Below are 70,088 nucleotides of genomic sequence, written 5' to 3'. Positions count from 1 at the left end.
GCGCAGTCAAGTCTGTTGTCTTGTTGCACACACTGACATGCCACAAAGGATATCAAATCATGCATAGCGATAACCGAAGCCAAGTATATTAAGCAAATCACTAACTCAAGGGATTACCTTTGCATATTCCCACGTAGGACCCGCAACAGAACGTTGATGTAGCTTCTTCATAACACTTTAGGAAAGTAAGTTCAAAGTTAGAAACATAAATACTCAATGATTTTGGTGAGGTAAAACAACTGTAGGAAGCAATATGTACCTATTCAATATATTATTCACTAACAACCTACGTGGTGGATTCTGACGAAGTGAATCAAAGTGGTAGATTGTGTATTTGGAAACACAAATAACCAAAAGGGTCCAATGAGAACTGCATATATTGAAAAAATGTCAACAATTATACGCCACAGTTCGTTAACAGCATTTTTAGAATTTTTTTAAAAAAAGAACAACTGAATTTATGACATTTGTAGACGTACTCCTCAAAACATGGGGCTAATATGAACTTATCTTCCGCACGCGTTGATTCCTTAATACTCCGTTCTAGGTAATCTTCAACATCACGAGGGCTGCATAAGCATCTGGTAAGCGAGGTCTGCTCGGGGCAAAACCAGCCAACTGTAGCCATAGAATCGCCACTGGTTCTAAGGTGCTCTTGTAGTGCCCTTCATGACAGTATTGTTGGGAATTATTATTAAAAGCTTTCATTACATTTGAAAATGCAACAGAATGATTAGGAATAGTTGCATTGCATTACCTCATGAAAGCTTGAATGATGGAAATGTTAAGCACGACACCGGATATAAATTCCTTCACATCCTCTTTTGCAATTGGTGAGATCCCATCCTCATCATAGTGGAACAATGCCTTAGGTAAAATCACTTGAATAGATCTACCCCTAGGCAACTGACTCACTCGGTTGTGAACAAAAGTACAAGCTCTAGATAGCGAATTCAGGATGTCGGCTTCTACTAGTGGAGTACAACTCGTGGCAGAACTTCTCAAACTCTTCTTCAACCCTTGTTCTTGTTCCATGTTCTTTGTAGGTTGGAAGTTCTTAGATTTTGGCTTCTCTACCTTGTTCCTATTAGATGACTGATTTTCATTTGTAACAAAAAAAGCACATGGTTATATTACAAGCTATTTGGGACATGTTTTAAACACAAGCTAAGTAGTGTACACTTACCCCTCCTATCAACCTCACCCGATCACGTGGCCATTAAACAAAGCTACCTTTCGCATCAAGCAGCGTTATGAAGTCATATTCCTCTCTAGGCACCGGTAGTGGCAAGTCCTCAAACCCTGGTACTATGGAATTGATCCCGACCGAGATATAGTGGGTACTAGTATTAGACTTAAAATGGACCTTGTCAAACGGTTGTGCGCTACCATACCCCACCAACTCTCCATCCACGTTTTTGTCGGGGTGAAGAAGCTCACAAGGCGTCTCTTCCTACACAGTTCATTAGGACAAGTTATGAACTAATTAACCAGCGTAAGCTAATACGTTTACATTTCATTAAGACTTGAAATTTACCTGAACATCTGGAAAAGGATCAGGTGTCTTGTTTGCAATCCCCCTTGAGTCTGCATGCTGAGTAGGAATCTGCAATATAGAATAGTGTACTTTTTGTAAATAGATGCCTATGTTATTATTGACTTAAAATTATTGTTATTGAACTTAAATTAATTTTATTGAACTTAAAATATTTTTACCAAACCAAAATTATTTTTACAGATTTAAACTTATTTTTACTGATTCTCTATTATTTTAACTAAATTAAATATATTATAAATGGATCTTATTTTAAAGAATTTTTTGAAACGGATTTTATGATGGAAATAAAACCGAGTTATAGGATATTTATTAAAAGTTGTGATTACTTTTGTATTATATATGAAATATTAGAAGTATAGTGATAATAAAACTCTATACAACATTTTTATCTTAAAAAATCTATCCAAAAATCGCTTACTTAGAAATCATATGTGTCACAATAATACCTATTTGTCGCCTACGTGGCGCGAAACTTGGCGAATAATTGGTGTTTCGGGTGAAAACAATGGGACCTTGCCGAAGGTCCGCTGAAACGGAGAAGACTAGATTCGGTCCAAGTTATGTTGGGCCGAAGGTTTCCTGCACAGTAAACACACGTAAACTAGCCTCGGGGGTGTTTCCAAGGAAGGCCCCTCCGATGCTAAAGTCAGTACAATGTGTAGAAAGAGAACACTATGCAAGAGAATTTGTTGCTTGAGGCTTTTCTTGAGTATATGAGAATATATATGAGAATATGTGAATGAATCTGAATATATGAATATTGATGGCTTTTATACCTCTTCATACATGGAGAAGTTGGGCCTTAGCCCAATTGGCTTGCTTTGAGGGCTGACCTTTGACTTTAGCACAATTGGAGAGTTGAACCTTGACCTTGGGCTTTTAATTGGATCATTTAATGCCTAGGCCCAATTGGACTAAATTGGACCCAAACAACTTGCCCCCCAGACCCGATTTGGAAGGATGACGGGTCGGATTTGATTTAATTCAGAAAAGGAGGGAAGTAAATGATTTAATTAATCCAAAAATTTGAATTTAAACCGTAATTAATGAGATAACAACGGTTAAGGCGGATGATTGTGGAAGTTGGACGGATAATGGGCAGTTTAATCGCAAGGTCGTGTGTTTAACGGTTACTTAGTGGGGTATTTAAGAGAAATTGAAACGCGGACTCCCCGTATTCCCATTTCTGGAGATATAATCAGAGGCGCGTCATCTCTCCTCACTTATTCACCAACACAAACCCAGAATTCTCGAGAGAACCCAAGAACCCGCATCAAAACTTCGCAAATTCTCCGAGCATTAAGCTTAGAAACTGAGACTTGCCACTACGAACTCGTAAATCGGCAACTTTCGCTTCAGATTAAGGTAAATTCCTTTGATTTCAGTTTATTTTTCTTCGAATTCGAACTCCTTCCCTTTTTTTTCGACTTTTTTCTTCGAAATAATCAATGGCAAGAGGAGTTAGAGGTAGAGCCCGTGCTCCAAGAAGAGCAAGGCCAATTCCCGATCCTAGGAACAGGATTGGGACCTGGAATGGACAAAGGCCAGAGTCTGACCCTGCTGAAGGGATTAGGGCGACTCCAATTTCCTCGGCTCCTCCTCAGAGAACGGAGGGGCCGAGCGCTTCTGGACGAGACGATGAAGTTCCCGCTGTCCTTTGGGATATCCTCCCCGGGTTTTCAGAGTGGGAGAATGCCGAAGTAGCTTCGGCCATGATAAAGAACCGCCCCTACTCATGGTGGGTGGAGAATGCCGAACAATATCGGTTTGCCGAGCAAATTGAGTTGCATTACGGCATTTTTGAAGCTGATGGGTATTGGTGCCAAATGCCCGTGGCATCCGATAGAATCCATCGTCCACCCCCGGGGTATGTGGGGGTGTACACAAGACAGCTTCAGTATGGGCTGAGGTTCCCTTTGGACGTATTCGTCCGAGACTTGCTGATCCATTACAATATCTCCCTATGTCAGCTAACTCCCACCAGCATCCGAAGGGTGATGACATACTTATGGGTCTGCAAGTTCTTCTAGTATGTGCCGAACCTACACTGCTTCAAAAAGCTTCATCGGCTAGTGCCAAATATTCAAAGTGGGCACGGAAGCCATGGTTCTGGGTGGTACCGGATTGAGTCCCGGCCCCAGTACCTAACCATGTGGCCGAACGACTCTTCAGACAAGGACTGGAGAGGTCAATGGATTTGGGTTAGGGCACCCACGGATCCGGGCCACCCTTGCGTCTTCAGCGCTCCCCGGTACCTTGCTGAGCCTGATCTCGACATGGGAAGTCTAGGTCCCCCCACAGATAACGGGCCGGATCCGAACCTTGATCAACAAAATATCTTCGGCAAGCTGCCGAACCGGGGGGGCAGCGGCCGAATGCAGCATATCCCGGAGACTTGGCTCCCCGATACGCATTATGTTTTCCAAGAGAACATGCTAGCAGCTGTTGGCCTCAGCCGAAATTTTAAGGATGGTAAGCTTCTTCGGCTGGGGCCGAGGCTTTTTAATTATCTCTTTTTCTCCTCACTTCGCTTTTTTATGCTGTGCCAACCTAACTGAACTGACCTTTCCCCTTTTCTTTTTCAGAACGGGACGAGACCAACGTTGGCATTAACTACGCTCGTCTTGGCGTCAACCGAGAACGAGTTGTAACTGATCGGGCCCCGTCTATCACTGAACCGAGGCATAGGGAAGTTCATCTAGACTCTTCCCACTTCCAAATTGAGGATGTTGCTCTGTATCAGAGGCAGAAGCCTTGGTGGAAGAAGAGAGACCCCTGGTTTCAGCTGCTGGACGAAGAAGCTGAAGCTGCCCGTACAGCCGAAGAGGTTGCACGGGTTCTCGAAGCTTGCGAAGGAGGAGAAGGGTCCTCCAGAGCTGCTGAAGAAGAAGCTGCAGCTAGGGTAGCTGAAGAAGACGAGGCTTTGCTGAAGACCTCGGTGAGCTTTCAGACTTAACTTTTTTTTTTTTTTTTTGTACTCACATTCTTCCTCCCCCCCCCCCCCCCCGTCTGTTACAGTCTGAAGAGAGTAACAAACACAGAGAAGGGAAAGCCCCTGTTCGTCCCGAAGACCAAATACAAGAAGAGTCTTCAGACTCAGACATGGACGAGCAGCCCCTTCAGAAAAGGCGCCGAAGAATGGCCATCATCGGGCCGCATGACTTTCAGCGGAGGCCGATGACCATCGGCGTTGAAATAAGGGAACCCGAGGAAGGCAATGGATCGCCGAGGGTTCCCCGGCCACAACCTCAATCACCTCAAAAGACCTCTCCGCCACCTCCTGAGATGGAGGTGGATCAGAAAACTCCCGAATCTAAGGGAGGGGTCCAAGAAGAAGTTCAGGAGAGTGCTGCTGAGCACAAAAATAAGGATGCCGTGATGCCCAGTGCTGAGGGTTTCACGGCAGACATTGCAAGAGAGGTTGAGGCTTTCGTCCTCACCCCTGAAGAAGAAGAGGTCATAGTAATTGACTCTTCTGAGAAGGATGATGCTGAACCATCCAAAGCTAAAGAAGCTCCGTCATCATCCTTTCCTTCCTTCCAGACTCTGCAATCTGGAGAAATGGGTTTCTCGGCCCCCCGAATTCCAATCCCAGATCACATCTGGGACCTCATATGGGGTCAGAACCGAGAAGGTGCTGCAGCCTACTTCGGCGATTTTGCTGGCATGTCCGAAGTAGATAGGGAAAGAATCTGGTCGCTGAAGGCCACTGCTGGGATGGGCGAATCCAGCAGATCAGTTCCTGACCCAGCCAGGTCTAACCAACTGCTGATGATGCAGGTGATTTTCCTTACATTTATTTGCTCTAAAATTCAGCTCTATTTTTATATTATTTTTTTTTTTAACTTGTGCTCCCGTTTTCAGTTCGTGCACAATCAGACTCTCACTATAGAGCTGATAGATACCCTACAAGATAGGGTAGACGCTGCCGAGCACGACAAGAAGGTAGCTGAAGAGGAATTAAAGCTTGCTAAGCTGAAGCAAGCAACAGCTGAAGAGAAGCAGCAGAAGGGTGAGGAATATGAGAAAAAAGCTGCTGAAGCCCTCAAAACCTTCTGCGACGCTATGGAGAAGGAAGTTTTTCCCCCACTGATGGAAGGGGAAAAATTCCTCCAGGAGCACATGGGAGTGGACGTCTCCAAATTCAAGGCTGCCATTGAGAGCCGAATCCAGGAAGGGGCTGCTGCACAAGCTGAAGTGCAGCAACGGCTAGAAGCTCTCGAAGCCAGCAGAATGGCTGCTGAAGAGCTGCTCCAAGCCAGGGATGTCCAACTCTCAGAGGCGGCTGCTGCTGCTGAAGCTCAGAGAGCTAAGCTCCAAGAGGCTGAGGATCTGCTGATGGCCAAAAAAGAAGAAGTGGCCCGGGCTCAGACAGAGGCTTCCCAAGTTCAGCAGGAGCTGAATGAGCTGAAAGGTTCCTCCTCCAAGCTCGCCGATGAGCTGAAGAAATCCAAGGAAGACTTGGAGGAGACCCAGAAGAAGTTGGCTCATGCTGAGGCTCTACTCAAAGTCCGTGTCTATACCCAGGAAGAATATGAAATGGGTTTCAGAAACGGGTTCAGAATATGCCGAAGAGTCTGCCTTCATGCTGAGCCGAAGCTGGACTGGTCCAAATGTGCTGAATGGGTCCAGAATCCCGAAGACCCTCATATGAAGTATGCAACTCCAGTCGAAGCTGAAATTCTTAAGGCTGAGGAAGCCGAAGAAGAAGCTGAGAGAATGGAGTTGGAGGCTGAACAGAGGGAAAGGGAGGCTCGGCAGAGTGCAAAGCCTGCTTCTTCTGCTGCTGGGGTTGAGGCCACCATGGGGCTCAACAATGCTGATCAGTCTGATCCTCGGGCTGAAGCATAGGAACTCGGGCAGTCGTCTTCAGAATCTTGCGGTTCATCATGCGCTTAACTTTAGACTTGCCGCTTTCTGAATTTTTTGCCTTGTTTTTTGCTTCAGCTTGCCTTGTCGTACAACAGTTTATTTTTTTGCTTATGTACGTATTTCGGCAGCTGTTATTTTCCGCTTGTGGGCGGCTGCCGATACAGTTTATTTGAACTTGTAGCTCAATTTCTGAGCATAAATTATTAATTTGATGCTCTTTTCTTCAGCTGCTTTGTTATTGAATGCTTTACTGTTTCTTCAATTCTGCTGAACATAAACTTGCACTGATAGTGCTTCTTGCCCCCCCAGAAATTGAAGTATGGCTTCAGCTGAATAAACAATTTCTTTATTTCTTCAAAATGGGTATTCGAAACACAGGGCCAACTAAAGGCAATGCTTCGGATAACGCCTTTGGAGAACAAATCTTACTGAAGCTTGACTTCAGCTGAAAGACTAGAGTTCTTTAAAAAATGGATATCCGAAACACAGGGCCAACTGAAGGCAATGTTTCGGATAATAGCTTTCTGGGATACAAGGCTCAGTTAAGGCAATATCCCAGAATTGTCCATGGACTCATGTCTTTGGAGAACAAGTCTTACTGAAGTTGGACTTCAGCTGAAAGACCAGTGTTCTTTAAAAAGACGGATATCCGAAACACAGGGCCAACTGAAGGCAATGTTTCGGATAAGGGCTTTCTGGGATACAAGGCTCAGTTAAGGCAATATCCCAGAATTGTCCATGGACTCGTCTTTGGAGAACAAGTCTTACTGAAGTTGGACTTCAGCTGAAAGACCAGTGTTCTTTAAAAAGACGAGTTTTTGTCAGCAATCTGAAACCCAGTTACCCGAAGGAGAAGGTTTCAGACGAGGCTGAATAAACAATTTTCAACTGTTGCTGTTATCCTTGATTTTCTGTCTATCTTTGAAAAATGGATACCCGAAACACAGGGCCAACTTAAGGCAATGTTTCGGATAATGGCTCTCTGGGATACAAGGCTCAGTTAAGGCAATATCCCAGAATTGTCCATGGACTCATGTCTTTGGAGAACAAGTCTTACTGAGGTTTGACTTCAGCTGAAAGACCAGTGTTCTTTAAAAGACGAGTTTTGTCAGCAATCTGAAACCTAGTTACCCGAAGGCGAAGGTTTCAGACGAGGATGAATAAAAAACCCTTAAAGAGTAGATAGAACGAAGAAAACTTTGAAAGGATAAAAAGTTGTAAACATTTATATAAATGGCGGCTCCAAGGCCTTTCATTAGTTCAAAATGTACTTACAAAGATTGTTCTGCCCCGAAGGGTTTACACATGATATTTTTTCAGTACATCAGCGTTCCAGTGATTTTTCAACTCAGTTCCATCCAACTGCCGAAGTCGATATGTCCCTGGCTGAAGCTCATCATAGATTTCATATGGTCCTTCCCATGCAGCTGAGAGTTTCCCATGGATTCAGCCTTTCTGAACTGCAGCAGCATTCCGAAGGACAAGGTCTCTAATTTTGATAGGCCTTGCATGGACCCTTCGGTTATAAAATTTGCTGATTCTCTGCTTATAAGCGGCCATTCTGTCTCGGGCTGAGTCTCTTACTTCGTCAAGGAAATCGAGAGATTCCCTCATCAGTTGCTCATTCTCAGCCAAGAAGTGGTGCACTCGTAGGCTCTGAGAGCCAATTTCCACTGGAAGGACGGCTTCGGCACCATACACCAGTTCAAAAGGTGAATAGCCCGTTGCCTCTTTTTCAGTTGTCCGAAGGGACCAAAGGGTTCCTGGGAGCTCCTCCAGCCACTTGGACTTTTGATCTTCCACCCTCTTCTTGAGGGCATTTAAGATCTGTTTATTTGCAGCTTCGGCTTGTCCGTTACTTTGCGGGTGGCATACCGCTGAATATGTCAGTTTGATGCCGAACTGATCTGTATACCGCTTCAGCGGTAAGTTATCAAATTGCCTCCCATGATCGAAGACAAATACTCTCGGGATGCCAAAGCGAGTGATGATATTCTGCCAGATAAATTTTCTGACAGTTTTCTCTGTAATGTTCGAGGCTGCTTCGGCCTCGATCCATTTACAGAAGTAGTCGACACCAACTATCAGCCATTTTTTCTGGTACACAGCCTCTGGAAATGGTCCCAGTATATCCAGTCCCCATTGGGCAAACGGGAGTGGATTAAGGATCGGCTGAAGATCCCTTGCTGGCTGATGGATAACTGGAGCGTACTTTTGACATTTTTCGCATTTCCGAACCAGCTCCTTAGCATCTGCGATCATGGTGGGCCAGTAATATCCAGCCCTCAATGCCTTGTGGGCTAAGGTCCTTCCCCCAATGTGGTTCCCACAGATGCCAAGGTGAATCTCCCGTAGGATATAATCTGCATCTGTTGGTCCCACGCATTTCAGCAATGGGGCTGAGAAGGACTTTTTCAGAAGTTCCCCCCTGTAGACAATGAACCTAGAGCTGGTTCTCTTTATCTTGGAGGCCAAAGCTTTATCTTCGGGAGTTTCTCCCCGAAGCTTGAAAGCTAGGATGGGGTCCATCCATCTAGGCTCTGGGTCAGCGCAACACACTTCAGGTGCTTCGTCGACACTTCTCTCTCGACGCACTTCTACATATACAGATCTGTTCAGCTCGGTAAGAGATGAACTGGCAAGTTTGGAAAGTGCATCGGCTTGAGTATTCTAACCCCTTGGCATCAGCTGAACCTCAAAATTTTTCAGCTCTGCAATGACTGACTTGATCTTGGCAAGATAAGCTATCATGGAGGGCTCTTTGGCCTCGTAGCTGCCGCTGATCTGATATGCAACTAGCTGAGAGTCTGTTTTTAGGCAGACGTGATCGGCTTCCAGGGAGATGCACAATTCTAGGCCGGCGATTGCTGCCTCATATTCGGCTTCATTGTTCGAGGCCTTAAAAGAAAATTTTAGTGCATACTCAAAGGATTTGCCTTCGGGAGAAGTTATCACCATTCCTGCCCCCGAACCGTTTTCGGTGGAAGATCCATCCGTAAACACGGTCCAGACTTTCTTTTCACTGTCTAGCGCTTCTTGGTATGAGCATTCGGCCAAGAAATCCGCTAGAGCTTGAGCCTTAATGGCAGCCCTCGGACGGTAGCTGATGCTGAATTCGGTGAGCTCAAAAGCCCACTTGGCTAGCCTACCAGATTTTTCAACCTTGCCGAGAACTTTTTCCAACGGATGATCAATTCAGACCACTATCTGATGGCAATCAAAATAGGGCCTCAGCTTCCGAGCAGCTACTACTACCGCGAAAGCGACTTTCTCGAGTAGAGGGTAGCGAGTCTCGGCATCCGTCAGTGTATAACTGACGAAGTAGATCGGTTGCTGACTTTTACTTTCTTCCTTCAGCAATACTGCGCTGATGGTGGCTGGGTTAACGGCCACATACAGGTACAAAGTTTCTCCTTCAGCTGGGCTAGCCAGCGTTGGGAGTTGAGCCAGATGCTCCCGAAGCTGTTTAAAGGCGTCTTTTTGCTCTTCCTCCCAAACGAGCTCTTTTGATTTCGGGAGCTTCAGGGCTTTGAAGAAAGGTAACCCCTTATCCGAAGCTCTGGAAATGAACCTCGAGAGGGCTGCCATTCTTCCGGCGAGCCGCTGAACATCCCGCTTCGTTTTCGGCTCAGGAAGGTCGAGCGCCGCTTTGACTTTAGAGGGATTGGCATCAATCCCCCTTTTGCTGACCATGAACCCAAGGAATTTCCCTGACTTCACGCCGAAGACACACTTCTTTGGATTCAGCTTCATTTGATGCTTTCTCAAGGTGGCGAAAGTTTCAGCCAGGTCCTTTACATGGTCCTCTGGTTTTTTGCTTTTGACGATCGAATCGTCGACATAGACTTCCATGTTTCGGCCCTTTTGATCGGCAAAAACTTGATCCACCAGCCTTTGATAGGTTGCCCCCGCATTTTTCAATCCGAAGGGCATCATTTTGTAATTGTACACCCCAGCGTTCGTGACGAATGCTGTCTTTGCTCGATCGTCGGGGTGCATGAAGATCTGATGATACCCCGAGAATGCGTCCATGAAGCTAAGCAAGGCATGGCCACTTGTCGAATCGACTAGCTGATCGATCCTCGGCAAAGGATAGAAATCCTTCGGACAAGCCTTATTTAGGTCCGTGAAGTCAACGCACATCCTCCAGGTACCATTGGGCTTCTGAACCATCACCACATTTGCCAGCCATTCTGGATATTGGCAAGGTTCGATGAATCCTGCCTCCAGCAATTTTTTGACCTCGGCTGCGATATCTCGGTTCTTATTAGCGGAGTAATTCCGCTTCTTTTGCTTAACTGGTCGACACGTTGGGTCAACATTAAGCTTATGGGAGATGAGGTCTGAACTTATCCCGGGCATATCAGCTGCCGAGAAAGCAAACACATCTCTGTTGTCCCGAAGGAGCTGAATAAGTTCACAACGGGTGTTCGGATCAAGGTCCATCCCGATTGTTACACATTTCTCAACGTCTCCTTCGGCCAACTCAACTGTTTCAGTCTGTTGGTCCATGTCCATTGCTGATGGACTGGACTCTTCATAATCTGGCCTGCTGCCAATGTCAGCAGGTGTCCTAGTCTTTTTGTTCTTCAGCTGGCTCTCTGAGTCTTGCGGCTCAGCTGAAGAGCTAGCCTTTTCCCTTTCGGGCCCTTTACCTCTGGGTACAGATCCTTGGGCCGAAGCACTTAGGCCTTTCGGCTTTTTTGTGCTTGGATCTCTTTCTTTTTCTTTCTCCTCCTCATCTTTGTCGTCATCTGGGCGACTACTGGATGGCTTGAGGTAGTTGCACCTTCGGGCGTCCTTTTGGTTGCCCTGTATCCTTTTGGGGAAGCCGGCGTCTGAGACGTAAATCATCAGCTGATGATAAGTTGAGACGACCCCTTGGATCTCATGAATTATGGGTCTCCCCAAAATCACGTTGTACACTGAAGGAGCATCAATGACCAAAAATTCAATCATGACGTTCCTGGCTGCCTCATCGCAGCCGATGGTGACAGGAAGTGTCACCTTCCCATCTGGATAAGTTGAAGCCCCGTTGAACCCGGATACCGGGTAGGGTACCGGCGTAAGGTGCTTGGGATTCAGCTTGATTTGATTGTAGGCCTTTCGGAACAGAATGTTTGCTCCGCTGCCACCGTTAACAAGGACCTTACTGACGTCGTGGTTGGCCACCGTGGCGATGATCACCAACGGATCCTCGTGAGGGAACGTAATCCCCCGGCAGTCGGCGGCTGTGTACGTCATGTTCGGCATCTGCGACTGGGGAGATTGAATGTCAGCGTTGTTCACCTGGTGAGTCAAAGCTCTAAGGTGTCGCTTGTGCTCCCTCCGAGAGTATATTCCTCCCGAGATAACATTGATCGGAGGGAATTTCCCCTCCGGCTTTTTACTGTTTTTCCGGGGGAAGTCGAGGTCTTGTCGAGAGTCCTTTGCTGACTTCTCGGATTCTTTTTTCTCGCGGTGATCCGCGATGTATTTTTTCAAGTATCCCTTCCGGACCATGTCCTCTATCTGGTCCTTCAGTTGGATACACTCCTCAGTGTTGTGTCCCGAAGACTCGTGGAACTCGCACCACTGATTTTTATTTTTTCGCTGATACCACTCTGGGAGTGGTCTCGACTTTCGGTAACTCTGCTCCTCCTTCGTCACGCTGTAAATTTTGGCGCGTGGAAGAGAGAGCGGAGTGTAGGACTCGTATCTGCCTGTGTATGAGGCAGATCTTTCCTTCTTTGGGTCGCTGGCCGAAGATTGCTCCGAGGCCTTTGACTTTCCCTTTGCCTTATGGCCTTGGCCTTCAGACAAGGGTATTTGTCTTTGTTTCCCTCCCCCAAATTGAGGTTGGGTTTTCGCTTTGTTCCATTCTTCGGCTCGGATGAACTTATCCGAGGCATTCAGAGCTTCCTCCAAGGTCTGCGGGGTATGCATGACCATGAAGTCTAGGAACTTTCCGGGCTGAAGGCCATTCTGCATCGCAAAAACGGCTAGCCCCTGGTCCAGCTGAGAGACGCTGGATGACTCGTTACTGAAACGGGTCAGATAGTCTCGGAGGCTTTCGGTTTCCCCCTGTTGCAGACTCATGAGTTCTGCAGTAGTCTTCTCTCGGCGGTTTGCCGTGGAAAACTTGCTCCTAAATTTGGAGGACAGATCATCCCACCCTGTTATGGATCCTTGCTTTACTCCCTTGGAGATCCACGCTTGCGCGACCCCCTTGAGAGTGGTTGGGAAATATTTGCACCAAGTCGCTTCGGATCTGGGGCAAAGATGCATATGAGTCTCATACGAGGCCACGTGATCCTTCGGATCCGAGGTCCCGTCATATGTGATGTGCGACGGTATTTTAACCGTGGGCACGCGCTCTTCCAGTATCCATTGCTCGAATGGTGAACTGGCGGGTAGCATAACGGCCTTGCCCTTGTTCCTGGCCGAAGGGACCGCGCTCCGCCCTCTTAGAGAGGTAGGAGTGGTTTTCGTCCCTGGCTGGGAAGTCTGGGCCTCGGCTGCAGGGAACGAGAGGCGACTGCGCACGCTCGATTCCTTGCCCCCAAGTCGGTCGAGGACGCTTCGGCGAACAGTCTTAGGTTCTCGGTGAGTAGATTCTGGCCGAGAAGCTGAGCTGCTGCTCTTATGCGCTTCCGGTCGTGAGGATGAGGATCCTTTTAAAAATTGAGGGTTCTTTTTCCTCTCTTTTTCATTTTTCCAGGAATCCTCTTCCCACTCTTCCAGTTCCCGGAAGGAAGGAAGCTTCCCACCATCATGGTCTAACTTCCTCCGCTGATGCCGAGTATGCGGAGGAGTTCGATCACGAGGTGGTGACATATTTTGTGCCCTCATCCGAGCTGGGCCCCGTCAAAGGGGTCCTCGGCCGAGTATGGGAATGAGGGCGCACAGTCGATGGTTGGCTTTGGGGCACTGAATGTGTCCTATGATCGGACTCACCCCTGCTAGACCGAGAGTGACTCGGCCTATGATGAGAGTCATGAATTACGGGAGAAAGGGAATCCTCCTTGTATGATCCTCCCCCCGAGCTGGCACCCTTGGGAGAGTTCCGGTCCAGCGAGGGTGATGGTGTAGGGGTTTTAGGCTTTTCGCCCGCTCCTTGACGGAGGCCCTTGCTCTTGCGGTTCTTAGCCATTGCTACTAAGATTCTTGCAAGATGATCTTGGTTAGAAATTTGGCTTAAAGATTTTTGAAAGTCTTCCCCACAGACGGCGCCAAATTGTTTCGGGTGAAAACAATGGGACCTTGCCGAAGGTCCGCTGAAACGGAGAAGACTAGATTCGGTCCAAGTTATGTTGGGCCGAAGGTTTCCTGCACAGTAAACACACGTAAACTAGCCTCGGGGGTGTTGCCGAGGAAGGCCCCTCCGATGCTAAAGTCAGTACAATGTGTAGAAAGAGAACACTATGCAAGAGAATTTGTTGCTTGAGGCTTTTCTTGAGTATATGAGAATATATATGAGAATATGTGAATGAATCTGAATATATGAATATTGATGGCTTTTATACCTCTTCATACATGGAGAAGTTGGGTCTTAGCCCAATTGGCTTGCTTTGAGGGCTGACCTTTGACTTTAGCACAATTGGAGAGTTGAACCTTGACCTTGGGCTTTTAATTGGATCATTTAATGCCTAGACCAATTGGACTAAATTGGACCCAAACAACTGGAATGCCAAGTGACGCTGTCTCGTAACCTGGCCTGGCTGCGAGACCGGCTTTATATATGATATGATATGATATGATACTTTGTACATTGAGACTAATCTAGCAATATTTTATAGGGTTTTTTTTTTATTATTTTTTTTTTTTCGAAGTATATATAGATTAATTAAAATATATAGTTAAATCACTTAGATGTGTAATAACATGTCCAAACGAGCAAGGTATTATGGGATAGAGAAAATACTAATAATTAGCATACCCCATTAATTGACTTCAAATTTATTTTATTTTTTTAAAATTATACATTTGGGTAATATCGTGTCCCTATCCTCATGGTTAGAAGGCGTGAGTACTATCTTTGACCTCCCAATTACACTTATCATTTACGTTAGGCTAAAAAAAACAAAAAAAATACAAGTTGCATTTATGGAATGATCTGTAAGTTTGATTTTAATAAATTTTTGTTTAAGAACAAAGCATAAAAGTGTTGGTTTGAGATGGTCAAATTATGATAAAAAGATTTGAATTTGTGGTTATAATGGGTAAAACTTGCGATACTTAGATTAATCTGTACAAAAACGTGCATTAAGGTAAATTAATTCTGTTGAATTCTAATGTGAAAGGGAACCCTGTGTCCACACTTAACAGCGTCACATAAAAGAAGCTAAGCTGAGGCTAATGTTACAATGTGAACAGTGATTAATTTATGGCATTTGGGTAGTTTTTATTACGAGTAACCTTTATCGAAACTTATATTTTAGCCCGTGAAAATTACATGATTTAAACAATAAAAAAGATGGGAATTCTTTTGATACCATTGTACTCTTGACTTATAAGTTAAAAAAAGAAGAAAAAAAAAATGCAAACCATCCATTATCAATTAATTTTTGAATAAAACTATCATTTAAATTTTTAAGTGGCTTATTAGTGTAATAGTGACCCAAACACTCTTCCTATTTTCTTGAGTAGGCCACTATGAAGATTGAGATGCAACTCTATCTCACAAGTCTATTGAGTTATTTTGGCATTTATACAAATTTTAATTAAAAAAAATAACACTCAATGTTTGAAAATAATTGTTAGTTGCCTTAAACTTTTTCCCTACATAAATGTCTCATTTTCTCAGCATGTACATTTTTTAAAACCTAATAATCTTCTTCAATCTATCGAGACTCAAGATTGGTTTAGCGATACCAGTGTACCACATCGATCAAGTTTAAAACGTGTTCACACATCATACTCCCACAGATATTTTGGGACAATCATTTTTTTTTGACTTGAGCAAAAAAAAATACAATTATAGTTGTATATCCGTGTTACAATCAGCAATGACATTATTGTATACTTTGAAGAAGTTTATTTCATCTGATGTAATCTTCCTTGACTTGGCTCAATTCTCACCAAAAATCAAAGAAGTATTCCAATCATATATCATATACACTATAAATTTTTTTTATAAATAGTCAAGACTTAGTCAATTATTCCGTACTAAAAACTCTAGATTAAACCATGGTCTTCATATATATATATACAATTACTACATAATAAATCATATAGTGTTTGTGTATCATACTCATACTTCAACATACATTATAGTATATAAGACACACATACTTATAATAATCTTCCTAGTTTTTCTTTCATTACATTTGATTAGTGAGTAATCAAAGTACTAAAACTACTTATTAGCCGCCGATTGAATATTTGAAAGTTGATTAAGCTAGTGTACACAATGGGAAGATCACCATGTTGTGACAAAGCTAAGGTTAAAAAAGGGCCATGGTCTGCTGAAGAAGATACAATGCTTGTAAACTTTGTCGCGAAATATGGCAATGGAGGAAATTGGATTTCACTCCCTAAAAAAATCGGTAAGTTTTAAATTCTAACACCAACATATATTCTCAACGTCCGTATATTGTATATATAATTATAGATTTATAATGTCTTAGATTTCATGAAGTTCGGCCTCATGTTTTAAGCTACCCTAATGTTTTCGAAACAGGGTTGAATCGATGTGGGAAGAGTTGTCGTTTAAGATGGTTGAATTATCTTAGACCGGATATTAGGCATGATAATTTCACTGAAGAAGAAGATTATATAATACTCTCACTTTACCACAACATAGGCAGCAGGTATATATATATATATATATGCACAAATATTTATTTTTATATATGCTATCATAAGTTTTTGATATTATTTAGTTGAAATAATATTGCATGGACTAACCATATTGTATATTTATATGTATATGTTTATATAGGTGGTCAGTAATTGCGTCGATTCTACAAGGAAGAACAGACAACGATGTGAAGAATTACTGGAACACAAAGCTTAAGAAAAAAGTATCATCAGAAAAATTCAAGAATAATAATATTTTTGGGATTTCATCTTACGAAAATACAGATTTTAGTACACTCAATCATCAAACTCTAGGTAATGAAAGAATTATGAGTTCAAGATTAGGTCAAGGTGGCATTTTCGACGTTGGAGAATGTCGAGAGAATGTAACTCTAAGCCACACATCAAGTAGTGGTTCGATGACTCCAGAGATTTCAAGCTATTCAGGGTCATCATCAAGTTCTGTGGAATTTAATCAAAAAAGCTCGGGATCGATCTCGATTAATGGTGAAGAAGATGAGTTTTGGATGGATTTGTTGTCTGAATCTTTTGATGATGTTGTAGTTGGTTCTAAACTTGAGGAGAAAATCAGTGAGATAGCTTCACTCTTAGATGATTCATTTGGCAAAAGTGGGTTTTTATTGTAATTTTTTCTTTGAATGTAGTTCTTAAGGTAGAATTATTCATTACATTATATTGAATTATTTGTAGGCTAGCAAATCCTGCTTGAAATTCTATAAAAAAATTTGAATGTTATAGTTGACAGTGTCGTCAAATTATTGTTGCAAGATGATGATTTACTCATGTTATTAAATTATGGTTCATGTATGAAATTTCAAATAGTAGTAAAACATAGACAAATATAATCATGCATGATGCATGGATATAATATTTTGGTCCATGAAGAAATTAATTCAAAACAATGACCTTGTCAATATTAGGTACCTTAAAAATGGTGGAGTGGATGAGGAAAGTAGAGAGGAGTAAAGATGACACTAGGTCAAGCGGCTTGAGGCACAACATGAAATATAGCACACCACGAATGATTGGTGTAGGCATGGCATGTGATGTACGACATGTTATTGTGTTTATTTGTGTGTGCATGCCAGACCATTTTTGGGACCTTTATATGGGAGAAACATGACAAGGTATAATACGATATGACCCAATATGACATGACAAAACACGCTAAAATCAACAAAACTTGGCTAGTCTCTCAAGAATGCATGGCACGACTCACACAACATTACAGTGAGTCAATGACATACTTACATGTGGGCTTGGGCCAACCTATTGAAAATTACAGCATGGTATGGATTGACATGTAGCTTGTGGGGTAGGCCAAGTCAACCCCAAAGCACATGGGCTTGACACAAGGCACGACCCTCAAGGCCTCAACCATCTTTAGAGGAAAGGGGAAAAGGTAGGGGGGAGTGAGCTAAGATTTTCATTTTGGATCTTTTGCTACGGGAAAGTACTGGTTTATTATAAGGATAACGAAATTGGATACTTTGGAATATTATTATTCAACTCTTGCCACATTTAGAAAATACACAACGTCAAGGTTTTTCTATTCACAAGTTTAAGGTTAATTAATGATCTAGCATAGCATTTAAGATATGTGAAGCCAAAAATAAAGCTAAAAGAGGCCAAACGCTTCAATTCCATTGATTTTATTTAGTTGAAGTCTTTGGGGTGATACATAAAGAGATCATTTGTAGCTCTTTATACAATTTTTTTTTTTTTAGAGAGCCACAAAGGCGAGTGGTGAGAATAGATCCCAAGATCGCCTGGAACCGGAAGGAGAGGTCTAACCACTTAAACTATCCCTCACTCTCAGCTCTTTATACATCTAAGGAAAGGTGATTTGTGTGTGTAGTATGATGTACGAAGAATATTTAAAGAAAACAAAAGTATATTAATTAAAAGAAGAAAAGAGAGAGTCACGGGGAGGCTATTATTACTAAGTGCTAAGTCAATCAATTTTTTTTTTTTTTATTTTGTGTTAAGAGATTTACAAGGGTGAGTGATAAGAATCGATTCAGGATCACCTGAAACGAGGGGAAGTCTAACCACTTGAGTTATCCCTCACTCTCGCTAGATCAATCATATGCTTGTTAAACTTTGTCTCAATTAATTTTGTGAATATTGCCCCTCTTGAAAAATTTTCTCACTTTCTTAATTAAAAAAGTCCAAGGCTATAAAATAAATAGAACCATTTAAACAATTGTTTGAAACGTATCCTTCTTTAAGATAATTTAATTTACAACTACTTTGTATAGATTCGTTCAAATAAAAAAGGCTAATATGAAGTATGTTTAAATCACTTACAAAGATCAAGTAAAGATCGTCATAATTAATATAAACGTCATTTCAGCCTTTTATATACAGTATGTAACTTTGACTATTATAAGTTAATAACACATTCAAATTAAAATGGTAATCCACACCCTTTAACATAAGTACATAACTGATAACGTCAAGGTTTTGCTATTCACAAGTTTAAGGTTAATTAATGATCTAGCATAGCATTTAAGATATGTGAAGCCAAAAATAAAGCTAAAAGAGGCCAAACGCTTCAATTCCATTGATTTTATTTAGTTGAAGTCTTTGGGGTGATACATAAAGAGATCATTTGTAGCTCTTTATACAATTTTTTTTTTTTTTTTAGAGAGCCACAAAGGCGAGTGGTGAGAATAGATCCCAAGATCGCCTGGAACCGGAAGGAGAGGTCTAACCACTTAAACTATCCCTCACTCTCAGCTCTTTATACATCTAAGGAAAGGTGATTTGTGTGTGTAGTATGATGTACGAAGAATATTTAAAGAAAACAAAAGTATATTAATTAAAAGAAGAAAAGAGAGAGTCACGGGGAGGCTATTATTACTAAGTGCTAAGTCAATCAATTTTTTTTATTTTTTTTATTTTGTGTTAAGAGATTTACAAGGGTGAGTGATAAGAATCGATTCAGGATCACCTGAAACGAGGGGAAGTCTAACCACTTGAGTTATCCCTCACTCTCGCTAGATCAATCATATGCTTGTTGAACTTTGTCTCAATTAATTTTGTGAATATTGCCCCTCTTGAAAAATTTTCTCACTTTCTTAATTAAAAAAGTCCAAGGCTATAAAATAAATAGAACCATTTAAACAATTGTTTGAAACGTATCCTTCTTTAAGCTAATTTAATTTACAACTACTTTGTATAGATTCGTTCAAATAAAAAAGGCTAATATGAAGTATGTTTAAATCACTTACAAAGATCAAGTAAAGATCGTCATAATTAATATAAACGTCATTTCAGCCTTTTATATACAGTATGTAACTTTGACTATTATAAGTTAATAACACATTCAAATTAAAATGGTAATCCACACCCTTTAACATAAGTACATAACTGATAACGTCAAGGTTTTGCTATTCACAAGTTTAAGGTTAATTAATGATCTAGCATAGCATTTAAGATATGTGAAGCCAAAAATAAAGCTAAAAGAGGCGAAACGCTTCAATTCCATTGATTTTATTTAGTTGAAGTCTTTGGGGTGATACATAAAGAGATCATTTGTAGCTCTTTATACAATTTTTTTTTTTTTAGAGAGCCACAAAGGCGAGTGGTGAGAATAGATCCCAAGATCGCCTGGAACCGGAAGGAGAGGTCTAACCACTTAAACTATCCCTCACTCTCAGCTCTTTATACATCTAAGGAAAGGTGATTTGTGTGTGTAGTATGATGTACGAAGAATATTTAAAGAAAACAAAAGTATATTAATTAAAAGAAGAAAAGAGAGAGTCACGGGGAGGCTATTATTACTAAGTGCTAAGTCAATCAATTTTTTATTTTTTTTTATTTTGTGTTAAGAGATTTACAAGGGTGAGTGATAAGAATCGATTCAGGATCACCTGAAACGAGGGGAAGTCTAACCACTTGAGTTATCCCTCACTCTCGCTAGATCAATCATATGCTTGTTGAACTTTGTCTCAATTAATTTTGTGAATATTGCCCCTCTTGAAAAATTTTCTCACTTTCTTAATTAAAAAAGTCCAAGGCTATAAAATAAATAGAACCATTTAAACAATTGTTTGAAACGTATCCTTCTTTAAGCTAATTTAATTTACAACTACTTTGTATAGATTCGTTCAAATAAAAAAGGCTAATATGAAGTATGTTTAAATCACTTACAAAGATCAAGTAAAGATCGTCATAATTAATATAAACGTCATTTCAGCCTTTTATATACAGTATGTAACTTTGACTATTATAAGTTAATAACACATTCAAATTAAAATGGTAATCCACACCCTTTAACATAAGTACATAACTGATAACAGATATGTAGCCTAAACAAAAAAAATTAAATCTCTCCATGTCTTGAATCAATTTGTCGCTTTAAATGACCCACCTTATCGTACAAGATTAATAGAACGTTTTACCAAATTGAGCTTTAAACGGAAACTATTGACAAAAATGGTAGCGTGGCAAAACTATTTACCAAACTAAGCTTCCAGGGTAAATCGCTGTCTCGAACAGCGTTTTACCTTCTGTATTTTTTTAAATTCAGTAGGGCATAAAACGCTGTCTCGGACAGCGTTTTATCCTTGGGTTTTTTTTTAAAAAAAAATTCAACTACAACTATTTTATATGTTCAACATAAAGCGCTGTCTCAGACAGCGCTTTATGCTTGAACATAAAACGCTGTCTCATACAGCGCGTTATGCTTGAACATAAAGCGCTGTCTCAGACAGCGCTTTTCTGCTGGAAACAGCAACCAGCATCCAGGCAGAAAACAAGCTTCAGCAAACAGCTTGCATGCTGCAGTCCTCCAACAGCTTCAGCAAACAGCTTGCATGCTGCAATCCCAACAGAGTTAACGCATTAGCAATTAACCAAAATGTTAACGATCAAATGTTCCAAATGTTATTAAATCAAAATGTTCCAAATGTTATTAAATCAAAATTTTCTATTACAAAATAATTCCTCCATCTACGATTACAACGAATTTCAGTTAATAGTCATGGGTCCTCTGAGGGTCTCGATGGACACGTTGCCCGGTTATGGCCCTGAACGTGACAACGACTACATTTGCTCGCGGGCCGGTTAGTCTCATCCATTTCATTACGTATGCGCTTTGACCTTGGTCGCCCTATTCCACGCAACATGCTCCCGTCGGGAATGATTCTGGGACCGTTATAGGGCGTCCAGGTTGTCTCGCAAGGGATTGGCCAGAATTGCGGCGCGTATGTGCTCGTGTATGCCTCCGATTGCAGCACCGGGTCAACCCACGGCCGCTCTGATAGTGAGTACGTTGCACATACGGCTAGAACGTGAGAACATGGGAGGTGAAATATCGTAGGTTTGTTGCAGGTACACGTTCTTAACTGAAAGTTAACAGTATATACGGCTAGAACGTGAGAACATGGGAGGTGAAAAAACAGGGAATAACACGCTGTCTCGGACAGCGTTTTACCCATTGAATTTTTTTTTAAAAAAAAACCCAAGGATAAAACGCTGTCCGAGACAGCGTTTTATGCCCTACTGAATTTAAAAAAATACAGAAGGTAAAACGCTGTCTGGGACAGCGTTTACCAGTTGAATTTTTTTTTAAAAAAAAACCAGGGGTAAAACGCTGTCCGAGACAGCGATTTACCCTGGAAGCTTAGTTTGGTAAATAGTTTTGCCACGCAACCATTTTTGTCAATAGTTTTCGTTTAAAGCTCAATTTGGTAAAACGTCCAGATTAATACTCTATACTTCATACTACATGTCTACGTATAATCGCGAGATGTGAAAAATCTGAAAAATAGTCATTGACTATTAAAGACTCAAAAAAATCATCCAGGGTGTTTATCACGTTCCATAAGTCCATACCAAATAAACTACCAATTACCAAATTTGACTTACTACTTGTATTTATTAAAATCAAAGTATGTTGTATATTCCTTTTTCTAAATATTCCCCAAAATCAATAACACTCACTCCCAAATTCTTCCCTCTTTCTTTCTGAAAAAAAGAGGAGAGTGAAAACAATAATGGATGCTCATCTTCCAAAAGAGACTAAGGAGTTGGCCAAGAAACACAGGTTCAAGTCCCTTAAACGGGTCGATTTAGTCCCGGATCAATTACTTGATCCGACCCCTTTTGGAGCTCAATATGGGTCCTTGGAAAACGGGTTGACTTACTATGTTCGCTGCAATCCTAAACCCCAAATGAGAGCTGCTCTTGCTCTTGCTGTTAAAGTCGGGTATGTTTGTTTTCTTACCCATTTTTTGTAATTTCTTTATTAATTACTGGAGTATTATTAATTTGATTACTGAATTAGATGATGCATTATTTTTTTGAAAAAAATATTAAATATTGGTTTCAGTCTTGTAAATGGCTTAGTGGGGTCCAACGTATATTTTTATTACTTTTGAAATTAAAAATGGTACTAAGTATATGATACGAGTGAGTAGTCGAGTATCAATTTAGAAATGCACAAACAATATTATGTATCGATTGGTGTTATATTTTCGTTGTTAGAATTGATGGTGAAGTGATATGCAATAGGCTACTACGGGTGCTAATGGCGACTATGCAATATTATATCACTCTTATAAACTTAGAGACCCGGTTACTAAAAAGTTATGTGAGTGAATTAGTGATTGGTTGTACCATGTGCGATATGTCGGTACTTTTCTTAGAATTAATGAATTATTGTCCTTGGGTAACATGCTGAGTTCTTGGGAAAAACCACTAATGCCGTTATTGAATGATTAACGGTTAACCCTTAGCGCATAGCTGTTATTTGGTTACAAACATATAGGATAGAAAAATGTACCACTACATGTATAATAGGTGATAGGTGGTAAGTGTTTTGGAGGGAAATATTTAACCTATAGGATGGAAAAAAGTACCACAGATACATGATAGTACACAAAAAGTATTATTAAAACAACTTATACTTTAATGGTACATTATACATACATAATGGTACATTATAATGTACCACTGTAGAGTTAGTTTTTTTTCATTTTTAATTCTAAAGCTTGCCAAATTTATATTTCTGCCCTCCTATATGCTTTGTAAACGCATGGCAGCTATGCGTTGAGATGCACTCACGATTAACTACTTGCTGCGGTTTATGCCTTTTATAGTCTGTAAGTTGGCATAGTCTTAGAGAATGGTACTTATGTCTTGGATCAAATCCCGTCTACATGTTTCTATTGTGGGCGTATGCGTGTGTCCGACTATCCATGTAGGTGTATGTGTATGTCGTAGGTCGATGCTGTTAATGTTTTGTTAGGATCAAATCCTGTTTACGTTATTGTTAAGAAAAGCAGAATTGAATTTTCTCCATCATACAAAATCTGAGTTTGTGATTGAATGAATACAAAATGATGTTATAATCTACTTTATACAAGATTTCATTACATAGAAAATGTAAGAAAATTTCTGTCATATTCTTCTGGAATCTCCATCTGAAGTCTAACTGATTCCCTTGAATCAAGGAATCTGTTATAATTGATCATAGTTTGTTAGAGGTAATACTCATTAGTGTTGTTACTCATTGATGCTAATCAAATAACATAAATGGGATGAAAAGAACTTTCACGCCAAATAGGTCCTAAATGTAGTTGGGTGGTAGGCGTGATCAATGATCCTTTACATTATTTTGAAGTAGTTCTGATGGACATGGTTTTTATTTCGTGCATAAATTTTTTTCTCGTCGCTGTTAAGCTCCATTATGTATTCTGCACGTGTTAGTTGTCACCTATTACACATTAGAGAAGAAAAGTGATAATAACCACTTTAGAAGCTCGAGGAGCAACTGCTCCCACTGCCACTTGGTTTTGGGACGGAGCCTTACTTGAGCTTGTAAGTGGTCCAACTCTCCTTTGAGCTTTGTCATGGGTAACGCTTATCCTTCTTTGATAAGCTCTTAGAACATTAGTCATTTACAAAATTTGTTTGATATTGGCAGCTCTATTTTTGAAGAGGAGAATGAACGAGGAATTGCTCATATAGTTGAACATCTTGCATTCAGCGCTACTAAAAAATACACAAATCATGATATTGTAAAATTCTTGGAAAGTATAGGGGCAGAGTTTGGTGCATGTGGAAATGCTTACACAAGTTTTGATGAGACTGTTTATGAGCTGTTTGTTCCTATTGACAAGCCTGGGATATTGTCCGAGGCGATTTCCATTTTATCAGAGTTTAGTTCTGAGGTTTCTATCAATTTCTCCATCCTGTCTTCTACTCTGTTGGTCTGTGGTATCAATGTCAAATGTCAATATTTTCTGTGTTTCCTTAATTTATTTGCAGATTCGGATTTCAGAAGAGGACTTGGACAAAGAAAGAGGAGCAGTCCTTGAAGAATATAGACAAGGCAGGGATGCTAGTGGTCGCCTGTCTGAAGAAACCTTTGCTTCTATAATGAAGGGTTCCAAGGTAAGCTCGGAAACTACAGTATAATGAGACAATGAGTATACTATCTTTCCTTTCACCTGGATTAATTAAGAAGGTTCTGATAAATGAACCACTTTAAGGGTTCTTTTCTAGTAGTTTACCAGTGATTAATATCATGATGTATTGACGTGTAATAAACTGCAATGAGAAAGCTTCTCGAAGAGCACTGTCAATTGGTAACTAAAAGTATTGTGAAAAGCAAAAATTAGAAATTGTTTGTGCAAACTGAAATTAAGGAAAAGAAAGTAGAATGTGGCTTGCTGTATGAAAAAAGGAAGCTATAAAAGTGAATGAAGTGCTTAAAGTTATAAGATCTGAGAGTAGATGCATCCTGTAAATATTAAGTGTATCACGAATCAAATTAGCATCTATCTTGTACTATCAATCCCTTGCAAAATTCATCCAATGCATATGTGTAGTCTGCTAACCTTAATAGCAAAAAAATTCTTTGTGGTGGTGGTGGTCGTTGGGAGGGGAGGGGGATCACAGGGGGAGTTTGAGGATTCACAATCATTGTATTGCTAGTTCCCGTGTACTTGCTTGATCATTTTTTATATATGGTGTTGGTGATGCAGAGGAATTTGTCTTAGAAGGTACCTCATTTCCCATAGTTTTGCTTTCATTTTTTTTTTAATCTTAATATTGGTAGATTTTAATAATAAACTGCAGAGCCCTTTATGCATATTATTTCTTACAATGACAACAAAATATACTCAGCTTAGCCTTGCTTCTGAAAAGTGTATAGTAGTGTAGTGGCTGTATCACATTGATAGTATTCATAGGAAGTGTTTTTGGCATAAATAAGTAAGATCTTTCGCTGTTTTGGCGAACTCTGTAATGTGAAACTTTTTTGTTCTGCATAAAGTCTGGTTTTTGCTTCTAAAGGTTTATGATTGTTGGGTCTTGAAGGGTACTAAACAATTATACAGTTAATGAAACCTGTTTTTTTAAAAAAAATTTATTATTGATTTAATTTTTCTTTCTTATAATTTTGTAAGAGTAATTGATCCTTTTAAGTAACTTCTATGCGTATGTTGTGCTTTGCTTCTTTTTCCTTCAATTTTCAAGGAATACTAGCACTTAGAAAATGTGAGTTTGAAATAAATGTGTTGATACTTTGAATGGACACAGTATGCAAACCGTTTGCCAATTGGATTGGAAAAAGTGATTCGGTCAGCTCCTGCTAAGATTCCAAAGCAATTTTATGAGAAGTGGTACAATTTACAGAGCATGGCAGTAATAGCAGTTGGCGACTTTCCTAATACAGAGGTTACATCTCTATAATTTTATGAAGATAATTGATTAGTTTTGTTTTCTGAACCAAATTAGCTCTGATGATATTTTCTTATCTGCTTGATCTCTCTCAGAGTGTTGTTGAGTTGATAGCCCAGAAATTCGGCCATATTATTTCACCAGAGCCTCCAATAATTTCCCCAGGGCCTAAGATTCCATTTCACGGTGAAACACGGTTTTCATGCTTAGTTGAACCAGAAGCATCAGGGGTTAGTACTCTGTCTCCATATTTTAATAAATACTTAAAATGCCAATTGACTGTATCTTTTGATGTGCTCTATGTTTGTTGACAACAGACTACAGTGGAGATAAATTGGAAGATGTTAAATGATGAGCCTAAGACTGTAAGAGACTATAAAGACTGGCTCATTGGAGTAGTGTTCCGTTCAGCTTTGAACCGTAGATTCACTAAAATATCTCGGAGAAAGAATCCACCCTTTTTTGTATGCTCCGCAGCAGAAGTGGAGTTGGTTCGTCCAGTTAAAGCCATCCAAATATCTTCATCTTGCAAAGAAAAAAGTATACTTGAAGCCTTGACATCAGTGCTAACTGAGGTATGTGTCGATGATCATGCCTGTATTGCCCTGGCTAGTTGAATGATTATCTGACTCATTTTATTTCAGCTTGCAAGGGTTAGGTCACACGATTTCTCTGAACGTGAGATATCAATTGCCTGTGCCAATATCATGGCAGAAATGGAGTCTGCTTATTTAGAGCGTGAGAAAATGCAGTCAAGCACCTGGAGATATCAGTATCTGCAGGTAAATGCAGTTCTTCTGTTTTTCTCCTCTATATATATTTCAAACTCACCTTTTACCAATTTATATCTTTTGCTTTTCTTCTGTCTACCACCTTATCAATTCCTGTATGTCATTCAGCATTTTCTTCGCGATGAAGCTGTTCTTGGGCTTGAGTTTGAGGCTCAGCTTTTTAAAAGTATTCTGCCTCGTAAGTCCAGATCAAATGCTTAAGTTTTCTGGTTTTTCTATCTTCTGGTGATAAAGTCTCATTACAATCTATCAAATCCGAGCAGAGTTATCAGCATCAGAGGTTTCCAGGTATTCTGAGAAGTTACGAATGTCAGAAAGTTCTGTTATAATAATAACTGAACCTCGAGCCACAGTAACAGAGAAAGATCTTAAGGATCTTTTGTCAGAGACAAATTCTCTTGAGGAAAAAGGCAAAATTTCTCCTTGGGAGGATGATATCATTCCAGAAGAAGTCGTTCAGGTGAAGCCAAATCCGGGGTGAGTGTCACACTAAACCATGTTGCATTAGAACCTATCATCGAATTTCCTCAATGTAATATCTTTTACTTTTGGCTAGAGAGTACAAGACACAAAAGTAGAGTTTTTATGTGAGTTAGGGCTAAGTAAGGCTGGTGATTTTAGTCATCTGAATATACTTATCAGTGATTCCAATGGATGCAACAAGATCTAAAATCTGCTGTGTTTAGATTTTATTGGAGAAAAGCAGTCTCTTTTTGGACCTTTTGGCCTATTACTCTATCCTACGGTATCTTTTAATGTTATAAAATACGATGACTTGGGAGTCCATTGTATTCTATTTCTTAACCAAGTAGCTTTAATATGTTTTTGGATTTGTAGGCTTCTAGGTTCATTAAATAACAATGCTGCTTTAGGCCTAGTAAGTATGAGTGGCTATTGTCTGTCTGTGTGCAGATCTTGCCCAACAAATCAAAATTCTTGCTACTGTATGACACCTTTCTCAGTTGCGGTACTTTAGGCAATTTTAATTGAACTCCAGGTCTTCTGTTTATTCAGGAAAGTTTCGGAAGAATCTGAATATCAAGATATTGGAGTTACTGAATTAGTTCTGTCAAATGGAATGAAGGTTTGTTACAAATGTACAGAGTTCAAGAATGACCAGGTATGACTTAAACTACTAGTCTATAATGGTGTAAAATCCATAAACTCTTCATCTCTTGCATATCATGCATACCAACAAGTATTGCAGTATTCTTATTTACATAATATGCCAGAGGAGGGTGATACAAATCCATGAACACGATCATCATTGGAAATTGATGATTACATCTTTGAGCGTCATCCTAAAGCCCTTGATGCTATCAGGCCTTGTCATGTCTTAACCTGATAGCCCAACCTACATATCTGAGTGGAGCATTACATGATTAACTAAGACATGATTAGGAATTTAGGATCCCCTGATAATTGTTTTTGCATGTCGATTGGCCTTGCAAATTGTAATGTCAAATTGTCAAGTCTAGGCTAGCTCCTTTTCCACTAAAAAAGTGAAAGATGAGCCCTGTGCTTGTGCCTAGGATGTGCTTCTGCATCCCTATCTTATTAGTTCAAGTTTTTGTAACCACTGTATAGATATGTCATATTTCTTGCCTGGATTTTACCTTCATGGCATGCTAGTAGTGGTTGAATGTGATGCACAAAGTTGGATTGTATTATGTGAAGAAAAGACTTCTTTGAGGACTAACTTGAATGTAAAAAGCTAGTGCTCACGTTAGAGGCAGACTAATGTATGTGATGTCACAACTCACAAGATATTTTACAATTGTCATTCATTGTTTTTACTAAGTTCTTAAATAATTGTGATTCCCCTACCTTAAATCAGAAGGAAAAAAAGCATTAAGCCTTTGATATAATTAAAAAAGACTTAACAATCAAAAATTGAAAAAAAGACTGATATTAGCATGTGGTCCGTGCTGTATAAAAATTGTATATTCTTGGTCCACTGCCCTTGGGATTTAAAGGACTTTGAAAGAGTACCAACAAAATGGGATTTGACAAAGTCTGCATAGATTCGAAGTGAAGCACTGTACTTAAAAGAATCCAATGGTCTAATTTTCGTCTTTTGGAAGTAATCTTATTACTCCTGATGTTTCAGTGTTGTGTGATTGAGTCACCTTCTTCTCTGTCAATCATGTGTCATCTACTGATTTTCTCGTATTCATATTTAACCATTCAATTTAAGAGGACTTTGATAAGATCAGGGGAATCCTGATTAACTTATTTATGCACACTGATATTTACCATCATAAAATTTTCTCTTGGCCAGTACTATATTCTTCAAGGTATTCGTTTGACAGGTTATCTTTAAAGGATATTCTTATGGAGGTTATTCAGAACTCTCAGAAAGTGATTTTCTTTCTTGCATTTTAAGCTCAAGTATTACTGGAGAGATTGGCCAGTTTGGTTATAAACCAACTGTTTTAGAGGATATGTTGGCTGGCAAGAGAGCTGGTGTGTACACAGAGCTTGGCGCATATACTAGAAGTTTCATTGGTGATTGTTCACCTTCAGATCTAGAAACTGCATTACAGGTCTGTTTTATTATTCCTCTTTATGATTTAAATTCTGGTGTCATTTACGAGTTTGTGGATACACAATGATAGTAAGATCACTATGATACTAGAGCTATTGACTTTCAACAATAAAGACCAAATAAATCCCATTCTTCATCCTCAAGTGTGGCATTGGTGGATATAAGATGATAAAATCATGTGCGTGTTATATATAATATTGACTTTCTTAGCTTCTTGCTAAACTCAATCAAATCACAGTTATAGCATAACTAATTTTTCTTTTTCCTCTTATTTTACCTCATGCTAGCTTGTCTATCAACTTTTTGTGACCTGTGTGGAGCCTGATGAAGACGATATTAAAAGAGTGATACATATAGTAGAAGAGCTGATTCGAGCAGATGAAAGGGATCCTTACAGTGTCTTCACAAATCGGGTTACAAGAATAAAATATGGAAATTCTTACTTTTATAAGGTATGATTGTCTGCACATAGCCACATATTATGCCTGATGTCAGATTTTAAATAATGCAGTGTTTATATCCTTTTTGCAGTCACCGCTTGTTAATGATCTTCCAAAAGTTGATCCGAAGAAAGCTTGTGAATATTTTGACTGTAGCTTTAAAGACCCCTCGACATTTACTGTTGTGATTATTGGCAATCTTGATCCAGCTATGATTCAGCCATTAATACTGGAGTATCTCGTAAGCTTGTATTTTTTTGCTGATAAAAATAAGCATGATCTTGATAAACTTGTAGCATTACATTGTTCGTATTTAATTACAAATGTAGGGCGGAATCCCAAAGCCTTCTGAACCTGTTTTTCATTTGAAGTTGGATGATCTTAAAGGTTTACCTAGTACTCCTCCTGTAAACGTAGTAAGGTAATTATGCACAGCAATAATTCAAATTTAGCCAACATATTGAAGAAAATCTGACTTCTTTTAGAATCTTTTAGCACCACTCAAATTTTAATTCTCTAGATGCACAGCAATAATTCAAATTTTATACTGTAGAGAAATTGTTAGAAGTCCCATGGTGGAAGCGCAGTGTTCAGTCCATATATCTTTGAATATAAAGTTGTGCAGCGAGACCCTGGTATGAGAGACTTCTGCTTTATCCACTATAATTCGGCATTAATCATAACTATTGTTTTTTTTTTCCAAGTTCCATATTTTGGTGGTGATTTTATTTCTTTTCTTTTTTCATATTTTGGGGTAAAGCTGGAGGAGATGTGGTTTGCTACATTTTTGAGCCAGCTTCTTCAGACCAAGATGACCCAAGCTCTCCGTTTCAAACATGGAGAGGTAAGTTACAGTGGCTTAGTTTTATTACATCAGTGCAGAAGTTAAAATAGGTTATGTCAGAGAGTGTTATGGCTCATAAATTTCAGATTAATCTAAACACTTGGTCTCTTTTGAGGTGCAGATATATTCTGTAAGTGTTGATTCTAACTTTGGATATAGCAAGCCATCAAAAACTGCTGATTTGGAGGGTGAGATAACCATTGAATTTTCATGTGATCCAATTGTCTCCTCTGCACTGGTGAGTGTACTTTCGTGTGGTCTTAGATACTAGAAATTTTATGCTCACTTTACAATGTGATTATGACTTGGCATGCAGGTTGATATCGCTTTAGATGAAACACTGCATCTGCAAGAGCATGGACCTTCAGAAGAAGATGTTTCCACTGTGCTTGAAATTGAACAGAGAGACCATGAAAATGAACTGCAGGTTTTTCCTTAATGACAAAACTTACACATCCATTATTATTCTCTTATTTATCTTATGTGGTTAAAAGAAGTAATAAGCCTTAAGATCCATCTATCTTACCTACTCCTATGTCAATGTTCAATGACTCTTCAAAAGCTCCTGCCCAATGTGGTTAAAAGAAGTAATAAGCCTTAAGATCCATCTATCCTACCTACTCCTATGTCAATGTTCAATGACTCTTCAAAAGCTCCTGCCCAGGGCAGGGTGTAGGAGGTCCTTGATATGCCAGGCTTTACCCTATTAACACGGATTATTTTATATATATATATATATATATATATATATATATATATATATATATATATATATATATATATATATATATATATATATATATATATATTATCTGTATATCAATTATTTTGTAATGCTTCACCACAATTTAGATTCACGGACTGTAGTCATTTGGAGTCAGTCCATTACAGTTCAATGACTATACTGCTTAATGCTTTTAGGAGTATTCTTTATACGTATACAGTTCTTCTCTTGCGAGAAACGTCAGAAACCTGTGCCCTTTCTAAGTGGTTCATCTTTGCTTTCTTTCAGGAAAATATATTTTGGCTTTTTCAGATTTTGAAGAGCTACCGTTCGAGGTTGTATACTGATAATCTGGAATCAACATTTCAGGTCGATACCTCTGTTTGAGCTGAAATCTTTACACATATTTACCTATTTTGTGTATGGTCCCCTCTTCTGCTAAAAGTGAAAATCATGGCTTTTACCATTTGATTATCTTCCGCTGGCTCTCTTGCAACTTAAAAGTTCAAAAGTATGATCAAGTTGTTCCCTACACAGAGTACAAAATTTAGAGTGGAACTTGGAAGTCACTCTGGTCACATTAGTTTTGGTTTAAATGTTAGGAGTAAAATCAAACTCGATTATCTGTGCCCACAGTGGTTGTTTTAAAAAAAAAAATCCAGCAAAACAAAAATTAACCACAGGAGCTCAGTTTTCTGATAATGTCTTACTGCTGTATGCTGAATCTTTGATGATTTGTTATCCTATCTTTTTATTTATTTATATGCAGTTACTAGACAAAGCAAGAAGCAGGGCTCGACAAACTCTCTCTCCATTAACTGCGAAATGGGCACTGCAGAAAATCTTGCCATACCCTTGTAAACAGCATTATGTCTCAGTGACCTTAATACCTGAAACAAACCGTTTTCGATTACTGAAACACCAACTTAAAACCCAACTTAAGCAAAAATATTATGGTAGATATATGAAGGTATGGTGTTTACACTTTCCTTGCCCATTTACTGACTGCAACCTGATTAGTCTTTTGGCTGCATCTCTTTCTGGTTTTAATTTTTCTTCTGACAATGGTTCGTTTAATTTTGTGCAGACTGTGGACAAAGTGTGGAAGGTTTTTGCCAGGAAACATGTTTCTCACTAATAGGTATAAGTCAACGAGTCATATGCCTTCTCCTGGCCTTGCCTCGCGCTTAAATGTCTGTTGCTTCTAAGAAATGAAATACATTAGTTCATTCACATCATTCTTACCTATCATTTATGTTCGTAGCAGGTGTAATGCAACAGCCAACATTAACCTTATGCCAATTACTTGAGTATTGGTTCATCCCATTTGTACAGCGGATTCAGTTTTATCAAGTATAATTTGGTACTAGATTCTTTTGGGTGCTATCATCCACTATTTAACTGAACATCTTCGTTGGGTTGTGACTAAGACTCACAACTTATATTATTTTCCTTTCGATGATTCTTTAACTTAATTCTTACGCAATTTCCGGTTTGAATACATAACTGTTACATACAAGTGATACAACATACATGTAAGACATTATATCATGCAGCCTATGCTACTAAGAATCTTCAATATACCTGATCTACATGCATCTCTCTATCAAATTCTTGACTCTTTGACAAGAGTATGATCACTACTAGACAATGTGTTAGAATCAACTCCTTTTGATGTATTAGATTCCATTTAAGTGCTTTCCTAGAGTTTAGGTTATGTTTTCTTAGCTTGAGGTCTCATTATTGTGTTACTGTCAGATCAGTGTTCATTAGGGATTCTCCTTGTATGTCATTTAGAGCTCTTTAGAGGGCGAATGATTAATGAAATCTTAAAGTCTTCTACCAAGTGTTGCCTTGCTTTTATGCTTGTTTGTTGTTAGACCTTTATAGATATTGTGTCTTACTTGCATATTAGCTCCCCTCCAACCCAACTTGATGCGCTAAGGACTCGTGGTTCGGACCCGCTTGTACCCGCTTTGAAGTATCGGCCGTCACAAGCCCCGACCACCCGCACTCCGTCGCCCAGATAGACGTGAGTGCTCCTGAGGTTCTATTGCCCGCTTGTGTTGCTTTGTGCTCATAAGCCCCTCTTCCGCTCAAGGCTAGTGTTCTTGCCGCCAAAAGGCTAGAGCGCGCCGCACGTTTCGGGGTCCAAACTCCCGGACCGTAACACAATGCCATTATTCAAAAAGCAATTGAGTTTGACACTTGAACGAATATACGTATCCAACACGGTTGGGGCAAGGTAAAAAGCCTACAGATAAGATGGATCTATTGTATAGAACTAATGTAAATAGGATGGAGATACAAAAACTAGAAATTCCTCAGATTTCGGAAATCCTTCCATAATATAGGCCTGTAACTGTTGAAATTTATCAATGGCCTCTTTCGCATCAAAAACTAGGCATGCATCTTACACAACTAAACGATATCCTTCATGTGAACGGAGTTTTCTTCTCTAGCCCTTTGGTTACGAGCTTACTTCATACAGCGCGAGAAAGCCACCGTTCTCTTATTCTCCCTGATGTGTATTTGGACAGTATACTTCTCATTTAAAGCCATATTCTTCTCCTTCTTCAGAACTGGAGGACTTGTCAAGGGGCTTATAATTCTATCACTGAACCTCTAAAGGTGCTTCTTACAGCCTGAGGAAGATCTGTCCCAAGACTTTGACAAATCTGGGCTTCTCAGTAGTTGTTTCAGAGTCAACTATACAGCATTGAGCTCAAGGGCTTCATCTGAGTAATTTACTGAAGGCTCAAGAACAGCAAATAAATCTGCTTCATTATTTTGATTCAAATGACAATTACTTCTGCAATAATTGTCTCACATATTTACGTGCCTCTTGGCTCTTACACATTTTCTTGCAAGGCCTTTTGCTCTTTGATTTAACAGATTTAAAAAGTTCAATTCACTGCCAGACACTAAGAAATCAAATGGTGAGTTCAGGTTTTTAGCCCGTGAAGACGGCTTTGAGCAAAGTGGAGTCTGATTGTCTGAATGAACTTTATCAAAACAATCTTGAACAGACTTTCCTGGAACCTGAAACAATAGGATGACCACAACAGTTAGATGATGATTGCTGCAACTCCTTTAAAGACATGCATAACTCATCTACAAAATTTGGGATGCTTGAAAAGAGACTTGATACACAACCAAATTGCTAATTAAGCTTTCTAATTCTTTTTATCAAACTTCTCTTCTGCTACTACGAGTAAGTCATTAACCTCTCCTGAATAGCAGAACTAAACGAAAAAAACCCCAAACAAAGATAAAGTCAAATGCCCCAATAATGCAGCACTTTAACTACATTGGTATTCTTAGAGGTCATATGCAACAAACTAACTATTGCTTCCTCTTCTGAATGATTATGAAATCTAAATTGAGAGAGGGGCATATCTTAGCTCTTAAAAACGTTATAGTTTCATCCCATTAGATATTTTACTTGCCAACATGGTCACAATATGGGCGTTGGCCAAAGTGTCCACTTTCGGCGTTGGCCAAAGTGTCCACTTTCGGGACTCTACAAGTCTTTTCATCTTTCACATTTTCTCACATAATTCAACCGGAATTCTCCTGTAACATGAAATGGAAAACTATATACTCCCTTCATTCCCAAAAGTTCGACTTACTTTTTGTTTTGGGGTGTTTAAGAAAGTTTAGACTCACTAATAGTTTATTCTATTTTTAGCAAACCCCCTTTACTACCTTACCCCTATTGCCCCACACTATTTACACAATGCACAATGCACTCAATCATAAACATTATAAACTCAACAACCCTCTGTCATTATTCCCCTTACTTCTACGAATACTAGTGGTGATCAACAATGGCCAAGCCCCTTAGCCCGGTCCGAACCGGTCCAAAAATGTGCGGCACAAACCTTTAAAATGATAAAAATAAATAAATAAATAAATGATTAGAAACCCTAATCTGGTCTGAAATAAGCCTGAATAATCCGTTTTGGTCTGAAAAGTCTGACCTTTTTGCGGGTTTGAGCATGAAATTAAGTCCAGCCTGGCGTGGCCGCAATTTGATCACCTCTACAAAATAGAAGATACAACTACCCGCTGGCGTGACTAAACACTGTATCAGCAACACTCTCATAGTGAAGCAAACTTGTTGATAATCAGGAATGAAGAGACCCAAAAACCTGTTATCAAATCTCTTTCTTGTTTCCAACACTTTGCAAGAGCTTCTAATTCATTCCATCCCCATTGCCTTCTATGTCAAATCCCACTCTTTTCATCAAATTACTGCTAATCCCCCAAATCCCATCTCTAAAAACCCTAATTTTTACACCCCATCTTCCCCAAAACCTCTGGATTTCATCACTGTTTGTGAAACCCTATCATCTTACAACAATGACTTCAATCGGGCACTTGAATTTTTCAACTGGGTCGAAACCAATTGTGGGTTCCGGCATAATACAGAAACTTACAATTCTATGATTGATATTCTGGGTAAGTTTTTTGAATTTGATAAATGTTGGGAATTTATTGAAATCATGCGAAAACATTCATTTTCTATGCCTAATTATTTTACTTTTCGTATAATGTTCAAGCGTTATATATCTGCTCATTATGTTAATGAAGCAATTGATATGTATGATAGATTAGGGGAGTTTAATTTGAAGGATGAGACATCTTTTTGTAATTTGATTGATGCACTTTGTGAGTATAAACATGTGATTGAAGCGGAAGGTTTGTGGGTTAAGAGGCAATCGTTTGTTAAATTTGTGAGTGAGACGAAAGTTTGTAATATGATGCTTCGAGGGTATGCAAAGATGGGGTGGTGGGGTAAGTGTAGGGAGTTTTGGGAGGAGATGGATAAGAAAGGGGTTCGGAAAGATTTAGTGACGTATTCGATTTATATGGATGTGCAATGTAAGTGTGGGAAGCCATGGAAAGCTCTAAAAATGTATAAGGATATGAGGAGGAAGAGGATGCAATTGGATGTTGTGGCGTATAATACGGTTATTCATGCTATTGGTCTTAAAGAGGGAGTTGATTTCTCGATTCGTATGCTTAGAGAAATGAAGGAGTTAGGATGTCAGCCAAATGTGGTCACATATAATACTGTTCTTAAGCTTTTGTGTGAGAATGGGAGGATGAAAGAGGCATATGGTATGCTTTATCAGATGCGCAAAATGGGTTGTGAACCCGATGTACTTACCTACCACTGTTTTTTCCGCTGTCTTGTTAGGCCAAAGGAGATGCTAAGGTTGTTTGAGAAGATGTTAGAAAGTGGGGTTACTCCAAGAATGGATACTTATGTGATGCTTATGAGAAAATTTGGGAGATGGGGATTTCTTCGCCCTGTTTATATTGTTTGGGATAAGATGAAAGAACTTGGTTGTAGTCCCAATGAGGCTGCTTACAATGCATTGATTGATGCTTTGTTGCAAAAGGGTATGGTGGATAATGCAAGGCAGTATGATGAAGAGATGCTGGCCAAAGGGCTTTCTGCTAAGCCTAGGGTTGAGTTAGGAACTAATGCAGCAAATGACAAGTCCGGTGATGTGGAGCTATGATGCTTTAACTTGTTAGAGGATTCTGTTTGAAGTATATGGGTCTTCTGTGCTGTGACTTGATGTGTTTATCAGTCTGGATAATAACGGCTTGTTTATGTAATAATGACATGAGTGCTTGATGGCTTGACATGTGTTTGCTGAGAGGCTTGCACCCATGATTCTTCCTAAGTTGATTTTATTTAAATTTTTCTTGGAGAGGCATCCAAGTAGTCTGCAAAGTAACATATTAATGGGAACCTGAACAATGAAGTAATGGAAACAAAATTTTCTGGAGATGCCCTCTATTAGCTAAGCATAAAAGTGGAAGGGATTGTGGAAGGACTGGACTGAAGGGAAATAATATTAATACTTCTGAATGTGATGTGATTGATGTCACTAATTCCTGCAGGTGCGTATCTTTCTACTTCTGTTTTATTGTCATGGAATTTTAATACTATCGACTTGACTAATACATATGATATTTGACTTGCTAGTGCTACCATTGCATCTATAGCAGCTTCAGGTTAATTCCTGGAGTATGAAGTGAGTGGTCTAAAATTTCGTGTTTTAACAGCATAAAGTGACGAAGTGGAGGTATGATATCTTGTTTTGTATCCCTATGTTTTTTGCGGTTTACATTTAGCAGCCAATATGTATATTTAGTATATATATATTTTTAAAAATCTAATAAACTGCTATATTCATGATTTTATTTAAAATTGTGGATACTTTAACTGTCAAAAAAAATACTGATTTTAGGTAACTATTATTACACTCATTAGAATTATGCTAAGGGGTTATTTGGTTCGATCAAGGAAAATGAATAAATCCCTCCTCCCTTGGTTAACATCAAGAACACTGCCACCTTATATGGAGCCCCATCATTTACACCGCCAACAGACCCCATCCCCCACCACTGCCATGGTTTAAAATGGCTTCCGTACTGTGGTGATGCAGCCATTCTGTCCAGGATTCTAAATCACTGAAATGATATTTGCCATACTAAAACGATGTTTTTTAAAAAGTCGTGATTTTTTCCAATTTGACTGTTTCGAATTGAAATTCGCCTTTATCAAATGATAATGACTGAGATTTGACGCTCTCAAGTCTCAAGTGAAGAAGGTTACGGTTTATACATGGAAGTCAACTCTCTTTTTTCATCTAAAAAATATCTTGTGTCGTGTTTAAGTCATTTTTGTGACCATTTGTATAGTGTGAATCAATAATTATTTTGGGTTAGTGGATGTGAGACAATTGTTTGGTAGTTGTGACTTAAGGTGAACAAAAATTCAAGGTTAGAAATCAAAAAAATTTAGGAACCTAAACTAGTAGGATATACGGTTGACTCCAACTTCATTACCAGGTGATATCATCATTTTGAAATCTTGACACCGCTATTTTGCTTTGGAAAGAAATAAACATGTGATAATATTTTGTAATAGGACGTAGGAACTTATTATTTATTTTTTTTTTTTCTCTCTTTTTATTTCTAAATTTTTTTATGTTATTTAAAGAACCATAGCCACACCAAATTTGTTGCCATTGTAATCTTTTAATGGTGTTTATGTATTTTGTCTAAATCATGAGCATTCTTACATTTGAGTAAATGAATTAATAGTCGATCGTATTAAAAAAATTTACACCATAACATTACATAATATAGGACACTAATTTTGGAAATTTACAACTAGTCGGTAATAAGTCAAATAACATGGCATGGGTTGAGAATGGAGTAGATTTATGAAGAAATTGAAGATAATTGATGTAGTGGGTCAGTCAAATGTATAAAAAGTTATGACTTAGATAAAAAGAAATATGTATCAACCCTGATTAAAAGATTGCAATGGCTACAAATTTGTTATTGTCATTGTTAAATTATCTTTAAAAAGAGTATAAAAAAGTTAGAAGTTGAAATATAAAATGAGTTCTTATCATAAAACACCAATAATATTATTCTTTCCAAAGCAAAGAAGTAGGGTCAAGAAGTCAAAATATTAAGAGTGAGTCACATCTAGCCAATAATTCTTTCACACCCACTACCAAAATAATTATAACTATTAGGAAATGACTTTTAATTGACTTAGTAGGGATGGGTTAAAAGTCCACTTATCACCTACTCAGGCAGTCGTGTTCTTGCTTCTGTCTTATCTGAACAGTTATAATTTTTAAATTAGACTTGTAATTCCAGTGTTACCCATGTTAGAAAACACGTCTCTGATTATATGTTTATACCCTGAAGACTCGCTTATTACTCAGGGAGTCATGTTCTTGCTTCTGTCATATCTGAACAGTTATAATTCTTAAATTAGAGAACACGCCTCTGATTATAACCTGGAGACTTTCTTTAGTGTTGAGTCTATACCACAGACTCATCCTGAACACATATCTTGGCCTTAAAATCACAGGATTATGAGTTTAGGACTCATCACAAGAAGCACATCTTAGAGACCAGTGGACCACCATATACAAGATAATCCTTTCCTAAATTTTAGAAAAACATTATCATCTTACCCATCGCTTCTCCATTATCTGTTTACACCTTTATATTTTAAAACGCAGAAAAGTTGTCACAACCCTATTTCAGCTGCTATGTTGATCAGGCTTAGTCTACCTACAGAATTTGGAAAGTTTGCTTCCTTTCATAATAACATTAACATTCGGGTAGCATTTAACAGGACCACTTGTTGTACAGAGGTAGTAATTTTCAAAGGATATGTGCATTACTAATGGATTTGTCCATTGTTAAGGGCCTTGTAAATGTGATATATGAGGAGATATGAGTTTGAGATTTTTGGACAATGTCTTTGGTCATTGTTGTTATTATTGGTTCTCATTCGTTGTTTATACAAAACAGATGTCATTTATTTTCGTTTTATCTCTACAGTCAAGAATGCTCTTTTGCCTCAGTGTTGATGCCAGAGCATTGCTAGGGATGCCTTAGACAAAGATTGTCGTTGATCTTAGCTGTCTGAAACTTTTTTGGTTAATTTGGGAGTTGTGTGCACATGGCTGATGTGTGCATAGTTAGACTTACACACGATTTTCTCCGGGAAAACCTGAAGCGGTGTATTGAACCGTTCTCAAACGTGCCTTTGACACATTTTTGGCTTATTTTGGTAACTGCATCTTAGATAGTTTCCTTATTTTGGTAGAGTTAGTTGATTCTTTTCCTTGTTTTATGGTTTTACTTTCCTATTTGAGGATGAATTAAACATTTGGATTAGTGTTTTGGTTTTCTAAGTATAGGTAGGATTAGTGTTAACAGCGATGTTGATTATTTACATAAATGCTTTTGTGACGTTTTACTTGGAAATTTTGATGAAATAATTGCAAGTTCATGTGTTACACATTGAGAATTGGTGTATCACTGTAATCTTTCGTCCCATAGGTGTAGTTGGAGTGTGAGTGACCTTACTGACCTAGCCTTTTAACATAATAATTAATCTGATCCAGTGATCCTTTAATCTTGGGACTTTTGGAGGACTGTCTTAACAAATTGGCTTAGAGTTTAAGTTCTGCCCCTTTATATTTGTTACTTCATAGTCATACGGAGTATGTAATAGCAATATATCTGCTGTTTAGAGAGTGCTTCACTGCTTTTATGACCTGGAACAAATCAAATTTAGTTTAGTCCACCAGATGTACCCAATGCATTATCCAAGTTTCGTGAATGGTTAACAGAATTTCAAAAAGTGCTTTTGGGCTAAGTTTGTTTCTTTTGTCACTCTAATAAATTGAATATTGTGCTCTTAACATTATGGTTGCAGATGACTGCTATGATACATCCCTGCAGATCAATGGATTATTATTGAGAACCTAAAATCAGCCGTCATGCAAAAATGTCAGGAAATTACTACGGACGAGTATGAAGATGCCTACAAAATTAGCAAACTGATTTGCAAAATGATCAACATTTCTTCTCTCCTGGCAACAAAATTAGCAACATTCATAGAAGGCAGCTTGGTGATCATCAGTTCATCATATCTCCTCAGTGAAACTTAAAGTTGATTCAAAAACAGTAATTTCTCAAAAGAAATAAATGGAACTTTCCATTCAAATAGACAATCAGGGACTTGCATTTAGGCTCCCTTTTTCGTTGTTATCATATTGCCTGAATCTTGATTTATTAGCATAAGTAAAATCTACGTTGTGCTGTGCTAATATTGTAACTTGTAAGAAACATGCCTTAATCCTGATGCATTTTTCAGGAGCTTAATGAAATTTATCTGAATCTTTTTGCATGTTTCAATTTTGCAAGGTAATGGGGGAAAGTTTAATATAGAGATGTTATTAAAGTCTTAACTAAAATACGGAGTATGAAGGAAAAATTGCATTTAAAAACATAAACTTTGGGCTATTACAGTCGTTGATGAACAACTTATTGTAGAGTGTAATCAGCCAACATTAATGCCATAGCAGCTTTGTAGCCACCCTCACAAACTTGGCAATTTCTAAGCTATGATGCGGTTTGAACTGGATGAGTAATGATCTCCAACTTTCCTATTTTAAACCGATAATAATATTTTCAATTACTCGTAGTTAATTACAATTCAAATTTTACAATTTGACGATTTGATAAATGATTCTACCCTTTACATACTATGTATATCTCTTAACTAACAAAAACCTATAGTTAATAAATATAGTCAATTATTTGGTTGCTGAGGGGTAAACAACTACTTACTTTCTATCAATAATTAGGTTTTTTAACTTATAATATATACTAGATCAATGAAATTTGAGTATGACGTCTTAATTATACGTGTTCGTAGATCCGATTTTACAATTCGATTTTAAAAGCCCCTCTCAATTCAGATTTGAACCACGATTTTGATAACTTTGCAGAGCATGACTCAATACCTTTTTTTTTCTACTCTATTCAACTCAACTCGTCCATGACTCAAGGCCAACCTCATACCCCATTCAACTTCAACTCGAAACTCCATTCGACTTCTCTCTACCTAACCTCAATCCAAATAGCTCATAAACAGGCTCAAAGCTCACCAAAATATCTACTTCCTCCGTTTTATTTTAGATGCATTATTTTTAAATTCAGACTCCTAGGTATATAGAAAGGGGTGTTAAATACCGCCAGAAAAAATGATCGAAACCGCCAAAATTTAGTGTGAATGGACAACCATGCCCTTAGAGCAATTCCAATGGTTGTAGCTACGGACTTGCTTGCAGATTCCAAAAGTCTCTAGCTATTAGCTTGACCATTGGAGCTAAAAAATACAATTAGCTTGGCCAAGCTAATTTGCTTGAGAAAAAAGTTTCTAAAATTTTAGAGATTAATATACTAATACAATTAAACTTTTAAGATAATTGAGAAAGTTAAGCTCATTTAAATTGCAAGTCATTAGCTAACCATTGGGACCCAAATAGCTACACAAAAAATTAGCTTAAAATCCTACGTGGCATGGCAAGCTTATTTGAGAATTAGCTTACCATTGGAGATGCTCTTAGTACTTCACCACTATCTTCCCTACACCTTGACAGCATCAACCTGACCGGCGACGACCACCACCACCACCTGACCGGCGACCAACCACATCCCCCTCAATGACGATCCACCACCTTCCCTCACCGGCGGAAAGGTGGTGTTTTTTTTTTCGGCGGCAACCGTGGTTGCCGGAAATTAAGAAAAAAAACACTACCATCCCGCCGGCGAGGGAAGATGGTGGGTCACCGGTCAGGGTGACGGTGGTCGTCGCCGATCGGAAGGTGTGGTGGGTCGCCGGATCGGATAAGGGATAGTGAAGTAGTAAGGACATGATTGTCCATTCACATCAAATATTGACAGTGGTGATATTTTTTAAAGCGGTGTTTAACAATCCACAACTACAAAGTAATACAAATCCATAAAATATCCAAACCCCCTTAAAATCTTGTTAGCTTTTTGCAAGTAACGCTACCTAAAATATCATCAAAACCCACTGTAAACAATAAAACATTCATAAGTCGGTGATGCCGTGCAAAAATATAAACCCCGTGCAATAACACCCTCCTACTCCGTATGAACAAACTACCCTTCTCCTCTCTGCTTTCTTCATTTCATCATTTTCTTCTCATTTTCTCTCTCCTCTTCATCAATGGCGCATCGATTCTCTCAATCCCTAATCACCCTCTTCTCCTCCTCTTCCACAACCACCTCAAGCGCGCTTAAACTCCTCCCAAATTCTCTCTCCTCCCCAATTTTCACCAACCCCAGAAACCACCTTTCCACTAAAGCCCGCCTCATCGAAGTAGACCTCGATTCTGCCTCCGATGGCGGAGAAATCGAAGTTATTGGGTTGAAGAAGCTTGAAGATGCTATCCATGGTATCTTCGTGCGACGGCTTGCCCCTGATTGGCTCCCTCTTCGTCCTGGTTCTTCTTACTGGGTCCCTCCTAAACGAAGCTCTGATAACATTGTTGAGATTGTGGAGAGGCTTACTAATCCTTTGACTGAGGAGGAGTCTCTTTCTCTCTCCTCTGCTTCTGGTTGGCCTTCTTCTTCTTTCTTCTTTCAAGGTTAGGATTTTTCTTTATTTTTTGATTAAATTGTTTTTCATTTTTAATTACTGTGGAATAATAGATTGGTGAAAGGTTTGAATTATTTTAGGGGTAAAGTTTGAAACTTGAAATGGGTTTATGTGATCATTTCTGTGTTGTTGAAACTGTTAGGTTTGGTTAATTGCTTAGGGTTGTGAATTGGAATGGTGAATAGATTTGATTCGACTCAATATCGTGATCGATAATTTGGGGAAGATTCGGTTTGAGCTTAGTTGGGAAATTGGGGGAAATGGTGAATATTACAATTAATTTATTGACAAAATTGGACATTTTTAAAGGTTTAGGGTCACTAATGTAAGGCTAGAGTAGCTTAGTTGTTGCATTGTGTTTTGTTTATGATATGGACATCAGAAAAAAAAAAAAAAAAAAAAATGGCACCTTGATTGAGTGATGGCAAGAGTGTGAAAATGGCTGAAGTATTGGCAATAATCATTTGTAAATAAGTGCTGTAATAATTTCTTTTTCTAGTGATAAAGACATTGACTTCTAAGAAAAACTTGTAAAGTTTTATTTGCTAGAGCTAATTAGTGGAGAATGTGGTGGGGGGATGATCCTCTCAGTGAACTCATTGTACCCCAAATTGTACTAATAATTGGTGCTAATTGTAGTGGCACACCTATAGGTAAAAAAGAAGCTTATAAATGGAGAGTCGATTTGATGATTAGATTGGTATGAAGAGACTATATGTTTGGTTTGATAGAAACTGAATTCATCATGTTATTGAGCAAAAAGGTGGCATCTTTGTAGTGTTTATTGGAGCGTTATGTGTCAGAAGACTTGGGACAAGCGTTTAGAAAGGTTGTCTACATTGAGAAGTGGTGATCATTGGTGACAATTTTCTTTGACAGTCTCTGATTGAGTCGAGCTATGTTAATCACTTAATCGGACACGGCTAAAATCGCGAAGTGTCCGTGTCGACACGACACGGACACGTGACACATGTCCGACCCTTCACTGGGCACTCGGACGCTTCCATTAAGAGTGGAGAGGAAAAAAGAGGAGAAACATGAAAGATAAACACATCTTGTTCGAAGACCACTATTGATATAGAGAAGATGGAGAGAAGAAGATTGCCATTTATTAGGAGAAATTACTGAGAAAAGAATTAAAATTAAAAAAAAAAAATAGGGGTTGACGTAATGAAAAATTTAAAACTTTTGTAATATATAAGTTATTTATATAAATTTAAGTGAAGTATTGACGTTTTCCTCGTACTCGTGTCCAATATCGGACAGAGTCCCCGTGTCCTAAAAATTTGGAACTTGCCGGATCGGACACTTGGACATGTGTTCGTGTCCGACACCCATTCCCGAGTCCATGTAACTTAGGAGTTGAGTATAACCAGAATTTTAATGACGGCAAGTTGGCAACCTATAGTGGGGTTTTAGTTGACTTCAGAACTGTTTGATTATGCCCTGAGTTTAAAGACATAGGTTTAAGAAGCAACTCGAACTGATTATCTACTATCTCACTGTAAGAAGAAGAGAAATATTGGTGTTAGTATGGTTTTATTTTACGAGTTTAATTTTCTGAGCTTTTATTTGTCGCAGTGGTAACAATTCATTTGGGTCTTCTACTCTTGAAATTCTAATGCTAATGGATATAGGTTGAGTTTCCTTGACTAGAACCTGGCTTTTACTTCACAACCCCCCTCCACTTGTTCAATTTGAGGTTACTTCCGAAATGTGTATATGCCCTTTTCAGTTAGTTTTCCTTATTAATCCATCTCATTGCCATAAACCAGTAAATTTATGTACTTTAAAAGTCTTCTTGGTAGTAATTTTTAACCCTCTTGTTAATTGTTTTCAAATGTATAAAGTGTCTTGATATGTCATCGATGAGAAACCCTACTTCTAACTGTTCTGGAAGTCAAGAGTTGATTGAGAGGTCAAAATGTGTGATAGTAAACTTCCTGTTTCTGTTCCATCTCTTTCTGATGTTACAACAAAATGTGGTTCATGAAGCATTTACAATAATAATTCAATGTCCTCTAGAATCTCTCTGCAGATAAATTTTCTTAAAGTGCTTTCTGTTTGAGTCTTTGTAATTTGCCTTGCATTTTGAAACTGATATAAATAAATGATGGGTCCATGGGATATTTGCTAAAGAGATGTTGAGCTGGAGCCTTACTGCTAAAGTTCAATTTTAATTGTAGCCTATCTTTCAGACTGTTGTTTTTGCCCAAGTTATTTTGTAGTCGTTGACCTTCAGGAATCTGTCTTCTTACTAAATATCTATCTTCAAATGCTATGATTGGCCTTTTTTAGCCATTTGCAGACAAGGCTATATCGCCTTTTTCATTTTCCTGACATATTATGTACCTAGCAGCATGTTGTGAAATGATTTGACTTATTGATTGCAAAATGATAATCGGCTTAAGCTGTTCACATAAACCTTTTTTCACTGTTAGACAGCAACAATAATATGTATCGGTAAAGGAGGCATATCTTACTGGGGAAAAAAAAAAAAGAATGGTTTTAGAATTTTTTTTGTTGTGAAGTACAATAAAAGTTTAATAAATGCAAGTTTATAGTCATAGCCCTTTTTTCCGGCCAGATTATTTCATTATTAACAATGTCTACTTGCTTTTTGGTGACAGGGTCAGTCCCAGATCATAGTACTCCTGTGAAGGTAGAGGTGCAGGTATTTGACCCAAGCAACTTAGGAAAGCCGTCATTATCTGAGGATGAGGAGTAATGATCTACATTTATGACCAGTTTACTTTGCCTCTTGTAGTTGTTTAATGGTAAGCAGTAACTAGTATCTATATTTTCAATGTAGATTTGAAAGCGATTTGGTATCCCCACAATCATGATAGCAGGTTTTTCAAATTTCAAATAATTTAATATCAGCATTGGTGCTGATATCAGCTTTGAACTTGAAATTTTGATTATAATGTGTTGGGTTGATAATTTCTGTTGTCTGATCTATTTGTATCGTGCAACTAATTACTTTTGTGAAAAAATGTCTTTAAAAAAGTGTACTGGGGCTCCATATGAATATTTCTTGGTTTGATGCTTTATTTTCCTTAAAGTATTTAAACATCTGCCCTTAATCATAACATCCCTGTGTCTTCTATTACACATTGTAAATTTGCATCATGACATGTTTGCTGTGATTGTTTTCACTCTTTATTTGGATATATCAGCAGGAACTTGTGAAGAATAATCAACTGCACTTTAATAAATCAAGAAAAAAAAATTACTATCACTAATAACAGTTACAGTTTCAATTCTATCACTGAATTTGGTCTAAAAAACTCTAATTTTGCACTATGTTGATTATACTTAGAGGTTAGATTCTGATTTCTTAAAAGGCCTGTTTCCCTTAGTTGATTGTATGCATGTTTATTGTATTCTCTTGCTAATAAATTGTTCGAAACTACAGGCTTTTGCTCGTGCAAGGTTTGATCATGGAAACTTGAAAATCAGGGAGTATTTATTCTGGAAGGCAACCAAGTATACTGGCATTTGTACATAATGTAACCTGTAGTTTCCGCAGCAAAACAGTTTACTTTCACCTTTTCTGATGTCCATATGGTAAAGCTAGGTTAGTTGTGGAAACTTATCTTGTATTTGTTTCTTGCACATCAACTCAAGGACCTAATAATACAAGTTTGATCTAATTATGCGGAGTATTTCTATTCTGACTGGTCCTGCATTGCATCCATGTTTATCTTATGAAGTAGCCAATGTTCTGTTCATGTTTTAACTGTGTTCATCTTATCTGGTAGCCAATGCAGATGTTTTGGATTTATGTTTTATGTGTGTTCATCTTATCTGGTAGCCAATGCAGACGTTATAGATTTTTTTGTTCCAGTCTTTCAATTGCTTTCTGTTGCCACAGAGTAGTCACACCGAAAAAAATTTCATATTGCATTGGCATCTACCTTAAAACATTCAAGCATTAATTGTGGGAATTTCGACCAAATTACTGTATTGGGGATTTGGCCCAAATTTTTGCATAGTAAAACCTCTGCTTCCCTTTGGAAGTTTGGAGCAAAGCAGAAATATCTCCTCTAAGCTAAAGCAAAACCGATGTAGGTATCCATGGTATTCCATATTCAACTGAGCCTGCCTTGAGTCTGAAACAATCCAAATCGGGGGCTTTGCGCAATTGGCGCTCGTTTGTATGTACAGTGAAACTATATACGGAGTACTTATTAAAACAGTGAAACTATATAATCCATATTCCTTCCTTCTTGGACTACGAGTAAAACGATTGGCTTTGTTCTCTTCGCCCTAAAAGAAAGTGTTTTGGTTTGAATTTTCTAAAGTCTAGTCTAAATTTTTTTTATCTAGCTTGATCTGATCTGATTGTCTGATTTGGCTATACTTTAACCTTAGGTTTACATCAATGTATAGAAGAAAAAAAAAAAAACCTTATGTATTGGGATCTTATTAGATTCATCTTAACTTGTATTTTTCAAATAATATTTGTTTTTTATAATTTTTACAAATACAAAGTTATAAGTGGGCAATAAGCAAACAAAAATAAGATTTGATCTCTGACATTTTCTAGTTTGATCTAATGTGGATTGATTTTAACCAAAATATGTAATAAGCAATAAGAATAAGGTGAAGAGAACAAAGTCGTTTCTCGGAACTTCAACTTGCATTGGAAAAAAGAATGACATTGTTGTATTGATTTTTGCTGCATCGGAAAAAGAATGGCAATGTTGTATATGATTTCGACGATGTTAGCAAACTGAAAAAATGTGATAATAAATTCTTACTCACAAAAAGAATGAAGGAATGCATCATTGATCAAGTTGCACCTAGATAGTAAAAAAAAAAAAAGAAAAAAGAAAAAAAATTTAAGAAACCAAAAAATTGAAGAGATGAAAAACATTGACTCGTCTAAAGTAATCCGTGGTTCCCGTGGATGGGTGTTGCAGTTTGAGGGAAAGCGGAAAATGGATCCCCAAATGGGTTAGATGCACCCATAGCCATGGATTGCTGCTGAGGGTATTGAGTGGGAGAAGTGCTTTGGTAAGGCACCATCATCATACTCTGGGATGGCGGTAGTTGCTGGTGATGATGTTGCTGTTGCATCATTATTTGCTGCTGATGTTGCTGAGACATAGCCATCTGAACGTTGGTGGGTGGTGCGAAGTTATTTGACATGAAAAAGGGGTCCTGCTGTTGTTCGTATGGGTTGTGTACTTGTGTCGCACCTGCTCCCATCCCATATGGCCCGTATCCTGCATTCTGCATCTGTAGCTGTCTTCTTGCATTCTCGTCTTCATATAAGCTATTGAGTAATAAGCTGTCAAAGCCACCCGCCTGAACTCTCCCAAAAATAAAACCAATAAATAACCAACACACGTAGCAGCAGAATGATATCTAGGGTAATTTTACTATAATTTTACAGGTAGATGTTTAGAAGACAAACCAATTTGGTATCTGTCGGCGGAGTACTGTTGATGTTGCTGGGGGTTGTAACTAGGGCTAGCTCCCATCCTGATGTACCACTGAATTCTGTTAAGGCATTGCTTGCTGAAGATCGATTTTCACCTCCTATATTGCAACCAAAATCAGAAGATACACAAAATATGTGCAAGTGTGACAAATAAGCGAAAAGGCTAAGGCAGTAATGTAAGAGAACTATATTTGCAATTACCTGGTTGAATAATGGCAAGAGCTAAGGCATTCATTTCTTCCAATTCTGCAGCTTTTGGATTTATTTCCTGCAGACCCTGCAGAAAAGAGCCAGACAAAGAGGAGTCAGAATTTCAGAAGTGTGAACAGTTTGCGAAAGCAAGATCATAATATGGACTTACAAGAAGATCATCGTCTGTGGAAATCAAGGGAGGAGGTTCGGGTTGAGGCTCTGGCTCAAGCTCTGGCTCTTCCTCGGGCTCTTCTGTTTCCTCTTCCTCTTGTTGACTTTGTTCGATTTGAGGTTCTTCAATTTTGTGTGGGGATTCATCCTTTTCTTGATACTCCTGTTGAAGCATAGTTTTGAATTCAAAAAATATTATCAGAAATTTCATAGCATGACTTGAACTGAATTGTCAAGTTGGAGTTGTATGTTAGCAATAGACTATGAAATGAGGTTATAAGGGGGGGCGAAAAAATTTTCTCACTAGTCTCTGTGCAACAGAACCACTGTGTGGTGCTTCTTTGACATATTCCTCCATAGTAGCCAAAAATGAGGGGGGTGGCTATTGATCAAGACAAATTTCAGGCCATCAATTTGTTGAAACTAGAGAACATGATACCGAAAGAAAAAGAACACAATCGCTTTCCAGTTGCAGAAAATTACCTGTCGTAACGTTGGGAACTGAAAGTTCCTGGCTAGATCCAATCTTTTAGAAAATTCGTAAAAATCAGCTAAAAATTCAGCCTGTAAAAGAGGGATATAGTAAAAAGAAAAATTGCAAGAAGCTACAAGTGGATGGAATGAGCTTCATTCTTTAAATTGCTACAACATACCTGCTGACCAGCTCTTTTATATATGTTAAGTGCTTTTACAGCATCATGTTTAGTCATGTCGAAAAACTACACATAAATGAAGAAATATTTGAAGATTAGTTGGTGAAGGGAAACTCTTGAAAGGAATGTTAAGAAAAAATAGCTTACAAGTTCTTGGATAGAAATTCATACCATGTCCACTAAATTAATTATACCATCATTAATCGCGCAGTAAATTTTGAAGCTCTCTTTCAGCACCTACATCACAAAAATGTGAAATCAAGCTTAAAAGGAAAGTTTTACATCCTTTGTGTTTCTGTCAATCCAAATACAGTTGTCATTGTATGCTGAATGTAGTGAAATGCTTCAGAAGCAAAGTAATATGCTTACCAAAGCTAGAGCATACTGTATGAGATAATTTGTGCAAGCTGTTCCTTCAGGCTGCCAAAGAGTTAGGGAGTCGTTGTTAGAAGAATAAATACGAACTATTACTCAGAGATACATGTTTTTAACAGTTTGATAACGTTAAGTACAGCAGCAGCGCCCAATTGCAGGCCCTATGAACAAACTGCCCCCACTCCTACCCCTTCAGTTGAAGTTTCGGCCTTACAACCTGGGATGTGGTTGGCCAGTAGCACAAAAAAGTTGAACTAACTACGATGTTCAGAAATCAGACTCTGGAATAACATACAAATTTGTAGCAAATTAAAAAAAAAAAAAAAAAACAAAAATCAGAGCCTAAAACAGAGTTAATTCTTACCTGACAACCCATCAACCGGAACAGAAGCTGCTGGAGAGCAGGTAGTTGTTCCAACAGCTCCTCAGCAGTCAATAGCCGTGTTCTACTATGTACCTGAGAAAAAACTAAGCTACATTACCTCTATTTTGAGTATTTTGTCCTCCAATACTAGCAAACACACATATAAAGAAGGGTTAAAGATAATTGAGGGACAATGATCGAAAATACTAAACAAGTCTTCTGACCTTACTTGCACCTGGTGAAGATCTTGTCAACCGCTCTGCCTCAATGTCATACTTCAAGACCCTAAAACACTCGAGCCTTTCCTCAAGGAAGAGTGCATAAGTACGAACCCAAGCAGAACAATCCCATGCTGCAAGTAGAATAATCCTCGATGTTATCCTCCAAGTAAAATAATCGAAAAAGAGGAACTAAAGAAGGTGTAGGACAAAGAGGGTACCTAGAGGGCTTGAATCATCCTTAAAATTCGAAATTTGAAGGATATGTCCTCGGTGTGAGTAAGCCAGTAGCTCCTCCCTAAATGTTGGGTCTCCCTCTCTCAATGTCCTATGAATGACTATCAATACCTTTATAGCAACCTGTTGATTACAATTGTGTGTCAATATATCATAATCAACTCCTAATTAGTCTGTCAACAATTCGAAAACAATTACAGGACTATATTTCAATATGATGCAAAGAAATTTAGAGCTTCCAAATTTCGAAGACCTATAATATGATGCAAAAAATTTCTGTTGGATTATAACAAAAAGAATCATGAATTCTTAAAGTTAAAATGAAGGGAAACTTTACAATCCAATTTTTGGTCTTGTTCAATCTCCTTGCTAATGCATGTATACAATAAGCAACGTCTGCTCGTGGCCGAACAACTGATGTTGCAGCAAAAACTTCTGATCAACAACAGAAACAAATTAATCAAAATGAATACACAAAACTCTGTAACACAAAATTCATAAATCATTGTTTGACCAATGCACATATAATCAACCACCAACAAAAACAAGTTAATTATGTGGAAAATATAAAAAAATTTAATCCCTTTAATTTCCCATGTTTGACCAATTTTCATAATCTAAAAATATAACATGCATGTAAACTTGTCAACAAATACTCAAGGTTACATTTTTATAACAATTTGATCATCCTATGTTAAGATAACAAAAATATGATCTAAACATTTTTTGACTTAGGCAATGCCTCGAATTGTTACATGTAATAAAACTCGGGTGGGCAACTCACTTCTAACATGTCGTTCCTTTGGAGGAGCCTCAACATGATTCGTCGCCTTTACCACAGCTATATCCAAATCCTAAACAGAACATAAGATAAAAAATAATTTAAAAAAAAAAAAAAAAAATCAAACAATTTCCCATTTCATATTTTATGATCATTACATGAAATCATTTACAAAATGTGTAGGAAAAAAAATGAGAAATAATAACCTTGAATTCGCTGTTGACTTTTGCAAGGCCAACGGTGGTAGAATCCTTAAGCGCTCCATAGGCTTTTCGAAAGCTCTGAAATGTTCCCATAAAAATGCAATCTTTTTATTATGCAATAATTATTTTAATTTATAACGTGTATATATTAATTATAATGTAATGATATATCAAATGTAAGATTTGTAGAAAAACCCAGAAAAATTATTTGATGATGATGATGATGATGATTTTGTAATGAAGGTGGGTTGTATACTTGTATAACAATGTCAAACAAAATACAAGAAACAAACATATCTTTCTCTCTCTTCAATTCATGTACAAGTATTATTTTCTCTCTCTATATGTCCAATTTGTGCGCAAAAAAAAGGATGGATGAAGGATGACTAGAAAGTGGGGGTATTTTAGTAATTATATAATTGATGTAAGATAAATTGGGATTTGGTTTTGCTTGTTTTTTGCCTTTGAGATTTGGATGAAATGACAAACTTAGCCTTTTTAAATTTATTATTTATTTTTTTGGAAGGGAATTTAATTTTGCTTTAATTTGATCATCTTTGGAGTTGGCAAAGATCATGGCATGTTGGTGTTAGGAATCTCTTTTTTTTTTTTCTTAATTGGCCATCTTTGAGGCCGGACAAATAAAAAGATGTATTAAATTTTATATTAAGGTTAGTATAAAATAGTTTGTGATAATGAATTAATGATTAAAGAAGTCTCGATTGCTTTGCTTTGAACTTATGAGCAATTAAATACAATTTAATCTCTTTGTTTTAAAACAAAAAATTCAATCAATATCATATCATATATCACTAATAAATAAAGCCGGTCTCGCAGCCAGGTCACGAGACAGCGACACTTGTCATTCCAGTTTTTCGTCAAGTGTCGAGTCACGTAGGCGAAAACTAGATATTATTGTGATACATATAATGCTAAGTAAGCGAATTTTGGATAGATTTTTTAAGATAAAATTGTTGTATAGAGTTTTATGGTCGATATACTTCTAATATTTCATATATACAAAATTAATCATAACTTTTAATAAAAATCTTATTACTCGGTTCTATTTCCATCATAAAATTCGTTTTAAAAAGTTACTTAAAATAAGATCCATTAATAATATATTTAAAATAATAGAGAATTAGTAAAAATAAGTTTTAATCGGTAAAAATACTTTCAATTTAATAAAAAAAATTTAAGTATGATATCGCATGTCTAAATATCCTGCATTATCAAAAGTGATTATATAACCGTATTTAACATTCAAGCCAAAAGGTTTATCACCTAGGCATCGTCCGGGGCACAAAAATTTATAATTAATTTTGTATATATATAAAATATTGGAAGTATATCGATAATTAAACACCACACAACAATTCTATCTTAAAAAATTTATCCAAAATTCGCTTACTTGGCATTATATATATCACAATAAAACCTATTTGTCACCTACATGGCTCGACACTTGGCGAAAAATTGAAATGTCAAGTGTCGCTATCTCGTGATCTGGCTGGGAGACCGGCTTTATTTATTAGTGATATGATATGAATATCCAATTAACAATAGAATTTTACTCCTATATGAATAACTACGTAATTTTAAATATAAATATGACCATGTATCATTGAATTTATTTTAGTCTATTATTGATTTACCATTAAAGCTTTTAATAAGGTATTTTTCATATTCGGTTGTAATATTTGTGTATGTTAGTGATTTTGTTAATGAAATCAAAGAAGTAAAAAACTACTAAAATTAGGACACACAAAAAGTGTATAATACAAGAGAATCTTAAACTGAATTCAAATCAATGTTAGCAAGGTCTTAGAACTTTACGGGTTTTACAAAGCCTCCATAGCCTATTTACCAGGCCTATATTATTACAAATGGTCTAATTAGGCCAATAATAAAAATATATAATGCGTTGATTTTACGTGTTAAAAAAAATTACTTTTAACTTTTTATTTTTTATTTTTTATTACCGACTCACTCTTCTTTTCAAAAAATTATACCCCCTCTGTTAGTTTAGCGTCACTTTGAAACTTAACACATATGTCGACATATGTGTGTGTGTGTGTAATTCACAAACATTGGTCATAGTAAACCAAGTGGATATAGTGCAACTTACAAAAACAGAAAATGATAACAAACGTGAAAAAAGAATAATAGATAGTATTTCTACTCTCTTTTTGTATCTAACATTTAAAAAAATATATAAATACTAATTATTATTATTATTATTATACTTATAATTATAATAATACAAAATATGTCCACAAACAAGTACACTCTTTAAAATGGGTATCCGGGGCAACGCCCGAGGCACGTACTAGTTATTATTAAAACTCAAAGGCAAGGAGTTCCAATCCGACACGTGTCACTTTCTTTTCCTTATTTAGCCACATCATCAAACCTTTTCACTCTATTAAAATAGCAATGTCTCTACAAAAAAGATACCATTAAGGCATAATTAAAACCCTTAATCATATACCCAATTACATTTACCTTCCCGAAAAAAAAAAACAAAAAAAATAAATAAATAAATACATTACCTTATTATAAAATGTGCATATTATATGACTTCTTTTTCCAACATCTACTTTAATTTATTACTAAAAGATTGTTTTCTTTCAAAAAAATAAAAAATTAAAAAAAAAAATTGGTTTTCAGTCTTTATCCTAACAACTCACTGTGAATCCATTGTTTCTCACGAAACAAAAGCAACCCACATAAAGTCCCAAAGTCTAATTTATTTTATTTTTTTTATCAAAATTAAATGGATTCTTCATGGCTCAACCAAGGAAAACTCCAAACAATATCAGATTCGCGGTGTTCATACATTGGTGGTCAACGTTATAGAGGAAAGAAAGGTCATGTCCGTCGTGGTGGAGTGATCTATTATGCAACGAAGGTGTGTCATCAATCGTAGCTATTGTCCCAGCCTCCCGAGCGATTTGACTATAGAATAACAGGCGACAATTCACATTGATTTATACTTTTCTCATCTCTTTTTATGCTTAACACTTGAGGGGTTTCCATATTTCATTGATTTTTGTTTGTAGTTATTACGGTCGAGTGATCTAGCAAAGGTGTTTCGCTCACAAAGAATCCACATTTTATTGATTTGTGGCGGTAGCTATTGTCGTGTAGTGATAAAAAAAATATGTCTTTGATCATATTCAGAAAACCAGAATAAAGAAAGGTAATTTTTGTATTGGTTGTTCTAATCTGACTTTCTACACTTTTTTTTAAAAACACAAGTTGATCGTTTGTTATATTGTCATCTTACCTTCTGTGATTAGATGTGCATGCCTATAATACAATGTCAGTTAATTTCATTAGTATATCAACTAGGTGTTTGTAGAATTTTTGTAATTCTGTGGATTTTTTGACAGTGGATCACCTTAATCTATGTACTTGAAGTATTCAGAGTGATTCTCGAATTGATTTTGAGCTGAATTTCATATGATTAAGTGATGATTGCATGATAGTTTGTGATTTTGAACATAATTGAGCCTTTTTTGTTGTTGTGAATTTTAAGTTTCCTGTGTGTGTTTAAGATTTTGACAGGGAAACTAAACAAAAGAAGCTTCTTAACTCTGGAAATAACCCTATGCAAGGAGAAGATGCAGAAGAACAACAATTCCTTGCAAATAACGTAGAAGCATCACAAGATGAAAAAAAATGAGACATAGATAGGACTCTTTATATAATTTACCTAATAAATAAAATATCCTAATGCATGTGAGAATTAGCAATTAAGTATGGTAGGGAGACCATGAGAAGGGGGAGGGGGGGGGAGAAAAAAAAGATGGTGTAGTAGGATAAGCAACAAAAGGGTATTGTTATTTACTCTCTCTAACTATTAGTTTTGCATTTACCGGATTTTATTATTATTGCTCTTTGATTTTCAATATATATGCTATTTAAAATTTTGAAATAATCTTTCAAATTCTAGGTAGAAAATTCTAGCAAAAAAACATTGTGGAATAAAATTTTATAGTCATATACATGAATTGATTCTCTTAATTTGTGTAATACAGAGTAATAATTAAAAAAAAAATTATAAATTTGAATTATCACTATATCTACAATCATCAAAAAAATTAAACCCGGGACATTGCCGGGGTCACTAACTAGTTTAATCTTTAATTGACAAGGATAGTTGAGGCTTTTGGCTTTTTATTAGTGAGCGAACCTAGTTTAGTTCCATCGAGCTTGTTAGAACTATATAGCTTATAATAACGTAGGATGAGAATCGAATTGGACGGTTAACTCCCTATGATCTGACTATTAAAATAATACATTACTATATTGACATTTTCGTGATATTGCAATGTCGAAAAGGGGTCCAAGTTCTCTCAATTAATTTGATTTACGTTTACAAGCTTTTTCTCCACCCACTTTTAAGTTGAATGAACAACAATTAACATTTAACAATTTTAACAAAGAAATTAACCAAGTTCTATGAGAACTAAAATTGAGAAATAATTTCATCCATCAAAAGTACAATATGAAAAACATTTGGATAAAATGTGTACTAATTTATAACCAAATATCCAACTAGGCAAAACTTTGAACCCATCAACATTTTGACTATAAATAAATGAAATAAAATCATACTACTAATTATTAATTAATAATTGAATAACAACATTGATAACAAACTCTTAAATCATCTATCTATCTATTACATTACATAATACTAAAGGCAAAACCAAGAGGGACACTTGGCAACAATATATTAAAAATTTCCCCTCCATTAATACTTGCTTTTTAAAAAATCTTCCTCCAATAATACTTGCTAAAAAGAAAATTACTTTATAAAAGAACATAAACTAAACTTTCTAAAATATGAAATTGTTCATTATTACATTTGGCTTACATTGAATATAAACTAAACTTTCTAAAATATGAAATTGTTCATTATTACATTTGGCTTACATTGAATATAAACTACTTTCTAAAATATGAAATTGTTCATTATTTGTCAATAAAATTATTGCATAACCGTGCATCTATTGTACCGGGTTTAACCTAGTTTTGCTCTAAAATTATTCGACATATATTGTCTTTTTTTTTTTTTTGAGGAACATATATTGTCCTTTTGATTAAAAGTAAAGAAAAAACAGTATAAATAAATTAAATTGATACAAAAGTAAATGAAAAAAATTTAAAGTAAAGGGGATTGGGGAGTAATTTGGAATGTTACAAAATTACAACAATGCTATAAATGACACACGTGATATCTTGATCGCGTGATTATAGAGATCTAACAACCCAAACTAGATCTTGATTCTCGTTAAAAACCATGCTTCTCAATTAGTGGAAAATCAGATTGCCAAAAAAATATCAATTAATTATACGTCAAATTCTTCTAACATAATTTTATATTTATACTTAGTACTTCATACCTATGAGTTATCAATACTTCGTAACTATGAGTTATCAAATATATACTTCGTATGTATTTGATAAATATCTTTTTAATTGAATTTTTATCCAAAAATCTAAATAAAACTATATGGATCAGAAAAGCAACTTATCAACCAATTGTTTTCATATATAATTTTAAAAAAATATTTAAAAAATTGAACCTTAACAATGGCAACAATGGCTAGGTCCATGGAACAACGTCAAGTCGCCAACTAACATTGGTGCGGTCTACAACTCCATGAGTATGAGAGTATGACTATATGAGCAACGGTACACTCCATAGTCCGTAATAATGTAACATACTCCGTAGATGAGAGTGTTTTCTAACTCAAATATTGAGTTAAGCTCGAGAGTGATGGATAACTAAGGTAGTTAAAACTTCCCCGATTTTAGGTGATCCTTAAGCCTAAGAGTGAAGGATAACTGAAATGGTTAAAACTTTTTCGATTTCAAGTGATTTTGGGATCGATCTCATCATCTTTTTTGTCTAAAATTTAGACATACTTTCATAATATGGGTCATATTAAATATGACTCAATCCACCCGACCCGGTTTTTATGGTCACCAAACCCAACCCAAATTTTGTTGACTTTATTGTCAAATTTGCTTTCGTGGCAACTTTATTGTCAAATTCGCTTACGTGGCAATAATTCATTGGCGTCCATGTTAAACTCCACGTTTATTTTTACTTTCTACTTTCCTTTTCCTAATTACTCTGTACTACCAAATTATCCCAAAGAAAAAGAAAGAAAAAAAAAATCAAAAAATTGTTGCGAAGCGAAAACATTGAAGCGAAGTCAGTGATCGCCGGTACCATTATTACCGAGGAGAGAGAAAATCAGATAAACAACAATGGCGGAAAACTCCGATAATCAGCCCACCATCTCCGACAATTCGTCACCTCCACCTAAACCTTCTCAAGATGATCTTAAACTTCCTCAGGTTTTATTCTACTGCTGATTAATTTTGTTTTTTTTTTTTTTTTTTGATTGATTAAGATCTGTTTTTAGGGTTTTGATTTTTAATTTCATTGTTAATTTGATTGGTTAAGTATGTTTTTTTGTTAATTTGTGAACTTTTTTGGCTTTAGGTTTAATGCCTATGTTTTTTTAATTTGTTGGGTGTAAATTGTTTATGTTCTGCTTATTTATGTTAATTCTCTAAAATTAAGGATTTCTTGTTAGCTATCCGTAGTTTATATTGGTGTGCAGAGAGTGTAGATGGTTCGGGATTCGATCATGGGGTACGAAGCTCAAGACTTTAACCAATTAAGCTAGTTTGCTTCCGCTCATATAAGCAAAAAGAGTTAACTTTCCTAATATGAGATGTTGATGCAAATTATTATTTATGATGAATTTAAGGCTTTGTTGTAGGGTTTTGATGTATGTTATTTTGCTTAATGAATGGGGAACTTAGTTTTGCAAGAGATCATTGTGCAAAGTGGAGAAGAGTATAGACTGACTCCCTTGAATGCGTTTCGTTTTGCCTCCATTTTGAAGGAATTATACCCTTTTGATTAAAGTTTTTTGAAATTTGATATATAGGAAGATTAGTATACCTATATGTGGGATTTTGGGAACATTTTGCCCAGAAGTGCTTTGTGTTAAAAATTCAATTTTGTGTGAATGTTTATATCATGTTTATGATTCTTATGGAATTTTTATGATTTTTCTTTGTGAGCTGATTATTGTTTGGAATATATCATCATGATTCGATGTTTCACTTTGTTGTCACGCTATTTAACTTTGTAGTTGACATGTTGTCTCAGGTGCCAAATTTCCCTTATTTTCCACCTCTACAACATGGTGGTGTCAATATGTTACCAATCATGTACCCCACACTACTTCCAGGTATTGCTAATGCGCAGAACCCAGAGCAGAATAACCGTGGACCAGGCATTTATGCTGTTCCGATGCTTCCATTTATGGGAACTGTCACCGGGATTCCCACTAATACTCTCATTCCTCTTACATACAGCACACCAACGTAAGTATTGATTTTGGAATGTTTCAAGCTTGGTAGTGTTTGATTTACTAGTTAATATTTTTGTAACTTCTGCTACAACATTTTTTGAATTTGTTATATATATACCCTTATGTGTGATAAGCATAGAATTGTTTAGTTTATAAGTTGAGTGTAAGTGGAATAGTCCCCTCAACAAGAGAGGATCAGGGGAATAGGTAACCATTCTAATGTTTTTGGCAGAATTGTCCATGGTAAGAGATAATGGTAGCAAAGCAAAAGTGTTGTTTACACCGTCTAAACTTTGGAATATACAAGGGGGGTGGGTGGGTTGGAGATGACTATGTTTAAACCTCTTCATCTTTCGGGTTTTATTTATAATTAATGAGAGTACTTTCTAGAAATGAGGAGCTAAAATATGAAGAGCTACGATAGTAGCTGAAGTCCAATCTCTTTCCTTTGAAGGATGTCAAATTTTCTCTTCAGAGAGTACAGGAGGGCCGAAGGGGTGATTAAGCTGAATATTGGATCTCTGTTTAACCGAATTCCTACTTGACATCTCAGTTTCCTTCCCCTAAATTTTATTTGCAGCAAGAGGTGTACAGGCTTAACAACTGAAGTGTGTATAAATCCTATATTATGAATGTATCAATTTACACTTTTGACTTTACCAGTTTGGCTAGACTAGATGTAGAATCTGGTCTCCTTATCATTTTAATTAGTTAGTTATTACACGTGGTGCTCTGTTATTCTTGAAGTAAGTGATTTTTGTTCGTTATTTGTTGTGTTTCCAGAGTCTTCAGCATTCGTAAGTTGATTAGATTTTGCTAGAGTAATATTACAATGTGTGTTATTTATTTATCAAACTGAGAGTCTGATGATTGATGTTAGAGATCTAGACAATTAGTTTTGAGACAATAATAAGGTATGCTCATATAAATGAAAAAATTGGGTTGTGGGAGATCTAGATTGTAGACTTATAAAAGGGGTGGAATGGTTCTGTTCTACTTGATAGAAATGAGAGATGATACAGCATAACCTAATAACTTTATTGCACAATGGTAACAGGAGAGTAGCCACTTCTGAGGCTGGAACTGGTAGTGGGGAACAAAGCCAGGCAGGCCAGCAGCAGCCACAGCAACAGCAACCTCAGCTTGGACCTCAAAGACAAATTGTTGTACGGAGATTTCAGATCGCATTTCAGCTTGACTTGCTGCTCATATTAAAGTTGGCAGCTGTGATCTTTATATTTAACCAAGATGGATCAAGACAAAGGCTTGCTCTGCTTGTGTTCTTTGCATTTATCGTCTACTTGTAAGTATAAAAACTGCAGTTATGGGTCTCTATCTAATGCAGCTTCACTTAAGTCTAATATTAAATATTTAATCTCAAAGTTCTGTGCTTTTATGTTTAAACTGAATTAGCTTTTTAGATCATCACTCACAGAAGACTGGAAAGATTTGTTGTACCAAACTTTTGTGTGCATGTTTGTGTGTTTGTCCACATGCACATTTTCCTTCTGAGGATACCTCTCCTTGCACTCTTCAGTTATTATATTAATATGAATTCTTCACATAAAAAGTCTACCGTTACTCAACCTTTGTGATGGGGTGCTGCAGATACCAGACTGGAGCTTTAACTCCACTTATGCGTTGGATTTCACAAGCAATGCACAGGGCAGCCGCTCCTCCCTGGCCACCAAGGCCTGCTGCCAGGGTTGACCCAATTGTTAGACAAGGGGATGATAATGATGCTGCAGCTGCTGCTGGTAATCTATGTACTTTTTTTAGAAATCTTGCACATTGCATGCATTTTGGGTGATAATTGTTGAAGAAAAATGTCACCCTTGATGATTATCTGTTTCATGACCATCTTAAGGGTAACATCAAGTCTAGATGTGATGCTCTTTTGTCTGCTTGAGCACTGAATCACTGATAGTGTAAAAATTGAGAGTTTTTCTGATGAATTGATTTTGCAACATACATTACTTAATTATCATTTGTCATTTATAAAATAGACAACATTTTCTTTCTCCATGGTCTTTTTCTTTCCCTCTCCCTTCCCAATCTGGAGGGGGTTTCCAATCTTTACATGAGTGCATGGGATTCAATGGAGCATTTGCAGTTCACAAGTTGTATTAAGTGATGGTATCGGGAGATATTGGATCAGATAGTATTCATACTCCCTGGGATTAAAATGCATAGGAATATTGAGGCTATTGTGTTTGAATAATTTACAAGGATACAAATAGCTTCATACTTAATAGTAGAGGTTCAAAGATGATAAGCAAATATGCTGAATAGTAATGAAGGTGCTAGAAACGCTGTTTTCTAGATTGTGATTACTAGTGTCAGATGAGTAAGAAGATGATTTAGTAGAGTAAGTAATTTGTTTCATGGGAGAGTGGGGACTGGGGAAGGAGATCTTACTATATTGCAATTTTGGGATTGTGGTAAACATTTCAGTTCATGGAATTAGCTGGAGAAAAAAAAAAAGAGCACTTTCACATTAGTTGGTTTAAGCTAGGACTCTGATAGTCTGATTAGTACTGTTGTTTATTAGGAATATTAGAATTTAATTCTATTAATTTTAATTTTTATCTTTTTGGGTTTATATTAGTCGAGTAACCTTATATTAAGGGGTCATTATTATTTAAAAGTAGGGACTGATAATTGTGAAATTCTTGTTAAGACTTTGAACAAATTTTTAACTTGGGATTTAGTGTCTTTGGCTCTTTGCCATTGAATTGACCCTTAAGAGTCGTTGCCTTTGTTTTGTCCATTGGGTGAACAAGATCATATCATATAGCAAAGTAAGAACGATGTATTCGGTAAGAAGCTTCTATGTGACCCTTTGACTTGTGATTGTTTGCTGATGAAGGCCACTGATAGACATGGATTGTTGTGGAGTCCCAAAGTTGGATACACGTCAAAACCCTATATATATTGGACTATAATTTATACTTTATAGGATACAGAATAATACAAAGGGAGTTTATTGTGGGTATATGTAAAGAGTATGTGAAGAAAATGATTAGTGGAACCACCAAAACCAAACTCTCCAATTTTCCATGAGGGCTGCATATTTGTGGCAAAATCGTTTATGGGAGGTTAATTTCATATGATATAAGTAATATGTAGGAGATGAATTTTCATTTTAGGTCTTAGTCAGCTTATATTAAGAATAGTATTCGGCGAGTTAAACTCAAAGATCAACTCTTCTATTTGAAGTCAATCATGCTGAGATAAGATAATTAATGAGCAAGAATCAACACTCAGTAAGAATTTTAACGTGAATTATCTTCCTTGTATTGGAGTTTTGTGCGAACATTATTACTAACAATCCTATCTGTACTTCCTCAACTGGTTAATTTTTCTGATATTCTATTATGACTTTTGATGTTCTACTGATGTGTGCAATGCATTAACTTCCCTGCAACAGATGCACAACCTGGTGCAGAAAATGATAATTTACCAGCGGCAGGTGGTGCAGAACGTATTGTTGAAAATGAAGCTGCTCCGGAGGCCGGAGTTGAAGGAGGCAACCATTGGTGGGGTATAGTTAAAGAGATTCAGATGATAGTTTTCGGCTTCATTACCTCCCTCCTCCCTGGATTTCACAACATGGAACATCATGCTTAAAAGGCTCATGGACTAACCAAATTACTCCACCCATGCCAAGTACATTAAAACTAATTTCAACTTATGTGTCGTACAATAGATGGATTGTATGAGAAGAATTACGATGCTAGGTTCGAAGTGAAGATTAGGTTTATACCTGCTAAACAGTTTACAGATCAATATCTTTTTATCTTATTGTGAGGGTATAAGGTGTTCATGTTGTAGAGCAACGAGTATATCTTAGTAAATTATATTTCTTTTTCTTCACTTTCGAAGTGTTTAGTTCACTTTATTGTTGGATGGATGTTTTTTGCATTCCATGCTGAAGATCAATGGTAACTGCATTTAAAGGTAATGGAAAATGTTTTTAGGTTCGAAGTGAAGATCAATGTAGATTCTTGGAAAAATTCCTGCTGTCATATTTACTACAAAGTAATGTGCTAGAGAGAGATGTAATGTACTCCCTCTGTTTTGCTTCGAAAGAGACATCAAATTGTAATCAGACTCGTAGTTGTGGAATATTGTAAATAGGGTAAACATTTTTAAAAACAAATATAGGTGGCATATTGCATATACATCTTAAATAAAGGACGCACTAACAAATTTCACAACAATTTTACAATCATGCAACAATCCAAGATATCGTCTAATCAAAAAATTTAACACACTAATCTAGTTGTTTGCAAATTCCTTATCTCCCGATTGTTCTAACATGATCATATTTAGGTAACAGTAAGGTGGATTACCAGTGAACTTGGGCAAATACTTCATAACATACAATAATACGGAGTACAAAATTAGCCAAGCTTGAATCATTCGTGATAGTGACCAGCTCGTATGCTTTTCATTTATACAGGTTATAAGCTACCTTGAACGTATGTTTTTCACCAGATGATGAAGAGAAAATCGCAACGCATGGAGAAGAAAAGGCAAGCATTGAGTTCTATTGAGCTCTGCTAGGTAACTTGATATATTTGCTCTTCAACATTTACAACATACAATGCCAATTTATTCTGTAATCTGCATTTTTTTGCCCTTATTATTTTCAACTTCAATTTGTCAAAAACACAAATTAACAAGCAAATATATTCAACATAAACCTCAATTTTCACCAAGCACAGCAAACCAACCACATACGCCAAAGCCATAATAAGTTGATCAAACAACAAGAAAATCTCAATGAAAAGAAGGGCAAATAACTGAAGTTCCATTCTGTCATTACTTAAACTTCTCATAAGATCTAACAAGTACATGATCCTGCAAAAATGCCAATGTAAGCGATCCCAACAAAACTTAATGTATGTTTCTAAGTTGAACTGCATGAAACAAAAACTCATAATTGCCTAATATGCCTGCCGATGGAATTTTCATTCTTCATCTGACTCTTCATCATCGTCAGCACCACCAGCAGCAGCATTTAGGGCATTCAATCTTTTGATTAAGCTAGCCTTCCTCTCATCATAGGTCAGCTTCTTCAAATTGTACCTGAAGCAAAAAGTTATTAAGTTAATAATAATACACATGTAGTGAACTCCACATGCCAAGGGAAAGGAAATATCAAAAAGAAAAAGAAAAAAAAAAAAACCCTTCAGCAACACTCACCTCTTGTGCTCCTTTGGTGGCTGTTTGCCAGACTTCTTGGCACTAGGATCAGCACGGATGGCAGCATGAACCTTCTTGTACAAAGCCTCTAAATTATCAGCCTCAATCCCTCTCTTGATGTATTCACTGAAATGAGACTGGTATTTCTCAGGCTCATCCTCCATGAGAGTCTATAACATTAAACATCGGAGTTAGAGCCACAAAAGACTCAGAAGCGTGCACAATAATAATAGAACACTGAATCTCAATCCTTACCTTCATGTAAGTAGCAACATGTCCACCATAGATGTACTTGCGGTGGACATCAGCATCAAGCTGCTTGCCGTCTTTTGCAAAACCAGCAAACCTCTTATCACTGTGTGGAATGTCCAAACCACCATCTAGTGCTCCCTGTAAAATAGAGAGCATTGGTCAAACAAGGTATATCAATATCCTTCGAACACTATGCACTGATATTAGTCAAAATCAGAACTTGCACAGCAGCAACACCGTGATGAGAATGTATCAATATATTTGAGAAATTCAATGGGTTTACCGTACAAGTAAATAGCATTAAACCTAAACAAATTTGAACAAATGACATCAACGCACCATCACTAAAATTTCACTGGAATAGCAAATAAAGTTACATAATCAAATTGACAAAACACCCTAGGTTAAGACTAAACAGGATTAGAGACATCACATAAGATTTACAATACAACAATGGGTATTCCTGACACCTTCCAACTACAAACATAAGAAGAGAATAAAAACTTTACCTTAAGAGCACCAAAAACTCTATTTCCGGTAGTTGTCCTAATAAGACCAACATCAAGAAGAGCACGGAAAGGCCTCCTAGTTTCAGCAGGTTCAACAGAATAGTCCTCACCAGTTGCCTGACAAACAAAATCATCAGAGACTAGAAGGGTTATGCATATTCAGACTAATCACAAGATCGGATCCTTTAACTACCTCAACATTGCCTTCATATTCCTGGTCCATCTCAAGCATCTTCAAGACTCTTCTTGCAAGGAGAAGTCCAGTACAGTATGCTGAAAAAGCCAATTGCAAATGACATATATATAAGCTAACAGGGCAACAGCGTAAGGCATTTTAAATAAGTATGAGGGATAACAAGTCACAAAAGGATATTTACCAGCAGCGTAGTTAGTAAGGCCAACTTCAAGCCCATAGCGGGGAAGCTCATGAGCATAGGCTGAAGCAAGAACAATATCACCAGCAATGCTTGCAGATATAATTTGTGCAGTTACATCTTTGTTAGTCTGCATTACATGTTAAGGCAGAACTACGAAAATGGACATCATGACATAGTTCATACATAAAATCATTTTAAATTAAGTTCTCGGGTAAAAATTAGAAAAATGTATGATGGCTAAAACTTACAGCAAATCATGTAAACAAAAAGTTGTAAAAGAGCATTAGTTCTTCAAAGTGACAGATGAAATCAAATTAACACACAAATGTGATAATTCAGTGTAGAGTTAATCTAGTATTAGTAGCGTAGCAAAGGATACAAATCGCACAACAAAACGGTACTTAGGAGTGTTGTACTTGTTCTTGTCTTGATTAATCAATCGATTCCTGGCACGGTAATCAGTCTTTCCCTCTATTGATACATAAAAGGAGAAAAAAATTAGGTTCAGAAAAACAATCAAAAAGAATACTAAACGGTTCCAACAAGTAAATGCGAAACTGAGACTCCTAGATGACTGACCTCTTCTTCTCTTGAACTTTACTTGGTAACGCTTGAAGTAAGCCCTAGTTTTTTGAGCCTTCACAAAGGCCTGCAACACATGGAAACTATATCATCAGCAAAGCTGTAACATAAATCATACAACTATCTACCAATCAACTTAATAACAAGAAAAACGGGGGGCAACAAGTGAGATTCGTGATAAAGTTTGCTGCAATCATGCTTATTATATGCACACAAATCATTGCACTTTATAGCAATAGCATTGGTATTCGAAGTACCAATGTAACATTCCATATTTACGAAATGCAAAGTAGCAGTGCACTGGCTCTATACTTACATACGGATCAAGCAATCAAACCTAACAATCTACAATTTCATAATACATTTTATAACCCACAAAATCTAAACCACATAATAGTGATTTTCCAGTAAATGTCCATAAAAATGTATAGGCTTAAATACATTGCTAAAACATATAAATGGCACCACTTTCATAATTTGCATTTCAACCAATACTCTCGATCATCAATAATACCCAGTTAAGATTAACAAATCTAGGGTAAAAGTTCAGCACAATTACCATTAAAATTAACCCTTTTCTCAATTAGAAAACTTTCACAACAGCCAATACATCCCCAATAAATTTTAAAACTTACAAATTTAATGCAAAAATCTGAAATCAAATCTCAAACAATCTCAATAACTATAATTGCAATTAAACACTAAACAACTATACATTTCCACAGTAAATCAAAATACTTGAAAAAAGATTCAATTTTCCTAGGGCAAACAACCAATCTGAGACCAATCAATCCATTTCAACTATTAACCAACAACCAAAAAAGGGGAAGAAATGAAACCCAAAGCAAATCAATCATTTCAATGAAAACAAACAGAATCACGGTCAGATGAAGATCGATAGTAACAGAGAGGAGAGAGAAAGAGAGTGAAGCTTACCATTGTTGAGACAGCTGCTGAGGAGAGAGAAAGGGGGGGAGAGAGAAGCGCGAAAGAGCAGCAGAGTGTAGACTGCGAGTTTATGAGGGGATGGAAGAATGAGGGCGATAAAAACCCTAGGGTTTCATGGAGATTGTTAGATCGACGGCCTAGATTTGTTCTAGGGTTTTAAGGCCTTTTTTACTTGCTTCCACTTTTGTACCTAAACTCTTGGTTACTATTCCTAGCTTCGGTATGTTTATTTAGTACGGAGTACTTTCATTTTTTTAGTTTACCTGTTTTGACTTTTCACATTATTCTTAACTTTCCTAATTAGATGTTGTGATCAATAAAACATTATTATGTGAGAGAGAGAAGAGAGTAAGTGGTTTTGTGGAGATCTTTAGTTAGTAGAATGTTAATTAAAAAATAGAGAGATATTATTAAAAAAAAATAGAGAGAAGTTACTAAAGAAGGAAACGTTCCATTTATCTTGTGCCCAAGCCCGCAAAAATAGTGTCAGGTTTATAGGGTCAAAAGTGATTTTCTTTTACCAAGCTTGATTTTTGAACTAAAATTGTGTTTATAGCCTTATCCAAATCCGTACTTTTTCGAGATCGGGCTCACAAGCCACCCCATTGATGATCACCTCTAGTTGTGATACACAAAATCCTTTTCTATATTACAAATGTCATTCATACTAAGCTCTTTTTTATTTGATTTTTTTAAAAAAAAATCACGTGATTGTAGGTTATTCCTTTAATCTAACGTATCACATGCTCTTAATTCTAGCCATGTGGAATTTTTGTCATAAAAACCTTTTATAACATTTTTTTTTTGTGAAAAACCACGTTATAATAATTATTATTTTTTTTGCAAAAAACACACTTAAACTATTTTTTTTTTTTTGTGCGAGATAACACCTTAAGCTGGTTTTAGGTCATTGAATTGGTTTCCCGACATTGACCCTTCACGTGAGGTTCACATGCTCAGATTAAAACCCTCCCTTTCTTAATTTTTTCCCCCTCTTTTCCCTCCAATTTAACTTCCTCTCTCCTATGTTTTTCCAACCAAGCCTCGATTTCTCTCCATTGAAGAAGAAAATTCAATTGTTTAACTCGAATTGCTGCAAAGACATTCAATTAACCTAATTTTTGAGGCAGGTAAGTTGTTTTAGTTAATGAAATTGCTTGTTAATTTAATTAGCTTTTCAAATTGTCGTAAATAGGGTTTTTAATTGGAAATTAGGGTTACCAATTTGGGATTGATTTATGCGCACCTGGGTTTCTATATTATAGTGTAATTAGTCCCCCCCCCCTCCCCCCACCACCATGCGTTCTCTTTGTAGCAGGCTTCCTTTTTTTATCCATGACAGACACTGAGAAATTAACCGAGAAATTTAGCTAAGTACAAAAGTAAAAATTGAGTCACCTCCAACCAGGAAAGAGAAAAATAAAACTTACTCTTTTACTTGGCCAAAGTTAACCAACGAATAGAAGCATTGAATACATTCCTGCCATGGCAAACCTTCTTTGCAAAGTAGTAATGGTGAGGAAACTAAAACTAAAAATAGAAGGGGTTTTTTTCACAAAAAAAAATGTTATAAAAGATGATTTCTGATAAATTTTCCTTATTTTTGTTGTTGCAAATATTGTAATTTTAATTCAAACTTCACAAATTATTGACCTACAAATGAAATGGTGGCAAATAGGTAGAAGACTAGAAGCCTAGAAGGTAGCAAGATTGAATTTCAATGCTTCTCTATTGTGAAGACGACGAAGGTTTTGGACGATATACCTTTGTAATGGCCATTCCCTTATGTATTCTACATTTATTTCAACACTAGATGAAGCCCGTGCAATGCACGGATTATTTGTATTTTTTTATTCTTTGTAATTTAATATTTTTTTTTAAAAAAAAATTTGTGAATTTCCTCTCATTAGTTATATATTTAGATTAAATTCCTAATTTCAAAAGATAATCTATTATATTTAATTAATTTAAAATCTCATTCGCCAATTTTGCTAATGTTACATTTGGATTATTTAATTCTAAAAGAATTTACAAGTCTCTTATTTGATTGGCTAACATTGATCTGAATTCACTTCAAGATTCCCTTGTGTTGTACAGTTTCTGTTGTGTCCTAATTTTAGCAGTTTTTTTACTTCTTTAATTTCATTAACAAAATCACAAACATACACAAAAATATTACAATCAAATATGAAGAATACCTGATTAAAAGCTTTAAGGTAAATCAACGGTAGACTAAAAAAAATTAATGATACATGGCCATATTTATAATTATAATTACATGGTTATTCATATAGGAGTAAAATTCTATTGTTAATTGGATATTCATATTAATTATTATATGTTGTGTGTTGCTATAAATAAAATTCTGTTGTCAATAAAAAGATAAAAAAAAATTCAAAAGAATTATAAATTAATTTATGTATACTTTTTTATCCTAAACAAATCTATCCAATCTAATCTAACATGGCATCTAATCTAATCACAATGTAATCTATTTGTCGCCTATGTGGCTCGACACTTGGCGAAAAACTGGAATGTCAAGTGTCGCTGTCTTGTGGCCTGGCTGCGAGACTAGTTTTATTTATTAGTGATTAGTTTGGTGTCCGGGCGATTCCCATATTGATGATAAAGTCTTAGGATAAACTTTTGGCTTGAATGTTAAATATGGTTATATAATCCCTTTTGATAATGTCGTATGTTTAGACATATGATATTATATAATAGTTTAATTTTTGCAGTTTTGTTTGTAAATAGATATCTATGTTAATATTGACTTGAAAATTACTTTTATTGAGCTTAAATTATTTTACTGAACTGAAAGTAATTTTACCAAACTAAAATTA

The 70,088-nt window shown here is 36.9% G+C and overlaps 7 protein-coding genes across 9 annotated transcripts; 5 read left to right on the top strand and 2 right to left on the bottom strand.

Annotated features, from left to right (window-relative positions):
- Positions 1-15,667: 15,667 nt before the first annotated feature.
- On the top strand, positions 15,668-17,004 carry LOC110692372 (transcription factor MYB36-like). Its single transcript, XM_021869376.1, has 3 exons — positions 15,668-15,957; positions 16,092-16,221; positions 16,353-17,004. Exons 1-3 carry the CDS (start codon positions 15,822-15,824, stop codon positions 16,855-16,857), a joined length of 771 nt encoding a protein of 256 aa, XP_021725068.1. The 5' UTR covers positions 15,668-15,821; the 3' UTR covers positions 16,858-17,004.
- A 5,003-nt stretch (positions 17,005-22,007) lies between these two features.
- On the top strand, positions 22,008-32,866 carry LOC110692310 (zinc protease PQQL-like). Of its 3 annotated transcripts, none has more exons than XM_021869315.1 (22): positions 22,008-22,448; positions 24,168-24,414; positions 24,512-24,637; positions 25,787-25,924; positions 26,023-26,157; positions 26,245-26,502; positions 26,572-26,709; positions 26,827-26,896; positions 26,982-27,195; positions 27,733-27,838; positions 29,031-29,264; positions 29,554-29,718; positions 29,798-29,947; positions 30,036-30,127; positions 30,260-30,341; positions 30,467-30,550; positions 30,672-30,788; positions 30,867-30,977; positions 31,563-31,643; positions 32,044-32,244; positions 32,362-32,415; positions 32,542-32,866. In XM_021869315.1, the coding sequence occupies exons 1-21, from the start codon at positions 22,237-22,239 to the stop codon at positions 32,410-32,412; spliced, it is 3,012 nt and encodes a 1,003-aa protein (XP_021725007.1). In that variant the 5' UTR covers positions 22,008-22,236; the 3' UTR covers positions 32,413-32,415; positions 32,542-32,866. The 3 variants fall into 3 exon arrangements, with proteins under 3 accessions (XP_021725007.1, XP_021725006.1, XP_021725008.1); XM_021869314.1 differs by having other exon boundaries at positions 32,539-32,866; XM_021869316.1 differs by lacking the exon at positions 22,008-22,448 and adding an exon at positions 23,973-24,061 and having other exon boundaries at positions 32,539-32,866.
- Positions 32,867-35,255: 2,389 nt separating this feature from the next.
- LOC110692309 (pentatricopeptide repeat-containing protein At1g80550, mitochondrial-like) lies at positions 35,256-41,028 on the top strand. Its single transcript, XM_021869313.1, has 3 exons — positions 35,256-37,196; positions 37,282-37,381; positions 40,555-41,028. The coding sequence occupies exon 1, from the start codon at positions 35,411-35,413 to the stop codon at positions 36,806-36,808; it is 1,398 nt and encodes a 465-aa protein (XP_021725005.1). The 5' UTR covers positions 35,256-35,410; the 3' UTR covers positions 36,809-37,196; positions 37,282-37,381; positions 40,555-41,028.
- A 1,688-nt stretch (positions 41,029-42,716) lies between these two features.
- Positions 42,717-46,979, top strand: LOC110692307. The gene is made up of 3 exons (XM_021869312.1): positions 42,717-43,300; positions 45,942-46,088; positions 46,730-46,979. The coding sequence occupies exons 1-2, from the start codon at positions 42,880-42,882 to the stop codon at positions 46,037-46,039; spliced, it is 519 nt and encodes a 172-aa protein (XP_021725004.1). The 5' UTR covers positions 42,717-42,879; the 3' UTR covers positions 46,040-46,088; positions 46,730-46,979.
- Positions 46,980-47,819: 840 nt separating this feature from the next.
- Positions 47,820-52,758, bottom strand: LOC110692306 (putative clathrin assembly protein At5g57200). Its single transcript, XM_021869311.1, has 15 exons — positions 51,961-52,758; positions 51,758-51,827; positions 51,311-51,408; positions 50,958-51,096; positions 50,743-50,870; positions 50,519-50,611; positions 50,149-50,199; positions 49,951-50,016; positions 49,780-49,845; positions 49,610-49,690; positions 49,431-49,508; positions 49,125-49,289; positions 48,965-49,040; positions 48,737-48,861; positions 47,820-48,627 (listed from the first exon to the last, which is right to left on the bottom strand). The coding sequence occupies exons 1-15, from the start codon at positions 52,048-52,050 to the stop codon at positions 48,202-48,204; spliced, it is 1,752 nt and encodes a 583-aa protein (XP_021725003.1). The 5' UTR covers positions 52,051-52,758; the 3' UTR covers positions 47,820-48,201.
- Positions 52,759-58,060: 5,302 nt separating this feature from the next.
- Positions 58,061-63,358, top strand: LOC110692305. The gene is made up of 5 exons (XM_021869310.1): positions 58,061-58,335; positions 59,162-59,379; positions 60,424-60,669; positions 60,975-61,123; positions 62,797-63,358. Exons 1-5 carry the CDS (start codon positions 58,246-58,248, stop codon positions 62,994-62,996), a joined length of 903 nt encoding a protein of 300 aa, XP_021725002.1. The 5' UTR covers positions 58,061-58,245; the 3' UTR covers positions 62,997-63,358.
- Positions 63,359-64,129: 771 nt separating this feature from the next.
- Positions 64,130-67,389, bottom strand: LOC110692304 (60S ribosomal protein L5). The gene is made up of 9 exons (XM_021869309.1): positions 67,234-67,389; positions 66,295-66,364; positions 66,095-66,186; positions 65,716-65,842; positions 65,532-65,611; positions 65,339-65,455; positions 64,833-64,967; positions 64,578-64,747; positions 64,130-64,460 (listed from the first exon to the last, which is right to left on the bottom strand). The coding sequence occupies exons 1-9, from the start codon at positions 67,234-67,236 to the stop codon at positions 64,343-64,345; spliced, it is 912 nt and encodes a 303-aa protein (XP_021725001.1). The 5' UTR covers positions 67,237-67,389; the 3' UTR covers positions 64,130-64,342.
- Between the last annotated feature and the right edge of the window lie 2,699 nt (positions 67,390-70,088).

The sequence above is a fragment of the Chenopodium quinoa genome, unplaced genomic scaffold (assembly GCF_001683475.1).
Source record: "Chenopodium quinoa cultivar QQ74 unplaced genomic scaffold, ASM168347v1, whole genome shotgun sequence".
NCBI lineage: Eukaryota > Viridiplantae > Streptophyta > Magnoliopsida > Caryophyllales > Amaranthaceae > Chenopodium > Chenopodium quinoa.
This window is presented reverse-complemented; position numbering and strand designations above follow the sequence as displayed.

Coding starts and splice junctions, on each gene's coding strand:
- LOC110692309 (XM_021869313.1), top strand. CDS start 35,411: ATGAAGAGACCCAAAAACCTGTTATCAAATCTCTTTCTTGTTTCCAAC.
- LOC110692307 (XM_021869312.1), top strand. CDS start 42,880: ATGGCGCATCGATTCTCTCAATCCCTAATCACCCTCTTCTCCTCCTCT. Junction 43,301..45,941: donor TTCTTCTTTCTTCTTTCAAG/GTTAGGATTTTT, acceptor TTTTGGTGACAG/GGTCAGTCCCAGATCATAGT.
- LOC110692305 (XM_021869310.1), top strand. CDS start 58,246: ATGGCGGAAAACTCCGATAATCAGCCCACCATCTCCGACAATTCGTCA. Junction 58,336..59,161: donor ATGATCTTAAACTTCCTCAG/GTTTTATTCTAC, acceptor ATGTTGTCTCAG/GTGCCAAATTTCCCTTATTT. Junction 60,670..60,974: donor TTTGCATTTATCGTCTACTT/GTAAGTATAAAA, acceptor GGGGTGCTGCAG/ATACCAGACTGGAGCTTTAA.
- LOC110692304 (XM_021869309.1), bottom strand. Junction 65,843..66,094: donor ACCGTTTTGTTGTGCGATTT/GTATCCTTTGCT, acceptor CATGTAATGCAG/ACTAACAAAGATGTAACTGC. Junction 65,612..65,715: donor CCTTACTAACTACGCTGCTG/GTAAATATCCTT, acceptor TGGCTTTTTCAG/CATACTGTACTGGACTTCTC.
- LOC110692310 (XM_021869315.1), top strand. CDS start 22,237: ATGGATGCTCATCTTCCAAAAGAGACTAAGGAGTTGGCCAAGAAACAC. Junction 26,158..26,244: donor TTGAACCAGAAGCATCAGGG/GTTAGTACTCTG, acceptor TGTTGACAACAG/ACTACAGTGGAGATAAATTG. Junction 29,719..29,797: donor GAAATTCTTACTTTTATAAG/GTATGATTGTCT, acceptor TCCTTTTTGCAG/TCACCGCTTGTTAATGATCT.
- LOC110692372 (XM_021869376.1), top strand. CDS start 15,822: ATGGGAAGATCACCATGTTGTGACAAAGCTAAGGTTAAAAAAGGGCCA. Junction 15,958..16,091: donor TTCACTCCCTAAAAAAATCG/GTAAGTTTTAAA, acceptor TTTTCGAAACAG/GGTTGAATCGATGTGGGAAG. Junction 16,222..16,352: donor TACCACAACATAGGCAGCAG/GTATATATATAT, acceptor ATGTTTATATAG/GTGGTCAGTAATTGCGTCGA.
- LOC110692306 (XM_021869311.1), bottom strand. CDS start 52,050: ATGGGAACATTTCAGAGCTTTCGAAAAGCCTATGGAGCGCTTAAGGAT. Junction 49,691..49,779: donor ATAAAAGAGCTGGTCAGCAG/GTATGTTGTAGC, acceptor CCTCTTTTACAG/GCTGAATTTTTAGCTGATTT. Junction 48,628..48,736: donor CGCCGACAGATACCAAATTG/GTTTGTCTTCTA, acceptor GGGAGAGTTCAG/GCGGGTGGCTTTGACAGCTT.